This window comes from Mauremys reevesii, linkage group 1 (assembly GCF_016161935.1).
Source record: "Mauremys reevesii isolate NIE-2019 linkage group 1, ASM1616193v1, whole genome shotgun sequence".
Lineage (NCBI taxonomy): Eukaryota > Metazoa > Chordata > Testudines > Geoemydidae > Mauremys > Mauremys reevesii.
Genome location: NC_052623.1, coordinates 86,877,871 through 86,949,959, shown reverse-complemented (window position 1 = coordinate 86,949,959; position 72,089 = coordinate 86,877,871). Strand labels below are relative to the sequence as shown.

The 72,089-nt window shown below is 41.9% G+C and overlaps 1 long non-coding RNA gene across 6 annotated transcripts; it reads right to left on the bottom strand.

Moving 5' to 3' along the window:
* Nucleotides 1–37,323: 37,323 nt before the first annotated feature.
* LOC120397861 lies at nucleotides 37,324–66,082 on the bottom strand. 6 transcript variants are annotated; one of them, XR_005594044.1, is made up of 8 exons: nucleotides 65,837–66,082; nucleotides 60,844–61,407; nucleotides 59,975–60,105; nucleotides 58,458–58,719; nucleotides 57,761–58,111; nucleotides 56,964–57,139; nucleotides 41,327–41,600; nucleotides 37,324–37,523 (listed from the first exon to the last, which is right to left on the bottom strand). It is a non-coding gene; the product is annotated as an uncharacterized LOC120397861 (long non-coding RNA). The 6 variants fall into 6 exon arrangements; XR_005594042.1 differs by lacking the exon at nucleotides 41,327–41,600; XR_005594045.1 differs by lacking the exon at nucleotides 41,327–41,600 and having other exon boundaries at nucleotides 58,624–58,719.
* Between the last annotated feature and the right edge of the window lie 6,007 nt (nucleotides 66,083–72,089).

Genomic DNA, 72,089 nt, shown 5'->3' with positions numbered 1-72,089 from the left:
TATTATATATTTGTAAATCTTTTGTCAGTAGTTTGCACTTTTATGGAGCAACACACAATCAGCATTTTGGATGAGGTTACGTACATGTACACACAAACACATACACACACACACTCAAGCTATAGCAAGGATAAATCTTCTCTTTCTGAGCTGGTTTTGGGTGGAAACAGCGATCCCACTTGCCAGAAGGAAGCCACACTCCCATCTGATGTGTTTTGGGAAGCTATATAACTAACAAATATTAAATAATACATTTAATTTTTAATAAATTAATAATAATGAACACTACACAATTACCACTGGCTTTTCTGCAATTTACCACTCAGAGTGGAACTTCCCCAGGGTAGAAGTACAGACTAGGGACACAGATATTGGGCCTAGGGAGCAGAGAGTTTTACTTCACTTAGGCTCCTAGCCCATATTCCCTAATGCCATTATTCTCTCACACCTGCCAGATCCTAACACTATCCTGTCAGTTGTAACGTCCCCAGTTTTTTCTAAACAGACCTTGTAAGAAGGTGGCATTTTTGGCCAAAAGGACAGCAGCAAGATATCCTCCAAAGACTCATACTTTCGCCTCTTTATCAGCAAGAGTTTTGAGATGTCACATTTGCAGCTAGCCCATACTACCTAAGATTCTGATGGTTTCCTACACAATTCTCCCACCCAATCACTTTCCTCTGGGAGAATGAGAGGCCAGATCCACAACATAACTGAAAGATCCCCTCAGTGGGGCACCACAAAGCAATGCTGCTGTGTGATTAGGCCAGAGAGCCAGCCAGTCACCCTCCCTCCATCAGTGCTTGTTGACAGAAATCTAAGTTGGCCCCCTTCAGCATAGACAAACTTGCCTTGTCATGGTAGCAATGTTGATGAAAGGCCCATCTAAATGAATAAAACATTAGGATGTATCTAGTCAGCCCAACTGCCCTAGGCAAACTGCTGTTCCTACACATAGTATACATAGCATACCCCAAAACATTAAAGGGACTTATTTAATTAGATGTTCCAAATCTCTCCGACACCTTTATTTCAGTTATCCTTAGAACAGAGAGCCTTTCTAATGAGAATGAAAGGTATGTACTGTAGAAAAGATCTTATAGCAACAAGACCTGAATTCTGAAACTTTTTTTTCCCCATAAGAAAATACCATATCTGTTACCTAGTCTTTGGAAAGCCTTAAACTACTGTGAGAGATGTTTTGCTCAGGTATTTTCATTTTTTCAGCAGGTTTTAGGCCTTGGGCTATTGGTACCCAAGTAGTTAAAACTACATCAGCACTAATAGCTATGAGCTCATCTTGTATAAGCACATTTTTAGTTGAACGCCACAATTTTGGAAAAAAATGTTAGTGTGCTTAAACAGCTTGGCTCAGAATAGCTCACAATATGACGCATACCACAGGAAATAAAGTGGTATGAGACACCTACAAAATATTTTTCAAACAAGTCATTGAAGCTGTAAGCCCCATGCCTCAGCTTTAGGAAGTCACTTATTAAGAATCAACACCAGCCGTGCCAAGCTAAGCTCTTGCTCTTGGTGATTTTCCAATTGAATATTCAGGGCCCTGTCTCAGTCTTGTTTTCAGGGAAGTACATGCCTGGAATGTTAGCAAGCTATTTGCTGGAAAAAATGCCCACAACAGGCCCAATGTTGATCACATTAATGCGTTTGAGTGGGTATAGAGTGCAAATGATTGAAAGTGCTTCCAGATCTTGGTTGCTGGGGACAAAGCAGGCTCTGTTCTCTGATCTGATGGTCATTTTTTTCAGCAGAGGATGTGGTGCAGGAAGAGGGAACAGTGCCAATCTCTGTCTAATGGTTCCAAACAGGGCCTGGGCCTAGCTCTTTGGATGTTGATGAGTGGGAAATGAAACACAGATGGGTCAGATGGGTAAGGAGAAGGGGGGATTACAGGTCAGGCCAAAGAGTTGGAATAAATTAAGTGCTTATGAGGTACAGAATGGCACATTGTTAAAGTGAATGGACAGGGAAAAAACATTTCAGCATTGTTAGACACAGTGAACAGACAAACCTTCTCTCTTCCCAGGCCACTGTAGCCCATCACATCCTCATTGGGATTACCACATGTTTGATGTATGAATTACTTTCTATAATGTGGGCACTTCAGGCCTGCAACATTCTGTAGTACCCAAGAGGAGCTAATTTTCCGGTAAACACTTCAGATGTAATTTATTGGGAGCAATACTTCGGTTCATGTTCCAGATCATAAGATAGCCAGCTTTCTGGCTCCCTAGAGACCTCTGAGGAGAAGGTGAATAACCACAAATGAATACAGTGGGGAAATTAAGTGACAAAAGGAATATTTCATGCACTGGTGAAAGAGGGAGCCTGTTTGCTGCTTTATTCCTTTCGAATGTTTGCATTCACATCAAAGAGAAGGGCTCAGTTATAAAAACTCAGATGGATGCTGGATGATAAACAAAACTGTGGGATTTCCCAAGAAAAGGTACATCAGTATTTTAACCTATATTTTAAAAAATAATCTGATATCAGAGATGTTTTTATAAAGTAACATGCACTTCGGGATCACTCTACTTTTATTATTTTTTGGTGGCTGTATTCTATGCTCAGCAGTTTATGAGCCAAATTCTCTTCTCACTTGCACAGCTGTAACACTATGGACTTCAGCACCAATGTAAAAGTATAATTGAGAAGGGAATTTGGCCCTCTGAGTTCAAATTAAGTGTTTGAATAATTCTGCCATCAGTGAACATGGTTACTTTAAATTCTATAACATGTCAACTACAAGAGCCCTGCGCGAGCGAATGCCTAGAGCCCTGCACGATTACAAAATGTATATCCGCAGGATGTGAATATCCATGGATATAAAGCAGATATCCGTGGTGCTGCAGGGCTCTACCAGGAACTGCAGCGGTGAAAGCAGAAGCATGTCAGACCGCCGCTCACAGGAGCCAGCGCTCAGCCCCGGCCATTCCTCTGGTGTGGTGATACGGCCCCCAGCCCTGCTAACTCAGGCATACACTAGGCATACTGGCAGCTGTCCCTGGTCACACTATTGTGTATAAGTCCCCCTCCCTGCCTGCAGAGAGGAGACACACACTGCTGTGTGGAAGGGAAGTGCTGAATAGACAGACGTTGCAAGGGCAAATTTTAAAGTGTTTTTAAAATGTTCTCTCCATGCCTGCCTGGCCTGGAGGAGAGCAGGGGAGGTAGCAGACAGGCCTGATGGGCTGGCATGTATACTTTCAGAAGGGAAATGGGAGCTCAGTTTGGCAACTATGCATGACCTGCGCCCCTGACCAACCTCCAGTGGAGTTGCTTTGGTTCTTCTGTGTCTCCTTTGGCCAATGGGAGCGATTTGCCGTGTTAATTGCAGCTCTCAGCAGGAGGCAGGCCATTCAAGAAGAAAATTGGACAAAAAGTCGCAGGACTTCAGCCTCCCCTCATTCCCCCAAAAGGATCTATGATAGGGGTGTCCACCCCATACAGGAATGGAAGGGGTTAATGGAGGCCCCATGGAGCAAATAACCTAGTAGAGTGAACGCTGAGAGGAAAACCCGGATTAGAGGAACAGGCTGGCCTGTAGAAAGCCAGCTGGCTGCAGATTGGGGCTGCAGGGAAGAAGGTTGCAGTCATTCCCTGAGGGGAGGAGGAGGCTGGCAAACCCATAGAGTGGGAACCCAGATAAGTAGGAAGAAGCCCAGGAAAACAGCAGCAAGGGATAGGATTGTATAGGGACCATGGTTGCTTGTTATAGGGTTCCTGGGATGGAACCCAGTGTAGAGGGTGGGCCTAGTTTCCCCTACCAGCCACCAGGAAGTGGCAAGGGCATTGGAGATGTCAGCCAGACAGCGGGTCTGGAAAATCTTTGAATTCCCCAGAAGGAGAGAATCTTAGTCACCTTGCCGGAGGGCCAAGCCATGAAGAGGTAACAGCCAGCAGGAGGTGCTGCTAATGGTAAGTGAACCCCATGACAGGGTCAAATACAAATCTGTAAAATATTCTCAGTAAAGGCCAAGATCTCCTGTTTGCTCACCCTGACCTCGAGGTGTGTCTACACTGCAGTCAGAGGTGTGAGTGCAGCTCCTGTCGGTACATCCGCCCTAGCTTTATCTAGCTAGCCTGGCTAAGAAAAGCAATAAGGATACAGTGACATGGATCCTGGCATGGGCTAGCAGTGTGAGGATTATTCAGAATTCCAAGTGGGCTTCTAGTTTGTGCTGAAGCCCATGCTGCTGCCTCTTAAGAACATAAGAAGGGAGGTATAGGACGGGAAATGTGGTGTGCCCGGGGGAGGAGGCGGGGCCGGGGATTTGGGGAAGGGGTTGGAATGGGGCAGGGAAGGGGCGGAGTTGGGGCGGGGCCAGGGGGCATGGGAAATTTTTTTTTGCTTGGGGCGGCAAAAAACTTGGAGCTGGCCCTGTCTCCATAACGCATGCTTAACAATTATAGCATCACATTTATTAATCAAACAATGATAGTACTAAGTAGCCAGCCACTGGGTTTGTTGTTCTGAATAGCCCGCTTAAATAACGTGAGATGTTGGGTGCTCATTTATGCTGGCGGTGCTCAGATAACACAGTAATGGGAGCCATATAAGGACCTAGAGAGATAGAAAGATAGATCAGGTTTTCAAAACTACCAATGAGGAGGATTGGGGGAAGAATGTTTTCCTGAAGAATCATAGGTCAATATGTAAGAAATGGCAATGGAATGAGAATCTGATCCAATCTATGCAAAAAACCTCACCCTCAATATTTGCTAGTTCTCCACCCTGCCTTTCTGGCCTTCGCGTCTAGAACAAGGCTCCTTTAACTCATGCTGATGCAATAACTGAAAGCAGGGGTCAGCTTTCAATGCCTGGCATTAAACTAGTACTATGCTGCTAATGTACTCCATTGTATAGTAGCTTGAACAGTAGAGACCCTCATACCGTAAGTTCCCTTATATGAAATGATTCCATTATCAGATACATGTCATAGAGGATTTCCTCCTGTGTAAAACATTGATCTGCATTGCTGAGCTACAAGATTTATCCATTTACTGAACCTCATTTTTCACTGGATTTCACCTTTTTGCACACAAACATTACTTTAGAAGTCTATTACTGTACAAAGAAGATTTGTTAAAAAAAAAGCACTTATTCTGTCAAGAAATGTTTTTCCTTCAGTGACAATTTGTTGAAGCAGAGTTGGCTGATTATGTTGGCTGATTATGGTATGTTATGACCTTTGGAACAAAATGAGAGGCTGGGGAACAATACCAGATTTTTGCAGGATACTGTTGTCACTTTTCAGTTTTCACTTCAACCACTGGCCAAATGCCACAACCACAGCCTTGTTCTAACAGTGTAAGTCACACCTCAGCCATCCCAATGCCATGTACTGTACTCAGTGTACCAACCACTACCTACTCTGTGATAAAGCACAGCCTGTCAACTCTTACTGCATTTATCTTGTAGGCTAATAGTTGAGGTGTTATTTCCCAGCCTATACAGCTCATAAAGACATATGCCTTGTGGTTCAACTTTCACACTCCATGCTATGTCCTTTCTACTCCCAGATTCCCCTCTACACTTCTCAGTGTGGTTATGCTGGACAAATTGTCCATGGTAGAGAGAATAAGAATAAAGAAAAAGAAATGCCACACTTTTAAGCACCAATTGTGTTCATCCTTAATGAATGAGTAATTGGAAACGTACAAGAATATGAAGCCAAAGTCAGATGAGTTTGAATCCAATATGTATTAGTACCACATGCATTTCAACACTCATAATAAGCCTCTTATTTCAAAATGATACAGACTATACTCCATGTCTCATATCCAGTCTCTAGTTTTCTGTGTTTCCATTTCCCACTCTTCCTAGTACCCCCTTAGACTAACAAAAGCAAGGAAATTCTGAGTTACTCTAGGCCAAATCCTGAAGGCTTTACTCAGCCTTTACTCAGATCTGACTCAGGTTAACATCCCTTAAATTCATGGGACATGGCCTGAATAAAAGCTGAGTAAGGACCACAGGATTTTGCCTGTACGATATTCACTCCACCCTAACATCCCCCATTGTGCTGCATCACTTATGAAACATAAGATCACACCCTATGAGACACCTACTTGTATCCCCCTGTGTGAGATAAAGTCATATCCTTTACTCCGAGTTTCCTTGCTTGTATTCTTTTCTAATAGACCCATCAGATTGTTTTAATATAATCTAAAATCTTTTTTGTAATTAAGGCCTTGACGGCTGTTGCGTATTCCAGATACTCCAAGGCAGGATGCACCAGTTCTGCTACAGCATGAATCAAGGACTCTCTTCTGAGTCTCACAGCATTCTGGCAGAGTAAAGAGACCTTAAAGAAGATGTAAATGTTACTTACTCCCACTTTAAGGCCAACATATCCTGCCAGAGTGGGGTAAAGGAGTTTTAGCATAAATTTACTTCAGTGGAATCTTAATTGAATGATTTGTTCTTTTTTAATTGAGCTAAAAGTAAGATTTGGTAAATATCTGGCTTGTACATGTGTTTTCAGTGCACTACCCTTGTTAGAGGGCAATGGATGTTTGCCACCACAGCTTGGTGGAGCAAAGGTCATAGTAATCAGAGACCCACACAGCCTGTTAAAACAGCAAGTCCATCCTCTGCCATTGTAGGACATAGTCTTCCAAAAGAAGACAATTCAGACAATTCAGACAATATATTTAGAATTGTCATTGCTTTGAGTTTTAATAAGACAAAAAATAATAACAGCCCAGTTCTGAAAGGCTTGCTACCAGCACTGAATTGTTTTGTGAAGCTCATCTATTTTTATAGATGTTCCATGTATTTGGATTCTCTTCCCATTGTTATGTCCTGCAAAGAATATGGGATGATCAGTACCCAGGTAATTTTAGAACAAGATCACTCTGTATGTTCGATTATACATCTTGGAGGCTAATCTAGATTAATTTATCTGGATAGTAAATTAATTGGGCCATGGGTGTTAGCACTGATTCTCTGCTCGCTTCTGTATACTAGTGTAGTCCCTCTGCAACCAGGTGTGACTTTAACCTCCTCCCTTTGTCCCCCTGGTCCTTGCTATCACCAGTATTTGGAGAGACTTCTCCCTTCTTGTCCCATGGGTCACTGTCACAAATCTCTCCTTGGCAGAGCGCCCCCTTTAGGAACTACCTGAGGAGCACAAACTTGTGGGTCCAATTACCCTCACCCCAGAAGTCACTGCAGGGCTGTGTCCCTTTAGCAGGTTGGCGCACAATCCTCCAGCCAAGGCCTCCTGGCTGTTTCTTCCCCTCTCAGGAAGCTCAAGCTCAAGAAACAGTCCACAACCAGCAAATAAGGTCAAATAAAAGTTTGAGGGAGAAGAGAAGCTATTGGCCTCTCTTACTGAAGAGGGCCTTGAAAGTATCACAGTACCCTTCAGAGTTCAGTGGGTCTCCAGCACAAGCTTCAGTCTCATTCCCCTCCTTAGCTCAGGGGATCCACATGCTCCTTCCCTGAGGGCAAGGGCTCTGGTTGCTGACTAGCTAGCTGCAGGAACGGTTTTACTTGGACTATCCCAAGTTGCAGAGGACTGGATTATGTTCCACTGCCTGGGCCAGGCTGCAGCTTTTGGTCTCTGATTCATAAACTAAGCCACCAATCCTGCCTAAAATTCAACCAAGTCAACACCTGTCCACTGGGGAAAACAAATACTGAGTGTGAAATTCTGGCCCCAACCAAGGTGCACACAGCATAGGACCTGTGGCTTTATGCTGCCTTTGAAGATCCCTGATACTGGAACCAGGCTGGTTGATTAGCCCTCCCCTAAACATGATTTAATTATGGTCGGCTTCAGGGCTGCTCTTTCTTAAGATGAGCTGGCTGCAAGTCCAACGAGCCAATGCAGTAGCCAAGAAGAGCCAGAACACAGAAGTATTAGGATGACCCCCTCTTTTCCCAGCTACCCCTTCTACAGTTGGAAGGGGCTATGAGGGGCTGGTATAGAAATGCTATGGCAGATGTATACCACACAGGGAATTCCTTAGGAAGACGGAATACCCAGTTCCGCAAGAGTTGTGTCCCCTTAGTACCCACAGAGCAGTGGAAATGGGATCTAGTGGAATGGACATTCAAGCCCTGAGGTTATAATATAAAAGCAATATTTTTAACGGAGTTGGTCGAAAAAATTCATATTTTGATAAAAATGGACCAATTTTCCATGTAAATTTTCATGAAAAATTCATGTTGTTTCTGTACCAAGTAGAGTTTTCAAGTTTTAAAAATTTCAACAAGAAAGGTCACATTTATCACGCACATTTTCTTAAAACATTTTTGTATTTTTCTTAATTAGATCCAATAGACTTTTTTTTGGTGTGTGTGGGGGGGAGATTTTTAATGTTATGTCAATGAGCTGTTAAGATGCAAACTGGAATTACAATGAAAACTGAGTGGATCATTGCAGTTTGTGCCGGTACTAAGCATGAATCATTTCAAAGTGGATTAAAACTATATCTAAATATGAGCCCCATTTCTATGGGCCACAATCAAGCAGCTTAATGGAGCTGAGAATTCTCACAACCTCGCAGTATGAGACCCATATTTTATGAAAATTTGATAAAAGGATGCATTTTTATTTCAACATCTTGACATAATGTAATGTTCATTCAGAAAGCGTGAGTGACCATCCCCTGGAGGGAGCAGCATGCGCTGCACTAAAGAGTTTACTAGCTGGTTTCCTTTTCAGAAAATTAAATCATCAGCATTCTGCAGATAGTGAACATTGTAAATTAATGTTAATTCATTTATAATTAAAATAAACAAATGATCCAGTAAAGACTCGGCAGCGAGCGAAGAAAGTCTGGAAAATGTGAAAGTGCATTCTGTATTCAGTGCTTTCTAAAGGTGCTATTTTCATTTGACTTGATAATCTCATGGGGACATCAAATGAGTTGGGATGACTGAATTACTAAACTGCTTATTTAATTGCCTCTCTCTTACTAGCAGAAAAACTTTTCAGTCTGATTAGTCTGAAACAATCTAGGTGGAAAAATCTGTTCCCACACATTCTCTTGGCCCGGGTTATAAAACCTTCTGCCTCATCTGTTTCCTTTTGATCGGATTTAGTAAGGTTGCCATCAGAGCATAGGACATGGCAACTGCAATGGCCCGGCCATTGATGCAGTGCAAACATGGGATTTTCCTAGTTCTACGGTTTCTAATCACATATCCAAGTTTAAAGGAAAATTGCAGCATTTTAATCATATCAGAGGCAAGATAAATATTTACTAAATTAGACATAAAACCCTATTGTTACTGAAAAACGCAAAGATGATCAATCAAACATTGAAAATCAACAAACGCAAAATTAACTAAGGCCTGGTCTATACCTAAAACTTAGGTTGACATAGCTTAGTTGCTCAGGGGTGTGAAAAATTCAGTTAAACTGTAAATTCACAGTAATTAAACCAACTTAAGCCACAGTATAGATACCGCTACGCCAACGGAAGAATTCTTCCATCAACCTAGCTACCACCTCTTGAGGGGGTGGATTAACAACAGCAGTGGAAACCCCCCATTTCTGCAGCAAGTTTCTCCACTACTATGGCCCTACAGCAACACAGTTGCAGCCCCTGTAGTTGTGCCAGTGTAAAGTCTGTAGTGTAGACAAGTCCTCAGGCAATTTGTGCACCCTATACTTGTTATGGCATAAAACATGGAATTCATTCATAACAAATACTAAGAACTTAAATACTCCATAGCTAAGAGGAAAACTGGACTAGATAGCTGTATGTGCCACACAGCCAAGTTAAAGTTATAAAATCAACCATTTTTTAAAAATTTCTTGGGCCATATTTAGCAGTGCTTTGCATCATTTAGATCTGTTCAAAGAGTGCAAATAGAGTGTAAAATGCTATAAAAAGGATAACAATTTACAGCCACTTTGCAGAGGTGCAAATGAAGGCACACGATGCAATGGAGGGGTGAATTAGGCTGACTTTTCAGTAAAGATTTCAGTGTTAATGTTGCATTAACACTAACTTTTATTTAGTTCTCAGGTTTTTTTTAATTAAGGAAAACAATTCAGTCCTATGTGACTTACATCAGACCAATAAGCTTTAAAGTTCAGTGCATCTCTAAAATTTCATCTCCAGTGCAATGCCAAATTGAGCCTTCAGCTTTTATGGCCCCAATCCTGCAACTGGATTCACACACAGACAGTCCTGTCATGGTTTCTCTCTGAAGTCAATGGGGATCTGCACATGTCTGAAGGGTCCACTTATAAAAATCCAATTTCAAGGTCAGGGCTATAGGTTGTACATTGCACACCACAGGGATCCTGTCTTTCTCTGTATTTGAAAAGCACTTAGCACAATGTGGGTGCTACTGCAGTTTGAATAATAATCACACCATCTAGTTAAGCATTCAGTTCAGAGTGCATCTAAGCCAGGGCTTTGATTTTCAAAACAGGGCACCCAAATGGTTAGTTAGCCACTTAAACAAACAAACCACTTTAACTGGAATTACAACATAATGAAATGCAAAGTGTCAGATTCTTTGTCATCCTGCACCTTGTGCATATGTTTATCCCTGTGCAAATTGAGTGTGAAACACGACCAAATCAGAATGGCATCCATTTTGCATGGGTGAAAATGAGTGTGCAAGGCACAGGGAGATGGAGAATCAGAGTCAACCCTTAAAAAAAAAACCCACAAGCTACAAAACTCCTCTTTTTATCTGAACTGAATACTTTGTGTTTGTTTTAGACCCAACCTACCTGAATTGAGGACACACTGGTTCAGTCATTCTCCCCTCTCCAATATACGCACGCACACTCACTTTCTCTTGCTGCCATAGTCCAAACCCGCTGTTCTTCTGGAAAGCATTGGCATGGCTTCCATTATAGATGCCTTCTCATCACAGCTGCATAATAGACTATTTGATGTGCAGTCTGACGCCAGGACAGTTCCCGAACTCTGGCCAACTGTTCCTTTGAGGGTTAGAGATGCATGCACATTCTCTGCTGTCTGAGAGAGGAGAGTTTCGTGGCACACTTAGCATGTTAACAAAATTTCCTGGACTGTGCATTTTTCTCTTAACTTTCCCACCGTTGCATAAGTGTCATGGGAGAACTAGCATAGAGCAGGCCTCTGGTGCTGCAGCCACTGTGCTGGCTGGACGTACCTATAACAGGTCTGGATGACACAGTGTACAACACGAGTAGCTAATAGTGTCCCGTCTACACTAATGCTGCACTGGTGCTAGTGCAATGATGAGAAACTTGGGGAAATGCTTGTGCAGACGAGACTTTGAAGTGCCCTAGCTGATGTATTCTGACTTACACTAGAGCTGGGGGAGTCACAAATTGCCTTGCCCTTCCCATCTTGATAGAAGAGATGAGGGCTGTATGGGAAGCTGGACATGGCCAATGACAATATTCTTATGCTTATAGCCGGGTGCTGTACATTCCATAATATTTGTGAAGGGAAGGGTGAAATCTTCACTCAGGGCTGGACCGTAGAGGCTCAACGTCTGGAGGCTGAGTTTGAACAGCCAGAGACCAGGGCTATTAGAGGGGCAAAGCGCGGGGCCATCAGGATCAGAGATGCATTGAGGCAGCAATTTGAAGCTGAAAGCCACTAATATTTGTTGCTATGCTCAGGATTGCAGTGCTTGTAATGCTAGGAGGTGATTGGTGCACATGATGCAAGAAGAGGGCTTAACATAATTGTATGTTGCTTTGCAGTGCTCTTTTTGCTTTCACTTAATAGAATAAAGATTAATTCAAACCAACACAATTCTTTTATTAAAAGACAGCAACTAGAGGAGAGAGCCAAACGAAAAAATACATCAGATGGGAGGGAGGGTGGGGAAGGAAAGGTCTCAAGAGGAGGAGGGGTCCCAGGACGGCTACAGATTTGTGTATGTCCAGGGATCACACCCAACCTTCTCCTTTGGAGTACAATGCAGTGGATGCTGTGCTTCATACATTTCAATAGGTATTCTATTGTTCAACAGTGTGATTAAAACTACGATTAATACTTTGTATTCTGTGTTGTAATTGAAATCAATATATTTGAAAATGTGGAAAACATCCAAAAATATTCATATAAATAGTATTCTATTATTGTTTAATATTGTGATTAATCGTGCAATTAATCATGATTACTTTTTTTAATCGCTATACAGCCCTACTTAAAAGTAACAGTCACAAGAGTGAAAGTGTGTGCAAAGTGCTTGGAAGCTATTTAAAAACATCAAAACTAAATGTATGCCCCAAACGAAAAAAAAAAAAAAAGAAGAAGTAAGAAGACCAAACAAATACCAGCATGGCTAAACAAAAGAGTAAAAGAGGTGATTGAGACAAAAATAATTTTTTTAATAACTGGAAGTCAAATCCTTTCTATTTTCCTCAGTAGGAACAAACTCTGACAAGTCCAGTGTAAAAGTATAATAGGCAGGCCAAAAAAGAATTTGAGGACCAACTAGTACAGGGTTTCTCAAACAGGGGTCGCCGCTTGTGTAGGGAAAGCCCCTGGTGGGCCGGGCCCGTGTGTTTACCTGCCCCATCCACAGGTCCAGCCGATCATGGCTCCCACTGGCCACGGATCGCTGCTCCAGGCCAATGGGAGCTGCTGGAAGTGGCGCAGGCCGAGAGACTTATTGGCCGCCACTTCCAGCAGCTCCCATTGGCCCGGAGCAGCGATCCGCGGCCAGAGGGAGCCGCGATTGGCCGAACCTGCGGATGGGGCAGGTAAACACACCGGCCCGGCCCGCCAGGGGCTTTCCCTACACAAGCGGTGACCCCTGTTTGAGAAACCCTGAACTAGTAGAAGATACAAAAATGAACAGCAATATATTTTTAAGTACATCAGAAGCAGGAAACCTGCTAAACAGTCAGTGGGGCTGTAGGACAACTGAGGTGCTAAAGAAGCATTCAAGGAAAACAAGGCCACTGCGGAGAAGCTAAATGAATTCTTTGCATTGGTCTTCGCTGCAGAGGGAGATGTGAGGGAGATTCTCACATCAAAGCCATTCTTTTTAGGTGTCAAAATTAAAGAACTGTCCCAGATTGAGATGTCAGTAGGGGTGGTTTTGGAACAAATTGATTAATTAAACAGAAATAAATCACCAGGACCAGATAGTTCTGAAGGAACTCAAATATGAAACTGTGGTATGTAACCTGTCACTTAAATCAGCCTCTGTACCACATGACTGGAGGACAACTAATGTAATGCCCAGGGCAGGCCTGAGGGAAAATGGCGTCTTGGGTGAAACCCCTGCAACTTCAGCCCCTCCCCCAGCTGATAGCTGGCTCAACCCACCTGCCTCCTCTGCCAAGCTGGAACACCGCATGGGCCAAAGTACCTCCCGCCTCTCCCCCTCTTCCACAGTGCCCTGGACAGTTGCCCATGTCTCCCACTCATAAGGCCTGCCTGGTAATGCCTATTTTTTTAAAAAGGCACCAGAGTGATCCTGGAAATTACAGGCCAGTAAGTCTAACTTCGGTTCCAGGCAAATTGATTGAAACAATAGTAAAGAACAGAATTATCAGATGCATAGATGAACACAATATGGTGGAGAAGAATCATTCTCACCAATCTATGAGAATTCTTCAGGGGCATCAACAAGCATGTGTACAAGGGTGATCCAGTGAGTATAGTGTACTTGGACTTTACAAAAGCCATTGACAAGATCCCACACCAAAGACTCTTAAGCAAAGTAAGGAGCATGGGATAAGAGGTAAGATCGTCTCATGGATCAGTAACTGGTTAAAAGATAGGAAACAAAAAATAGGAATAAACGGTTAGTTTTCAGAATGCAAAGAGGTAAATACTGGGGTTCCCCAAAAGATCTGTACTGTGACCAGTGTTGTTCAACATACTCACGAATGATCTGGAAAAGGGGTACAGAGTGAGGTGGCATAATTTGAAGATCATATAAAATTACTCCAGATAGTTAAGTCCAAAGCTGACTGTGAAGGGATCTCACAAAACTGGGTGACTGGGCAACAAAATGGCAGATGAAATTCAATGTTGATAAATGCAAAATAATGCACATTGGAAAACAGAAACCCAACTATACATACAAAATGATGGGGTCTAAATTAGCTGTTACCACTCAAGAAAGATCTTGGAGTCATCATGCATGACTCTGAAAACATCTGCTCAGTGTACAGCAGCAGTCAAAAAAGTTAACAGAATGTTAGGAACCACTGGGAAAGGGTTAGATAATAAGAGAAAAATATAATGCCATTTAATAAATCTCTGGTACACCCACACCTTGAATATTGTGTGATGTTCCGGTCGCCTCCATCTCAAAAAAGATATATTAGACTTGAAAAAGGTACACAGAAGGGCAACAACAATTAGGGGTATGGAACAGCTTCCATACAAGGAGAGATTGAAAAGACTGGGACTATTCCACTTGGAAAAGAGATGACTAATGGGGCATATGATAGAAGTCTATCAAATCACGAATGGTGTAGAGAAAGTGAATATGGAAGTGTAATTTACCCCTTCAAACAACACAAGAACTAGGGGTCACCCAATGAAATTAATAGACAGCAGGTTTCAAACAAACATAAGGAAGTACTTCTTCACACAACACACAGTCAACCTATGGAACTCATTGCCAGGGGATGTTGTGAAGGCCAAAACTATAACTTGATTCACAAAGGAATTAGATAAGTTCCTGAAGGATAGGTCCATGAATGGCTATTAGCCAAGATGTTCAAGGACACAATTCCATGCAGTAAAGGCTCATGCACTAAGCTCTAGAGATCCCAGGTTCAATCCCGCCTGCCAAGGACCGGGGTCTGTTGGTGTTACACTATGTGTCACTGGATGTAGGGATATGGGGCCACGAGGGTCAAATTCAGAGCCCACACAAGTGAATGGGCTTTGGATGAGGGCCTGGATCTACCTAAACATGCATCTTCACCCCATGCCCTTCCTCCACCCCTGTTGTGTGTTGTAATACTTGGGGCTTAGCAGGTCTACTCCGATTGTGAGCATAACAGTGGGAAAGTAGATGGAAATTTATAAGATGGTTCAATCACCTGTAATAAAAAATGGTAATGGTTGGGTGGGGGGTAACAAAAGTCCAACTCTGCCTGTTACATAAAATTGTTTGTAAAAATCAGTAAAAATGGAAAAACAAAAAGACTGTTTTAGTCTAAATAAAAAAGCCTTTATTAATAGCACTCGAAGACTATATTGAGACCACACCTGGTAAACAAAACAGTATGGGACTAGAAGTTAATGGGCCAGACTTTGGCATCTCAGAAGTTAGGCCTAACTGGTGAACCAAATAGCAAGAGGATGGACTATTCTGCCCATCACCCCTCTTTGGGGCCCTTAGAAAAAAAGCAAGGGGGGGGGAATACATGGACGGAGTGGTTCCTAGAAGGGGCAAAAGGCTGTCAAGCCTCTTCTCCACTACTGGGACTTTGTCCTTCCCCCTGGACTCCAAAAGTCATTGCATCATTGTCAAGTCCAGACCTCAGCCCATCAGCAAGGCCACCTGGCCATCACCACCACATCAGCACAGACTCCAGCCAGAGACATGTACGCTCCTGCTCTGTGTCTCCATTTCCTTTCTGTTTTTCTTTCTGCACCACTGTTTTTCCTCTTGTCCTGTCCTGTCCGTCTGTCTGTCTGTCTGTCTCTCTGGTTTTCATCTGATCCTGAGATCAACTGTACTACATGGCACCAACATAGTGAGAAGAGACAGCCCAGCCAGCTCTGCACCAGATCAGCTACATGATGTCCCAGAACAGCAGAGTAGCCAGAGCCCAGGACAACAGTGGTCGTGGCTAACCTGCCAACCCAAAGCATCTGTCCAACTGACCTGCCACCTAGAGCATCAAAAGTTATATTTTTCCCACCTTTACTACCTTGTCTGTCTTCCCCCTCATATCTATCTCTTTGTCAAAAGCAGGAAAAGTGATCATTCTTAGCACTGCAGAGCTGAGCAACAAAACTAACCTTTTCCTTCCCACCAAAAAGATTGTCCCACAAAATAACAGGCACTAGTGGACATCCTCCCTTTAAAAGGGGATATTGATAGGTTTTGATTAAGTTTGTTCTATATAATCATTCAACTTCAATTTTAAAGTGCTTTAGAATATCTTTTAGCTCCTTTCCTCTTGTGCACCTAATCAATAAATCTCGAAATGTTAGCATGAATTTTTAATGTGTCTGCCATGGAACTAAGCAGGCTGAGGTCTCTGCAGATCAAACCCCAAATCTTGTTTAAAACTGTTTAATGTTGGACAGTTTTAGGGTCATGTTAACACCTTTGAACCCTTGATGAAATCTAAATTAAATACAACACACTGTTTCCGTGGTGGTTGATGCGGGACCAACACCAAAGCTCTTTCCATGATGGACAAGGCTCTGCAGGCACCCCACTGCAGCTGTTCCACTACTAGAACCTCTGCCTGACCCCTATACACTTTGCAGATTCAACTCCCCACCCCCAAATAACTGTCAATGCCCAATAATTTCATTTTTTTAAAAACAACCTTAGTATTGGATCATGTGGGTTGTGAGATGTCATTCTTTCCAACCCCTCAGATGCAGATAACTTACAGGTCTGCAGGGCATCCTCTCCAGGGCTGCTATTTCAGCCTCTGGGTTAGAACAGTGCTCACTGCCACTCTGAAATTCCTATATGGGATTTGGGGGTTGCTAGAGCCATCTAGTGCAGTGCCCATCTCTTTCCCTCTCTTTCTTAAAGCTTGTGTTGGGCCCCTCACCATGCAGCAAGCTGGGAACACATTGATGCTTCAGTCATCTTGCTGCTCTGTGTGCCCCTATTTTGATGCTTAAGTGATGCATAATGCTTTGCATGGGCCATACATGCTTGAGGTAATTTCAGCTTACGTGTATCTGTGGTAAGGTTTGCAAAACATCATCTTATTCTTACACAAACTGTACAAATGTCATGAAAGTGCTCTTCAAAGGAACTTTTATTCAAAGGGCAGGATACTGGATCTTTAGCAAAGTTATCTTGAGTATTTATATGGCAGTTGTGTTAAATATGTGTTAAGAAACAAACGAAAAACACAGTGCTTTAAACCGTGAATAAATATCATGTCAATTACCATAATAAATGTCACTTGCTTGATATCTGTCATGTCATAATCGTCTCTGTCCATTTAACCATTTATTCATTCAGGAAAAAGAAGGTAGAGAGCACCTGAATTCCTAATTTTAAAAGAATTAAAAACAAAAATACCATGAACCCTCAGACTTTCTTTACAGTAAAAAAAGAGGAAATAAATAGTGATATCTCAGTTTTTTTCCCATTCAACTTTAAAATACAGTATTCGGTTTATGGAAACATTTGCATGAAAGAGATCTTAAATAATCCTTTAGCAACTTCTCAGTAGAGTTAACAAATTCTAGCAGTAGAAAAATACCTATAAACTTGGCTTTGTTTCTACCCAGCTGCCCAGCTGTGAACTTTTGCCCCATTCTGTGCGGTGTAGGACAACCTCCATAGAAACAATCCAACAGAGATAACAATGGTTACACCTTTCATACTGCTACTTAGGTATATTTTGTAAGGGGTAGCAAAGTTCCCAGCTGGCTGCTCAAGTTCCTTTCTGGAGAACAGCTGGAAATGTATTCTCCAGAGATTGCATCTGGCTTGATTTGCCAGCACTCAAATCCCATTGATCTGGTTCCGTTCTAGTCCTCTGTACTCACAGTTCAAAGAACAGTGAGGCCTATAAAGAAATTACTGCCATATTGTTCAATCGGCCACAGTGAGCAATATATAGGATTATAATTAGGAACACATTAAGGGAAACAGCTCAGTGGAGATAAGCTGTTTGACTGCATACGTTTTTTGATGAAGGCTTAGTGCCAATCCCAGAATAAAAAAGATTAAATGTTTGTTACCAATCCTTTTGAACTTCTGGCTGAACATGTGGTAAAGCATTTTTTATTCAAATTAAAAGCATCCTAAGATAAAAATAACCCTGGTCTCCAAGACCTTTCCAAGCGAAACTATTTGTAGGCTGATTTATTGTCTTTTCCTTAACCTCTTTCCACCAGTATGATCAACATATGCATTTCTGAATCACATGTAAGCCTGGACAGGTATTTGTCTTGTTACACATCTGTGTAACAAATGGCAATACAAATTGTATACAGAACAGATGTAGATTTTCAAAAGCCAGGCAAATTGAATTTGACCAAGCATATAAATAAACATTTTATTGAGGTTTAAGGTACATTTTTGTTTGCTTCAGGTAGGGGTATATAATCTATAATGGGACCACCAATCTGCAGGTGAAAATGATGACATGGAACTTCCTTGTCTCTTTCAGATAAATGTACACAGTCAGGTTTATGGTAATAGAAGAATCTTCATGACAGAACACAGGTGAAGAAGACAACAAATCTCTATTGGTATCCTTGGGAAATGACTGTACCTAGACACAGAACTGTAAAGATGAGGGTTTCGTGTCTAATTTGGATATTTAGGAGATCTGATTTTTAATGGTCTGGGGAGATTTTGAACCCTACCTAAATCTACCAGAGATATGGGGATATGACTGAAATTATCTGATTCTTATTCATGCTATTTCCATGGTCTCTGACACACTGCAACAATTTTATGAATTTTTTAATGTTGCTGCATATTCCGGCAAATTACCCTGCCCCAGAGAAAGGGGACACCCTTAATGATAGTCCCACTACACATGAAAATACTAGAGGTACATCATATCTTACATTGTCTAAAGGTCTGAACTTGAGTTAGTAGTGACTGTATCAGCCAGGGACTATATGCAGTTGTACTAACTGAAATATTTATAACAGACTGCACAGCTCCAACATGGAAAAGGGTTTTTTTGAAAATCAGGAAATTGTAACACAAAGATGGATTTAAAGGGATAAAAATAAAGGGATTTTGTGTTCAGAGTAGTCTTTCTTCTTCTGGGAAATCCAGCCTAATAATACTATATGCTTTTAAGCACTTCTCCTTTTATGACATGTGGAACTTCATATAATTGCATTTATTTCCATTCTAGCTGGGATTTAGAACATTTGTAGCTGTCTAACATTACAATGTCACGTTTATATGAAGTTAATGCAATCCAGTAGAATGTTTAGAGTTAACAAGAAAATTGTGGCACTATACTATAGACTAACTCTGGCAGCATGAGCATGAGCTGAATGAATACCCACTTCTTTCTTTCATTCACCCACCACTCTGCATGCTGCAGCCTGTTAGTCTCTATATGGTGTGCCACAGGATTCTTTTTTGCTTACAGATCAGACTTGTTTGTATTAGGTTAGCTCAGTACAAGTAAATAATGTAATTAAACCATTCCTCAAATCAGCTATTCAAGAATTAGAGGCAACTTTTGTCTATAAAAACTGTAGATTAATTTTACCTCCTTTACAGAATCTCTAAAAACCAAGTTCAAGGAGCAATCTCTCTTTATCAAATTGAAAGCAATAGTTTGAGGGCATTGTTAAGTGAAAGATAATAACCAATTATTTATACATTCACAGTTGTTAGGACTAAAAGAGACCATCATGATCATCTAGTCTGAAATCCTGCATAACACATGCCATTAAAGAGAATTTCTGAAGCAATATTGCCTGCAGTTTGAGTAGATATCATGATTGTAATGCTTCTTCATTATACTATTTGTGTAATTATCAGATGCCAGAGAGAGGTAGAAGACTGGATTAATAACATATACGACACAGTATATCTCACCTTCTATTCCTGGTTTCCAAACTGTTTTGGATTTGGCAGATGGCTACCAAGCAAAATGTAAGTGTTACAGGAAGTGGCATTGGTGATACAGTTTGTAGGAGTCTTCCTTTTGAATCAGAAATTAGTCATTTCCCAACATGGCCTGAGGGTGCGCTGGACTTTTGGAGGTGCTTTCTTTTAGATTACATGTTAACTAAAATGCTGACCACCTGTGGTCACTGAAAATCTCAAGCCACACCTGCAAGTGGATTGTTCTACTAAATTCAAATTGAGCAATATATTTTGCCTGCATAAAACCCCCAGAATTTGAAACAAACATCATATACTTCATTTTGACACATTTGTTGCATGGCATGTCTGTTAGCTGCTTAAAGGCGTCTGCCATCTATTCAAAAGATGGCTGAATTCAGTGTTGGGTTCTCTGATTCCTGAATCTACAGGGCTGCATAAAAAGTAGTTATTCAGTCCTTACTAAGGTAAATTCCCATTGCATCTTGTGGAGATATGCCTGAATAAGGATGGTAGGATATTCACATATTTTGCAAAGTCTGTCAACTGCTTTAGGATCTTTGGATGAAAGACTCAACATATGAAGAGCTGTAACTAATTATTATTTTATTATATAAAGTAAAATAGATGGAGATTAGACTGAAAATAGAATAGAATCATGTTAACATAATACCGGTACTTAAGTGATGTATTTTCATGGTTGCTACATTCAAGCTTTAGGTTAAAATGCTAGTTAGTTTCCAGTAGAGATGAGCCATAACTCTAGATTTGAATACTTCTGTACTTCAGGGATATTTGAATCAGGAATGCCAGGTCATGATCTGTCTTGAATCCATATAATACAAAAGACCAATTTCAGCTTGAGAATTTTGGGCCTGAGACCTCCTCACTGAACCTCAAGGCTATGACTCACCCTCGCTGTCATCTGGGAGCAGACTTATGGGTCTCCACCTCCTGCCAGCTCGTTCATGGAAGCACCAAACACTCCCTCTTTGGAGGTGCTGACAATACAGGCTGCCATCATATCTGAAATTATATGTGTTGCTTTGTCAAGGCCTTTACCAGCCGTCCCCCAGCATGGATGGAAGAGAGTGATGATCCTGTGGACAACAATGGTGAGTGGAGGTCACGCGCTAAGGGCAAGGTGAGGCAGTATGGTAGGTGTCGGGAGGCAGAGATAGGTGATCTCTCAAGAACAGCTTTTCTAAGGTTTATCTGCACACAGATGAGGTGATGTCTCGTATGAAAGAACAATCTTATGGTGAGGGGTAAGATTCCTGGCTTTCTCTAGGCAAATTTCTTTTTAAGGTGTCCGTGTATAAACAGACAGTAGTTTATAGCTTTCCTTGAGGATAAGCACAGGCTATGAAGGTCCGAACTGAGTCAGTAGCAAGGCCATTACATCAGCACTAAAATGTACAGTGTTAACTTGCATAATAAAATTCATGAATGACTTGTGGACTTGCTTGATGTACAAATATAGTGGAGTGCATCAAATCTCAGAGAGTGGTAATATTAGTCTTCAGGAAGGACTGTGCTAACCAAATGGCACCATATGCAGCAGTGCTTGGAACCACACCGGGGAGAAAGCTGCTAACCTTCTTTCCCAATAGGTAAAATGTTGCAGTGATGAAGAAGTGAGGTGGACTGCAAGAAAAAGGCAACACGTTAATAAATGGAAAAATGTCAATATTTTGAAATGTCAAAAATTTAGATTATAAAAGGTGTTGCTGAACTTTATAGCTTGTTGCAAAATGCAAACATTTTTGATAAAAACTTCTGTAAAATGTTCATTTTGGCGAGAAGTGAAGAGAGAAGGAGGGAGATGTTGGTCAAAACCAAATTTTCATTTCAAAATGTTGTCAAAAACTCAAAATTTGGAAAATGACAACCAGCTGCAATGCTAAAATGTCCCTAATCTAAATGAATGTTCTCCTTCTATTCTCATTTAGATTACAGAAAGATATCTACTTAACTTAATCAGAAACAGATTTTTTTCTTCCATTTTCTCTTTTCTACTGACTAGTCTTCCAAACCAAATTGTACCCTCTCACACACACCCCCATTTATTATGACTGACCAAAACTAACAAACAAACAAAAAGCCCAAGACAAAAACAATGTTGTCTGTCTCATCTATCATTTTATAGGGCTTGGTGCCACCCACATATTTTGGATAATGAGCTAGAGAGATGGATAAAATAAGCAAAGATTGGCTAAGACTGACAAAATTAATTCTCTTGACCTCTAAAATAGAACACACCATGCAGATGGGCAGCCTGATTTTGTTACAGCCTTGCACCATGTATAGTCACTTACATTTGTGCAAAAGATTTGTGAAGTAGGTGTAAAATTCCACCAAAGCAGAATGGTAGCTTTTTACAACCAATTTGCAATTGCTTTGCACAGGTGCAAATGTCATAGTGTAGATCTGTGATGAAAAGGCCCACAATCTACTTCCACAGCTGAACCTAATGACTGTATGATTGAACCTAATCCTGACCTCAAACTGTTTAGCAGGCTAGCCTATTATGAAGGATGAAACTGAAGCTCACTAAAGTATTGTTTTCCAAGCTCCCTTTTGAATTACCATGTGCTCTATTTTACCACCTGTAGAAATATCACTCATTATCACCTGCTACTCTGCTATATCATTAGTAGAGAAGGCTTGAGAAACCTGCTTTTCACAGTCTCCCAAAATAAATAGTTTTAAAACAAGTACCTCTCATCTCATATCCTACTGCCCATATATTCTGTCAATTAAGGCTGAACTGCATTTAGACAGCTTTTTTCGTTTGGCTGATGTTTAAAATAGATTGGGCGTGCTCTGTGTCTCCCTGTATGTACTGTACCGCTCCACATGCACTAATGGCATTCAACAAATGCTATCAATGAACAAATAATAAAGTATAAAGTATTTGGAAGCTACACATGTAACATATTGAAAACAGAATTACAAAGGAGCATTGTTTGATTAGAAAGCTTCAATGTGATTTGTAATCATTCTTTTCTGACTCGCTACGAGATGGACCGTGGTTCTTCTCGGTAAGCATTATTAGTTATTGCATGTAACATGGACTGAATCTCAGTTTCAATCATTGTGATGTGTACATAGGCCCGGATTCAACAAGGTATTGAAGTATGTGCCTCACTTTAAAATGGTGCATTGATTACAACCGGACTACACCCAGTCTTAAAGTTAGGCATGTGTTTAAGTACCTTGCTGAATTGGAACCATGATCAAATTTTCACCCAGGGGCCTCGTAACTAGGAAAAACCACAATAGCTTTGGAAATATTTATTTTATAGACATTATCCACTCTAGACACTTAGGAGCTAATGAGAAATACTGTGAGCTAATTTAATCTTGAATTTTGGGAGGATCTTGGACTCTGGGAAAGACTATGGTCTCTGCTCTTTTTTCATTGCCGCATAAACTATTTATTCTCCACAAGTTTCATTACCCTAAGGAAGCATGAGAGCCAACTGTGGAGTTGATCAGGCCCTTAAAATAGACACAGCTGGAGAAAGGAGTTTAATCTAAGAAAACAGTGAACATTTCTATGCCAAGTTGGAATTAAAGTTACTGTTGCTTTTGTTACATGGTGAATGTCTGTTTAGAATAAAAAAGATTTTCTGAAAAACATAACTGTGGGAGGAAATATTTACAGCCAAGGAGGATTTAAAGTATTTGTATATAAATACACATCTCTAACTGTATATTTACAGAGGAATGATCTTTAGGTACTTATCTTCACAAATAAACCATATATACATAACATACAGAGCAACATTTTCAGAGCTGTACATGCACAATTACATTCGGAAAAATCATATGCATGTTTATGTATGCAAATTGGCCGATTTTGCATGCAGTTTTGAAAAGCTTGCCCATAATAGGTGTTCTGTAAGAGCTAGATTTTAGCTTTAGACATTCCCCTGAACAAGGGGTGGTGCATAAGTGGCCCCAACTCAGGAATAGCCTTAGGAAGCACAGTCACGCAGGGATAATTCTCTGAGGCACACTTTCCTCTCTGTTTCCCCCTTGCTCCCAAGTGCTAGTAATTTACTGCTGACCTATATTGGGATCAAATTACTCCCGGCTCTGCGCTGGTTCGGCTACTCTGGTCAGTGAGCAGCAGAGCGAAGCCATGGCTCTACGCATTCCCATCCATGCCCACCGACTCTGAGGAGGGAGTCAACAGGCGAGTAGCTTCACTTATTCCTGTGCAGCTGGACCCATGATCTAACTAGCTTGCACTGGTGCTTAAGGGGAGTTCTTAATGTGCCTGACTCCCTTATATGTACATGTCCTGGCAGACCAAGCCACAGTCTATCCCTAAGTATATAAGACACTATGTGAAAGTTTCCTGTCATCTCATGCAGCTTGTGGGAAATCAGTGTTATATAGATTATAATATGTTGTCGAACTGCAGCACTTGGCTGCAACATAGAGTTGTGATAAAAGAAAAAAAAATAGTTCCGAAACGTCCTTAACCGACAGCACACAGATTGAATTATTCAAGCTTTCCCAGAAGCAACCCCAAAACTGCAGACTGAAGAGAAGATAGCCGGGTATGATAAATCTCTTTTTCGAGCTGTGTTGAAGGAAAAAGTGGAACCCATATGCAGGAAATGGTTCATATAACTTGGAGAAGCCTCAGCTACACTGAGAAGCAGTCTTGGCAGGCCTGTGAAGTTTTTCATATTGTTATTGGCAGGCACTTGCATACAACTGTGGTACCTTCAATTGCTGAGGTACCACATTTCACAGAGTTTTGTTATGGATAATTAAGCAACAAGCAGAGCAACCCTTGTTTACTCTTTATGTTACAGGAGCATTAATTGAGAAATAAGCAAGTGGGTAGAAATAACCAATTGGCTCAGCAGTTTCTCATGATCTCAGAAAATTGCAAACAGTCTGTTCCCATTTCTCATCTACTTTGTTTTTTTTAATCAGAGACTGTAGTATCTATTCCATATAAGGAATTTAATATATCTAAAAGGAATAATTTATTTACTTGCTGTATGTTTCACATTAGAATATACGATTTGCAGATGTCACTGTCAATGAATAATTCACCCCAGAATTTGGCCCAACTCTCAGACCTTCCTTCTCAAAAGGCACTCAAAATTATATTCATATTGATGATAATATTATACACATAAAATCAAGAATAGAGAGGAAACCTGTGACATTATTCCATATTGGTATTTATGCAGGGATTATGCATATGTATAACTTCCAAGAAGGTAATTCAGTATCATACATGAAACCCATGGCAATATCAAAAGTACCTGTTTAGTTATGATGGAAATAATAAATTGTCATTAAATCTCACAGAGACAGACATCTTTCCAGAGGAAAATAATTTTATTGTAATAGCCATTTAATTAAAAGCATACACCAGGAGGCCCATGCATGTATGTATATTATAAAATTTAGACAAGAAAAGGAAACACACTGTATATACTCCACTGACTGTGCCAAAAAATGGGATTTGTTGTTCTTATCATTTTTCCTGACTACAGACCCCCTCAGGCTCAAGCTTTATTTGGGTGAACGGCTAGAATATTCACAGAATATTCAGGCTATCAGCCATTTTTCCAATTTATCCCATTATTCAGCCAAATTGCTTATAGATTAGTACAGTGTAGGGAGATGATGAGACCCTTGATTCATATTCCATTTGTACTCAAATCCCTCATTAAAGAAGGTGACTAGAATCTCTCCCACATGCTAATCAGAATAAAGATACTGGATAACCATGTGGTGGCCAGCTGACATGTTGAGTCCAGTTTCAAGTCACATATTTGGACATTCAGCATCCCAAACAACCAATATGGCAAGTTCACCCCACAGCAATATGGAGCAAACCATAGCTGGAGAGTTTTTCTCAGTGTGTGTCACTAAACTAGCAAAAGCTGCTTGGAAGTTATGTAAATCCGCAGTCTCTCTCTAGACAATGAGTCTCCACCACATCTCTGTGAAAAAGCAAGTGGAAATCAGGCACCCTGTATTTACTCAGATACTCAACAAAGGGTTAACAGAGAGCATCATGTATTTCCAGTTGAAATCCAGCCCCCAACAAGTACATCACAGCTAATTATGGATGACTGTGGAGCTCAGAGGAGGCTGTGGAAAATCAATTTTCCAACAATAAAGAGAAATCACAGTGTGCTGAGTGAGATGGTAGTCCTTGATAACCAGTCCATTTCAGTTGTTGAAGATTTGTGCTTTGGTTGACTGATCAAACTACTAGAGTGTCATTACCAGTTTCTCTCTTGTGATTTATTTATTTATTTTGCTAGCAAAATTGTCCTTTATATGCCAGCAGTGGTTACTTTTACATAGTACTTGCACAGCACCATATGCTACAGATATATTGTGTACACTACATGACCCTTAAGAAAACAGAAAGGACTGCCCCAGAGAAATGACAATTTAAGTGAAGAACATGGAGATAAAAACATAACAAAAAAACAGGGAGTGATGGGGAAGAACAAGAAGACAACAGGATCATGGATTTTCCTACCAAGTAGGAAAAACCACAGCAGCTTCAGAAATATTTATTTTATAGACATTATCTACCCTAGACACTTAGGAGCTAGCTTAGGATTAGTAATGCATAATATATCTTTAGAGTTACACTTTTATAAGCTGTGACTTGGATACACCAAAGGAGTTGGGTGTGATGACACTGAGTGTCAGAGTGCCTAAATTTTAGGTGCCTAGAAAAATCACTGTGATTCACAAAGCTTGAGTTTGGCGTGTAGGGTATATCTACACAGTGTTCTGAAGCCCATGGAAGCAAGCCTCCCAGCCTGGGTTGACAGACTCAGGCTAGCAGGGCTCACACTAGTTGTGACTCAGGCTGGAGCTTGGACTCTGAAGCTCATCCCTTCCCCAGGCCTCAGAGCTCAACCTCCAGTCCAAGCCACAACTCCAAATCACTGTCTACAAAGCTATTTTTAGAGTACTAGTGTGACCCCTGCGAGCCCAAGTTGTTGACCTGGGCTGAGAGGCTTGCTCCTGGCTCCAGAAAGCTGTGTCGGAATATCAATAGGCTTCCAATACAATGGATGGGAAGAGAGAGTCACCTTAGAGTGTGATTCACAAAAATCAGCCTGCTATGAAGGAAGCAGGGGCGGCTCCAGGGGTCTTGCTGCCCTAAGCAGCCAAAAAAAAAAAAAAAAAAGCCGCGATTGCAATCTGTGGCAATTCAGCGGGAGGTCCTTCACTCCGAGCGGGAGAGAGGGACCCTCTCCGCCGAATTGCCCCCGAATACCTTAACGTGCCGCCCGGCTCCAGAGTGGCCGCCGCAAGCACCTGCTTGCTAAGCTATTGCCTAGAGCTGGCCCTGCTTCCATCAGCCTAGCTGCATCTACAGTGGGGTCTAGGTCAACAGAGCTACGTTGCTCAGAGGAGTGGATTTTTCACATTGCTGAGTGACATAGCTAGGTCGGTCTACATTTTAAGGGTAAACCAGGCCTGGGTGAAACTAAACTTCTTGTTGTTCAAACTGGCGGGGGAAGAGGGCATAAACAGAATAAATAATGAAAAGTTAATATAGATTTTGTTAAGATTCTTTTTTTAATCATCCAAGCTGGCTGTTGGTACCATAAGTACAGAAATATATTTTGAGGGGGGGGGGTGTTAAGCATGGGGTTTTTAATATGATTTTCAACCTGAGTGTCTCTTTAACAATGACAGCATGGGCCCAGGAGCTTGTAATTCGCTAATCTGCTTTCCAAAAAGCTTAGTTCATTTTCCAGAACGTATATTGAGCTTTGTCTCCCCACCGTCTTCTTTCTTCCTTCCTTTGTCTGTTTTCAAGTCCCATTCCTCTTGGCCATCTCTGTCCTCTGCAGATAACTCCTAGCTTAACTACCTTACAGGCTGCTCAGTTCTGTCCTTTCCCTTTACATATAGATAAGTCCCCAGATATTTCTTGACAAACTAAGTGCTAATTAGCTGAGTATAGCAAGTGGAGTGTTGGGCAAGCCCACAGGGCTGTGCATCGCCCGTTTTAAACCAGCATATCTCCCCTTTTCCTTTATTGTCTGCATAACTACAGGATTCTCCAGTAGTCTGCTTCCCCGCCCCAACGTCTTTGACATTTCAGTGATGATAGAAGTAGTAATGATGGCTGTAACTTACTCAGGGCCGGCTCCAGGGGTTTTGCCGCCCAAGCAGCCAAAAAATAAAAGCCGTGATAACGATCTGCCGCAATTCAGTGGGAGGTCCTTTGCTCCGAGCAGGAGTGAGGGACCCTCCATGGAATTGCCACCGAATAGCTGAAAGTGCCACTCCACTCTGGAGTGGCCGCCCCAAGCACCTGCTTGATAAGCTGGTGCCTGGAGCCGGCCCTGGAAGGAAGCTGCCTAAGCTAGCCAATAAGGGTACCTGCTGAGCCCCTCTCCTCTCTCATGCAGCTAGGCCCGTATCTCTGCTAGTAATTCTCAGCATGAACCATTTTTCTGGAGTTAGGTACCCATGCAATTTTAGCAAGAAGCAGGGGGACTGGGACCAGGGTTTCAGCTCTAACCACCAGACTTGTATGTTCTCTCACCGGCCCAAATGACTCTAATTATTTATCTGGAGTGCAAAAGCTTTAACAGTACAGATTGAGGAGTATATCCATCCCCGTCTGTATATTCATAAGAACATAAATATAAGAACATCCATACTGGGTCAGACCAATGGTCTATTTAGCCCAGAGTGGCCAATGCCAAGTGCTTCAGAGGGAATGAATAGAACATGCAATCATCAAGCGATCCATCCCTTGTCATCCACTCCTAAGGTTCTGGCTACAGAGGCTAGGGACACCCAGAGCATGGGGTTGCATCCCTTAATATCCTGGCTAATTGCCATTCATGGACTTGTCCTCCATGAACTTATCTAGGCCTTCTTTGAATCCTGTTATAGTTTTGGCCTTCACAACATCCCCTGGCAACAATTTCCACAGGTGGACTGTGAGGTGTGCGAAGTACTTCCTTTTGTTTGTTTTAAACCTGCGGCCTATTAATTTTATTGAGTGATCCCTGGTTCTTGTATTATGTGAAGGAATAAATAACATTTCCTTATTCACTTTCTCCACACCAGTCAAGATTTTATAGACCTCTTAGCCATCTCTTTTCCAAGCTGAAAAGTCCCAGTCTTTTTAATAGCTCCTCATAGGGAAGTTGTTCCATAACCCTAATCATTTTTGTCGCCCTTCTCTGTACCTTCTCCAATTCTAATTCATCTTTCTGGAGATGGGGTGAACAGATCTGCATGCCACATACAAGGTGTAGGCATACCATGCATTGATATAGTGGCATTGTGATATTTTCTGTCTTATTATCTATCCCTTTCCTAATGGTTCCTAATATTCTGTTAGCTTTTTAGACTGCCACTGCACATTGAGCAGATGTTTTCAGAGAATTATCCACAATGACTCCAAGATCTCTTTCTTCAGTGGTAACAGCTAATATAGACCCTGTCATAGTTGGGATTACATATTTCAATGTGCATTATTTTGCATTTATCAACATTGAATTTCACCTGCCATTTTGTTGCCCAGTCACTCAGTTTTGTGAAATACCTTTGTAACTCTTCATAGTCTGCTTTGGACTTAACCCAGAGCACAATGGTTAGAGCACTCACCTACTAGGTGGTAGATCCCTCAGGTGGAGGGAGAACTTGAACTGGGGTCTTGCATATCCCAGGTGAGTTTCCTAACCACTGGTATAAATGTTATGAGGGAGGTCCTCATCCTCCTTTCCCAACCCCAGCTATTTTGTGTGAACTCACCTGAGAAGCCCAGTCTGGTAGGTTTTCTCAGAGGGCATCTACCAGCTCGGGCCCTGCAAGTGACATCCAGCCACACTCTTTGCATATCGTCAGTAAAGTGCATGATAACTTTTTAGTTTTTTACATTTGTTTTTGTTCTTCTTTGGAATAAAAACAAAACTTAAAATATTGTTGTGGAACATAATTAGTGGAAACATCCAATTTTTAGATCAAAAAGTTCAGGTTTTTGATCTGGGGTTTCTCTCTGGAAATAACCAGAGAATCCACCTTGGACCTCAGGAATCTTCCATCAAAAACTTTGTTGAAATCAATACATCATTAAAAATTTCAGCTTTGATGACACAACGTATTTGACAACTAAATATTTAATCAAAAATGTTCCGATCAGGTCTAATCCCCAATTTACACATCTTCTACTTCCACTGCCTCCCAAAATGTGTACTACACAAGAAATTGTACTCAGTACAAGCTTTTGAAAATTTGACTTGTCTTGCAGGCACTGTGATATGTTGGACTAGACATGGACCTTACAGACAGATTTGCTCCTGTAGAAACTTTTCCAAAGTAAAAGATGTGGACTGTTGATGGAAAGTGGTGATTTGATTTGCATGGTCCTCCTAATTGTTCATCTATTTTGTCTCATATTTTCTCAAATAATCAGACTTTCATTGACTTTCTTGTTTTTCATACAGCTATCACTTAGATTTCTTTAGTTCACTGGTCACACTGCTGGGCTCTTACTTGTCAATTTCAGCCTAGCAGTTTCTGGTCCTTGCGTCAACTGAAAAAGAGCTGATCCCCCCACTAAGCAGATTTCTAGTTAAAAGTAAAATGCAAATTGGTTTGATCTGAGCCTCTTGAATCTGTAAAATTGGGCTGGAAACAAATGTGAAGAGAGACTTCCTTATGAGCTTTATGGTACTTCCAGTTTCCAGTAAGAAATACCACAAGGAAAAGTTTTCCCTTGGCATTTTACATTTCTGTTTATAGGCCAGGCTGGAACCAGGAAATATAAAGATGGGTGCAAAATGAAATGTAATTAGGACTAGGGTATCCCAGCTTTTCTGAACCTCCTATCTGATTTGGTTTGGACACACTTTGCATTTTGGATAAAGTTTTAAGTCAGTTCTTAGTTTATGCAAATTCATTTGCCCATTCCAAGTCTGACAAAGAATCTCTCAGTAGTGCCATCAGGGAAAGTGGTCTCTGGCAGGTTCAGCTTTTGGTGGTAAGGTTAGTGGGCAGACTTAGCTGACAAAATCAGGCACTCGCCAACCCACACTGACCAAATGTGGTGAGTTTCCAGCAAAACCCTTCAACACGATGAATCCATGCTGAGGAGGTTTTTGCTCTGCAGATGCTGGAGAAAAGCTATTATTGATATGGATTCTGGGGACAGTCTAGGCAAAGTCTGTGATTACAGAATTATGTATGACAATTCACAACCTCACAATTTCAGCCACAAAAACAAAACCAGTTCTTCATTTATTTAATTACTTAACAGCTTTTTGGGTTAAGTACGGTAAGTCTCTAAAGCCATGATTATATTTGTTTTAAGCTTCACTCCTACTCCCGCTATACAGATGAAAATACTTTGCACGACTGAGGTCATTATAGTGTTACATTGCTACATTCTATTACTGTAGCATTTGACTCCTAGAACTGAAATTCATTGTTAATTTGGGGCCACATTTTTACAATTAGCCACCTAACTTGCTCCCACAGATTGGAGCATGCACCCACTGCATGTGCACAAATTCCCACTTGGACATAAAAAAATGGTATTTGTTCATGGAAAATCGACAGTTATATTTGCAAAATGGTCTCTTTATTACTACAATGGTCTCTCGTAAAACCTTTCTTCTTGTTTGAATGACTCTTGTTTAATCCCGTAAAACCTTTATTATGGTACCTCTGTATTTGCAATGAAATAGTAACTATTTTACCATCACAATGTCTGTTTGTGTATATAAATAGAAGCTGCTGAAAATTTGGTCCTATATAATAAATATTAATTACACTATGAAGAGTGAAACTGTTTTTCATGGACATTCACTTCATACATTTTTGTAATCAGCATGATAGTCCTAAAGAAGCACAGCAACAAAAATTCCCTTCTAGCCTGTAAACTTGTTCTGTCAATTATTTCCTGACAGATTCTTGGTGTTTATCTCATTTATAGTTAGATCAAATTTTTTTCTGACAGATATGTTGTTTTACTGACAGGTACTTTATATCCCATCTTTCAAGTAAATGACCACTACAGCTATGTTCTACCGGAATGTTCTTGCTATCTGTCTCCGGAATTGAGCACCTAGAGGTAGGTGGCAGGGTGTTCTTGATGGACAACTGTCAGGCCGCAACTCAGCAAAACATTTGAGTACATGCTTGACTTTCATCACATGCTTAAATTCTACTGAAATCAAATTAAAGTTAAGCACATGCTTAAGTGCTGTGGTGAATTAGGGCCTTGGTTGCAGAAATCTTTCTCACTTAAAGCCCTCCAGAGCTCAGTTTGGACAATTATTATGGTGGTGCAGAAAAGACATTTGCTCATTCTGGTCTTTTCTTAATTTGGCCCTGTAGGCAGCAGCTGTTTCACTCATCAGTTGGTGGGAGTGATAGCTATTGGGGTGGGAGTGGTAGCTATTGGGGTGAAACTGATTTACACCAATTGTTGTCATGAGTATTTTTCTGCATTATGCACCCAAGTGTCTGTATTATGTACTCAAGTATTAGAATGATATGAGCAGAATAAATAATAAATAAGATTCTTCACACTACTCTATTTAACTACCTCTAGCATCCCTCTAACATCTAACAACACCCCTGCTTTTCTAATAAAAGCATCTTGAGCAGGGAAAGAACTTAAATTGTTATTGATAGGAAATATACAAAGTATACTTTTTCCTTTCAAGTGCTAAAAGCCTATTGTTATGGAGGTACCTAATAATAACCTCATAGTTAGGACTGTGTTCTAAAATAGACTTATACTGGAACATGAACTCTGTTTTGTTTTGTTTTGTTTTGTTTTTTCTAAAAGTGCTAGTTGTTATGCCCTTTCAATTGCTATATAGTTTGGTTTCTCCTTATAAAATTTGGTAAAGAGGTTTATCATGAGTGGATTTGGTGCAACATGTAACTTAAAAAAAAGTTTAAGGTAATTTTTAGCCATTGTTAATAATTTCTGAAAGCTTCTGTGCCACTAACAAAAAGTTTTATGTTCAGCTTCTGACACACAAGAATTTAGCTGCACCTGCATATAACTGAGAAGAGTTCCTATGCCACTGTGGATGGATAAAATCTTTTCCCTCAGGAGCTGTGTTTCTACCCTCCACAGATCTATCCTTCTTCCAACATGTGCACCCCATTTTAAGCATTTAAAAACCTTGGAAATTAATACACGAAAACTTTTATGTGATATTTAGAGTTGCTATACATATAACATATCTGAGAGGAACCCACAAAAGCAAGAAGATCATAGAATCATAAAATCATAGAATCATAGAAGATTACGATTGGAAGAGACCTCAGAAGAAGATGAGCAGTTAAACCACCTTAACAATAGATACTCAATCTTCCACCCACAGGTACACATCTTATCATTACCACATCTACCATATACCACACATCCCCCTTTCACAACTGCCTCTTAAGGATGCCAGTCTTACATTATCTTTTTTTATCAAGCTGCCCTCTCCCTTCACTATATACTACAACATCAAACATATCTAACTGAGACTATTGGGAATGGGTAGTTTGGTAAAGGGGTGTGTCGAGGTGGGAGGAGTTAAGATTGTAGTGTATGGTGTGTGGTGTACTGAAGTTGTGGTAATGGTAAGAGATGTACCTGTGAGTGGAGGAGAATCTACTGTAAAGTGGCTTCATTTCTGTGTTTTTTGTGGGTTTGTGTCAGCTATATGCATAGCGACCCTAATATCTTCACAACTAAGTTTTTGTGTATTCTTCCAGCATTAGATTTTCAGTGTAACAGTGCCTGAAATTGTTAAAAATATGTAGAAATAGATTCTGCTTAATTCCCTAAATTATTTCTTGAGATCAGTTTAGTTCAGTTCAATTTGATGGACTGTATTTCTGAGCTTCACTTTAGACTTTGTATTGAGTACTGTGTGAAAATACATCTAGCAGCCAAAGCTGCAAATAAGCTGAAGTCATAAAGAAAATATCAAACATAAGCAGTTGTAAGACACAGGAGCACTACACATAAAATGAATGTGCAGTGCTCCAGCTCTGCAGGACTGGTGGTAGGGCATTCTCAGTGGAGGGCCCGTGCCTCTGAAACCTGCTTCCTTTGGCAAGCCTCCAGAGCCCAAGTTTGGCGAATTTCAGAGCGCAATGTAAGGCCTGTCTGTTCAGTGAAGCGGTTAAATGACCGTTAGATTATTCTTAGCAATAGGATATGGTGGGGTGTGTATGTGTGTCTGTGTGTACGTGTGTGTGTACATGTGTGTGTTTGTTTATAAAGTTCTTGATTATAAAAGGTCTTATATTTTATCTAATGTTTTGGATTATTTTCAATAAATGTAGCAACACAGATGCCACAAAAGAGGTGGCGGGGGGGGGGTTAATTAATTAAATAATCAGCTAATTAGATTTTCTTCATTTTAAATCAACAAACATTACACTATTTAATGAGAGTCCAATATAATAATATTCTAAGTCACAGATTCAGGATAACTATTTTCCTTCTTAGCAGAGTGCACCGTTTTCAATCAGTTCTGAATACAGACCCTCCTCTCACGCATTCCAACTGTCCTTTATTAAGTTCATTGTTCAGTTTTCTAACCTGAAGTTCTCTGCTTCAACTATAGATAGTTTAGTTTAAAAAAATAATCCTTGGAGAGAAATGAGGTGTTGCCTTTTTGGTTCTCCACCCCGCTATGGCAGTAAAGTTGACAGATCTGGCCTTCTGAGGAGTCCCCTCATGTAAGGGGCATTCCCAGGTGGTGTAAAGTTCTTATAGCAGCTCCCAGTGGTATAGAATTCACACAACAGCTCTGTGCCACTCCCTGGCAGTTCTTAATACTGGGAGAAAGCAGGCATGACTGGGGAGTCCCTACTTTCCAGAGACCCCTGGTTGCCAAAACATCTCCTTGAGGTTGTGGGCAGCGGAGCCTAAGTTAAGGTGAGCTGCCCTAATTTACAACAGGGTTTGGGCAAGCCCCTGGATCAGGGGAATATATAGGTGCCTTTAAAGCATTGCTTTTGCTGAATCAGACTGATGATTACTTAGAGAACTATCTATTTTCCACTGTATATCTGTCCAAAGTCTAAATAATATAGATTTTCATAGGTACTGTTGCCAACATCATTGAAATTATAGTGAGGTGTGTATGTGAATGTGTATGTACACATGTGAATAAACACATACATACTCTCTAGAGCGGGTCAGAATTTTTTTTCCCTGAAGAAAATTTCAACTTTTTATTAAAAAAATGAAAATGTTTGGCTTCACTTGGCTTCACTTTCACTGAAAACAATGGAAGATGGTGACGATTTTGAAAAGGGCAAGTCTGCATAGATGCACAGATTTTAAAGTGAGAGGGACCGTTATGATTATCTACTCTGATCGCCTGAATAACACAACCCATAGAATTTCGCCAAGTGATTACTGCATTAAATCCATAATTTCTGGTAGAGAGCATATCATTTAGAAAGACATCCAATCTTGATTTAAAGACTTTAAATGACAAAGAATCCATAACCCCCCTAAGTAAATTGTACCAATGATGAACTACCCTCACTGGTAAAAATTTTTTGCCTTATTTCTATCCTAAAATTTTCTAGCTTCAACTAGATTAAAGGGTTCTCAAGGATCAGAAATTGTCTCCCCATGTAGATACACATAGATTGTAATTAAGTCACCTCTGAGCCTATTCTTGGATTAAATTAAATAGACGGATCTTCTTTAGTCTCTCACTGTAATGCAGATATTCCAGATGTCAAATCATTCTTGTAGCTCTTTTCTGAACCATTTCCAATTAGTCAACATCTTTTTTAAAGTATAGACACTAACACTGGACACATCGTTCCAGTGACGGTCTCAATATAAAATAATACATCCATACTTCTGCACAATATTCCCCTGCTTATGCATCCAAGGATTGCATTTGCTCTCTTAGACATTGCATCATTCTGGGAGCTCATGTTCATTTTATCCACTGTGATCCCTAAATCCTTTTCTGAATCACTGTTTCCAAAGTACAGTCCCGTATTCTATTAGTGTGATCTACATTCCTGGTTGCTAAATGTATGACCTTGCAATTGACCTCTCCCTACCATTATTTGCCCCTCCACTACTGTTTCTGTCATCTGCAAATTTTATGATTTTGTCTTAAGGAGAAGATTCACCAGACTCTGTTAACAGAAACTGTCAGTTATGAAAAATAATGACAAAAAATGGCCCTTAATCCTAAATACTTAAATTTCAAAAGTTATCCATTGCACCAGATCTATTCACCAGAGATGACAAGAGAGAGTGGCAAACTCTGTGAGTGTGTGTGTGTGTGTGTGCATGAGCACAGAGAAATGTAGGATGTGCAGGACGAAAGGGAAAACCAGGACATGTGTGTGCCAGGGAATGCAGCAAGTGCAGAAGGGAGAGAATATTTGGGGTAGTGCAGGGGAAGATAGGGAAGTGCAAGAGGCCTGGGAACCTAGGGGACAGGAAGGAGAGGGATATGGGTGCACGCTCTAGGGGGATCACACGGTTCTGGTGAAGCAAAGTATTTGTAAACCATCTTCACTGGCCACTCTGCTCTGGATGCTTTGCTCTGCTCACAGTAGCTCGGCCCTGTAGTGACATCTGGGGGGAGGGAAGAAGTCTAATCTGTTCTTAAAAAATAATTTTAAACTAATCTGGGATTGAAATCACTAAAGTACCTTCATCATAATCATATGGTTTCTGTATGGTGTAACTATAGGGCAGAGTTCAAGTTGTTGGGTGTCCTGTTGCATTTCCATACATTAAATGTTTGGATTTCTTTTATGTTTAACCTTAACTCTAAATTTTCCTAAATTTAACACCTTAACTTTTGGGTACTGTTAGTCCCGCCCAGGTCTACTTTTTGATAGTTATACCATCAGCTGTAATGATTTTACCTTACATTACTAATATTAACTCGCAACATTAACTCCATTTTAGTGTAGTGTTTGAGATTCTATGTGGCTATAGACATCACTAAAGACAGCTGGACTGAGAAAGAGAGAGAAGATGAGGTAACATATTTGTGCATGCATTAATAACCAATTAAAAATATACTGCTTTTTGTTGTGTAGACTACTGAAGCTTTATCATAAATCTAAGGCAATGCGTATTAAGGAATATTTTTGTATTATTTTAATGTACCTATTCATTCTAACACTACATACAAAAATTAATGCAGCAGGCTCACTTTTATGGAAAACTATGTGGCCTCTGAGGCAAAAAAGTAGTTGTCTTCTTTCTCTCCTTGCTGAATATGGGGAAAAAAGGGCAAGTTAAATGCTATTTTCAAGAAATCATGCACATCTGTAGAGCTGCTTATGGACTAAGGACGTACTTTGTAAGCACTGTGTGTCCTTGTACAAAATATTAAATTTTGTTTATCAGTTTGGCAATATAGCCATTGAACTCTATGAGCTCCCTCTGGTGACCAGCACCTGAACATTATTCTGATTTTATGACCACAGACTATAAGTGATAGAAAACAAGATTGATTTAGATGCACAATGCTATGGGCTGCAGCCTGCCAGAGATTACATATATCTTCATTTAAAAACAGATTTTTTTTTATTTTGAAGATGATAATTCTCTGGATTTGAGGGGGATATAGACTCTGTCTATTTCTTCCTTTGGCTATTCACCTTGTGTTCAGCTTGCCTTTTAGAAAGCCAGCAGGGGAGGGCACTTCTCAGATCTCCTTTCCAGAGTCATTTGACCCCATCTTTGTAAATAGCACTTTATCTTCCCTGTGACTGATGATGAACCAGATGCAACATCAAAAAGCAAAGATGTCTGTAAAACACAATTATTTTTTAATATCCCCAGCTGTGAGAATATAGCTAAAACATGTTAAGAATAGATTAGACTTATCAATCATACAAATAGGTAACATAATTCCTAAAAATTGACAAAAAAGATATTTTCTTCCTTTCACTTACAATACAAAGCTGCATTTTGCAGAAACCTGAGAGCCTTAGGGCTTGTCTATACACAAACGTTGTACCACTTGAACTATATCCAATGGATATACGCTAATGATATACTTAAAGCAGTACAATCCCGAACTGGTAGGCACAGTTAAATCTGTATAATCTGTGTTTGTACTGGCCTGGTTTATTCCCATAAGAGAATGGGAATAAGCTGTACCAATATGAGTCACCTTTATACTGGTATAGCTGTGACAGCGCAAAGGGCTGTACTGGTATTATTATTTCAGTAACCAACATTGTTGTACTTGTACAGGCCCTGGATAAAGACTGAATAGGAAAAACTTAAGTCCAAAGGACCCAAAAGGAGAGAGCTGAAGGTTACTATAAGTATAAGGATTCTTATCTTACTTAGTCTCCTGCCCAGGGGCCGAGTTCTTGTGAGGCAGCTTTTCTCCCCAAGTGAGAAAGAAAGGTAGAAGCTCACACGTCCTTAGTCAAAGTAAGAGGATGTGCTCAAGCGTGGGAAAGAAACATATAAGTATACACAGCATACTCTCTCTGTCTTTCTAGCTTCCTATACCCCTATATTTTAGGTGGGAGGAGAGAAAATAGTGTGTTTTATTCCCCTCAAATAAAAATAATTACATATCAAAAGGGAAAACCAGAAGGAATCTGCTTTTATACAGTTCGATATAAAGCCCCTTTACGTTTCATTCTTCCAGGTGCTAGCACCTTCTAGTAGGTGAAACTTGTAAGCTGCTACATTGCACTTGTCCACACCTGAGAGAATCAAAGTATTATTTAAGGGCCAATGGACTACAGATAGCACTGTGGATATGTCATAATTCCTGGAATTGCAGCAAAAGCAGAAGTTCCGCTGGGTGGCCCCCAAATTTAGCAGTGTCTACGCCTACATTTTTCATGTAGGGTTTATTCCAAGACCAAATTTTATTACATCTAACAAGTATTTAGGGATCTGCTGTCCTAACAAAGGTTGTTTGCTTGTTTGTTTGTTTGTTTGTTTGTTTTAGCACATTTCCCCTCTACAGACCTGCCAATATATCTTTCCAGGTAGATGGGAACACAGATTCTGAGTTTGGCCAAATCTTACAGTCCTTGCTCAGGCAAAATTTCAGTTGAAATGGGTGAGCTCCTTGAGCATTGTAGAGTTACTGTCTAATGAATGTTAGTTCGCCAAAATAGGAGAAATTCACGTCATTTCAGAATTTTTCTCAGCTTCATTTTCTTCCAAGGCTCATTAATTTTTAAAAGAGCCAATTTTCTTACCTCGGCTTCTTGGTAAGTGGTGTTGGATTAGCATAATGTAACAATAATTATATTTCCAGTTGGGGAAGAAGAGAGAAGTATGACAAAGCACAATTGCTTAACCAAAGAGTTTTGGATCAGTATTCAAATCAAATGAAAAATCAGTAGTCACATACAATTTCATGGCGGTCACTACGCTGCATAAATTGGCCATTTGATGCTTCTGTTACTCAGCAGTGTCCCATAGGCAGGTCCACCCATCATTGGGAAGAATCAGCTGGGAACAATTCCAATCATTCTTCTACTGGTTTGCATGAGCACAGAGTTTTTAAACACATTGCACCAAATTGTATCCTGTCAGTGACATAAACAGGATTACATACTAAAAAGCAACAAAGAGTCCTGTGGCACCTTATAGACTGACAAATGTATTGGAGCATAAGCTTTCATGGGTGAATACCCACTTCATCAAATGCATAGGATTACATAGTATAATTTATGCCAGAATTTGACTCAGAGAATGAGCTAGTTGTCTTCAGATTGTTGGGTATATTTATTTTCTACCAAGTTATGTCAAAGGGTTTGTACCACTAAAGTGAGCTTTTGCATCCACAACAATAGATGTAAATAGTGTTTGCTTCTGCAAGGTATTTTCAAAGGACAGTATGCATAGGGCACAAGTGACAAACATGTGAAGAAATTTACAAATGGCATGAAAATCCTGGAGGCAACAGAGCCAAGAAAATGCATCAGGTACCTCTCAAGAATAACATTGTGTACCTGTTCTTTCAGTTCCTGATTTGCATGTTGATACTCATTGTCTCACTGTAATTCACGTCTCCTTCAGGCCAATAAAAAGCACAACCATTCACTACATTGTTGTCAGCCTCAGTTTCGGTGGCTTTTCCATTTTCTGAATCTTTATGTTGAGACAACTAGCCAATAATATTTGTCTTCCCTTTCCTCTCTACCAGGTATTGATTGATTCCTTTTCCTCACTTCCTTATTCTTAGAACCATAGCGTTTAAGGCCAGAGGGACCACGAGGTCATCTAGTCTGACCTTCTGTGTATCACAGAACACCAACACCACCCAGAAACCAAGCACTAAACCCAACAACCAAAATTAGACCAAATGCTGTTGTTCTACATACCCAAATTTTCTGTGTTCTTCAAGTTATCCTAGCAGCAAAACCTGGGCTTCTTAGGCCAGGCAAGGAAACTCTACACTATGATCTGCAACACATCTCAGCAGATGTTGACTTAAGCATGCTCAGGGTGATTTTTCAGTCACTTATCTTTTTAACTTAGATTTTTCCTCCTGAAATGTAGCAAAGGGCCCATTCATCATAAAGGACTATCTATCAGCACATGCAAAGTTTGGAGGGCTTGCTCCAGTTGGTTTTGCATTACTGGGTTTAAGAAAAGGTCTTAACTTACTGGAAAGGTGTTTTGTTTTGTTTTTCCATCCTCTAAGAGCACAAATATGTACCCTCAGGAGCACAGATAAAGAACTGCACCTGCAGCTGCGGCCAGCCCTTATGTGGGACATGCAGGGTGGAAGGAGTGAAGATCTTTGCATCTTCCCACCCCCTGAAGTGCAACTGCACAAGGAACAATCTTGTGTCAAGTGTGGGCACCTTACACATTTGAGAATATTATGCACAAAACCACCCAACTGACTTAGAAGCACAAGTCCCATTGACACTTGTTTCTTCCCTTTCTTGGTCCCACTGGACCCACTAAATTACTTAGGTGCTTTTGAAAATCCCACCTAGAACACATTCAGTTGTCATGGAAAACTTTATGCACCAGACACATCTGGTTTTCAATTGTGCAAGCCAATGTAAGGGTTCAATCAGTGCACTACCCTTGAGTCTGTTTTTCAGTGAGTAGGTAAATTAGCAACGCATACATGCACAGCACAGTGCAACTTCCTTCTACATGTTCAGCTGTCACTAAAACTACTGTTATTTAAAAACTGCTAAACATGTGAGATGTGCATTTGGCAAGGGTTCATAATTCAACCAAATCAAAACCAGTTTTCAATAGAACATTCCAAAGTCCATCTCTATGATGGAAAATATTTCCTTGCCAAATGTCATTGTCTCTACCTCCAGCATTTCATCACTACAGGTGTTTAAAAAAGAAAGTCACACAAATTTGTATAAGAAGGATTAGATATTCATATGAATAAATGAGAACATGGTTACATCAGAACGGCGATCAGGGTTGGCCACTGCACTGTTTTTATTCTATCTTGGGTTTTTTTCCATTTGTTTAAAAATGTTGCAGGAGAAAAATGCGGACAATAGCATACACAAAAGGCGAGGGCTAGTCAGACATAGATTAAATTAAAGTCACCTAAGTACATTGATTACATAGATTAAAAGCATCATCACCTTTCATCTATACTACCCGGTAGTAGTTGTTTACCTCCCAAGTACTCTCTGGCTTTTGTGTGGCATTTTGGTTTCCATGGCCACAGAAGGTTCTTTTCCTATAATCAAAAACGACCTCCTGTTATAAAAGACTCGGAGCCTTTGCTCAGCAGGCCATTTCCTCCTTTTATTATTCTTTTCTCTTGCCTTCAGGGAAAGCTTTGTGTGAGCAGGACAGAGCACTTGGTTGGTTGGCAGTTGACCTCAGTTGCACACAATGAGTTCTGAGTGCTACCTGAAATGTGTGACAAAGAGGAAGGGGTCACTGGCTTACAGCATTACAAGGGCATGGGTAGGCAACTGTGATGACACATGGCAAATGTCAGTGTTCACCTAATTCAGGAGGATCCCATATGATTGGCAGTTCCTAGTTTTTCTGTATTTTGAAAATGAAAATATGAGAGTTAATTTATTAATAATGTTGGTAGGCTTGGAAGATGTAAAAATAAAAAACAAAGAAAAACTCTGTCTGGGATGAAATATGTACAATTTATAATATTATTTTTATTATTATTATTTTTAGAGCATGCCTCATTGCTTTAAAGCCACTTTAACTGCCTTCAGGCAAAATTTGTCATGGTATGCAGCTGAGTGCTGTGTTTGCTTAAAATACTTTTGACAATGTGACAAAAGAAAGCCTTTAAATACTTGATGACGGTAGGCTGGTTAGCAGGATTTGGGAACCAGTTAGCAGGTTCCAAGATAATTCCTCAGGATCCAGTGAAACTTACAGTCTTCGCTTACAGACAGCCCCCCAACCTGAAGCAAATACTCACCAGCAACCACACACCATACAACAAAAACACTAACCCAGGAACCTACCCTTGCAACAAAGCCCGATGCCAACTCTGTCCACATATCTATTCAAGTGACACCATCATAGGACCTAATCACATCAGCCACGCCATCAGGGGCTTGTTCACCTGCACATCTACCAATGTGATATATGCCATCATGTGCCAGCAATGCCCCTCTGCCATGTACATTGGCCAAACCAGACAGTCTCCACATAAAAGAATAAACGGACACAAATCTGACATCAGGAATCATAACATTCAAAAACCAGTAGGAGAACACTTCAACCTCTCTAATCACTCAGTGACAGACATTAAGGTGGCAATTTTGCAACAGAAAACTTCAAAAACAGACTCCAATGAGAAGCTACTGAACTTGAATTAATATGCAAACTAGATACCATTAACTTAGGTTTGAACAGAGACTGGGAATGACTAATTGAATCTATTTCCTCATGTTAAAGTATCCTCACACCTTCGTGTCAACTGCCTGAAATGGGCCATCTTGATTATCACTTCAAAAGTTTTTCTCCCCTGCTGATAATAGCTTCTCTTAATTAATTAGCCTCTTACAGTTGGTATGGGTACTTCCACCTTTTCATGTTCTCTATATGTATAAATATCTTCTTGCTGTATGTTCCATTCTATGTATCTGATGACGTGGGCTGTAGCCCACAAAAGCTTATGCTCAAATAAATGTGTTAGTCTCTAAGGTGCCACAAGTACTCCTGTTCTTTTTGCGGATACAGACTAACACGGCTGCTACTCTGAAACCTGATTTTTTTTCCCCAAAGCAGTTATTTTAAATGCAGACCCATGTTTTCTGTATTTGCCCTGTGATTATTGATGTGTGTTATCCTAAAAAGCAATTGCTTCATGCCCATTTCCTCCTTCTGGATATACTAGCTGAAGTCAGTGGGAGATTTACAGGTATATTTCATGGCAGAATTGGGGCAGCATTTATTTTTGACCAAAGAGGTGTTTATGTGAGTGCTGCTCATGCATATTTTTAATGTCTACCTATTTTCTTATAGCACACATATACTGTTTTTTCAGAATTCTAGTCAGTATAGTACCAAGATACTGAACAGAATAAGATGTGAGACTATTACAAATTCTTGTTCTTATGTGTTTACAACACAACAGAGATTCATATAGTCACCAGAGTTACCAAATTTTCAATGTATCCTTTTAAGAGATGAATCTCTTAGTGTTATTCTCAGGTGCTCTAAATGAAACACATGGTATATAGATAAGTTAGGTTTATTCAAGTCAGCAGGGCCTGATGAAATTCACGATAGAGTCATAGAATCATAGAATGGGAGGACAGATGGGACCACCAGATCAATCAGTCTGATGTCCTGTATATCATAAGCCACTAACACCACCCAGCACCCACACACAAAACCCAACAACTGAAATTAGACCCCAAGGTATTGCAACCCACAGGAGACTAGGTTATTGTGTGCCACAGGCAGAGAAGGAACAGTTACTTAGGGTATGTCCAGACTACCTGCCAGATCGGCGGGTAGCGATTGATTTATCGGGGATCGATATATTGCATCTTGTCCCCGAACGCGCTCCCGTCGACTCCGGAACTCCACCAGAGCGAGCAGCGGTAGCGGAGTTGATGGGGGAGCCTCAGACGTTGATCCCACGCCGTGAGGATGGGAGGTAAGTCGAAATAAGATATGTCAACTTCAGCTACACTATTCCCGTAGCTAGTGTTGCGTATCTTACATCGACACCCCCCCCCCCCCCCCGGTGTAGACCAGGCCTTACTGTATCTATGGTTCTTCGAGCTGTAATGCAAATGTGTATTCCACTTAGGTTTGTGCATTCCCAGTGCACTGAAGCTGGAGAATCTTGCCTAGCAGCGCTCACGCCATGTGGCCATAGCTCCTACCCGGGCTACATGAGGTGACGCCGCCCCAACCACACTCAATTATTTTGCACCGAACATCCAGAGGCTAGACTGCGATGCAGAGGGGATGGAGGGTAGGTTGCGGAATACATGTCTGCATCGCATCTTGAAGAACCACAATTACAGTAAGTAACCATTTCTTCTTTGAGTAGATGCATTTAGATGACTTGCAAGCAGTCCCTTCATATGGTGTACCATAAGACACAAACAGACAAGGAAAAACCCAAAAGGGTATAGTTCTGCCAGATAAAAGGCCAGATATTATCTGATGGCCAATGTGTGAAGATACTGCTCCTCCAGAGATGAATGCAGCTTTGGAAAAAATACAGGCAAATATACTGCCTGGTTTAAATGAAATGGAGGGACTTTGTCAACATTGCTTTGTCTTTGGAGAGTTACATGTAAGGATGCTCTGCCATCAAAGCATGCAACTCATACACTCTCCTCACAGACATTATCGCCATGAGGAGTGCAGGTTTATGGCATCAGAGAGGAAAGGGGCAGGCTGCCAGAGGCACAGACGGAGGTCCCTTGAGGGCAGCTAGGACCATGTGGAGGTCCCACAAGGAAACTGGTTACTGCACCAGTAGATGGAGAGGAATGATTCCTTTGAAGAATCTCGCCATCATGGCATTGGAAAACACTAATCTTCCATGAACGTATGGGTGAAAGGCTGAGATTTTTCACTAGACGCACCCTTAACGAGCTAAGTGTAAGCCCCAATGACAAAAAATGCAGCAAATACACCTCTGCCCCAATATAACACTGTCCTTGGGAGCCAAAAAATCTTACCGTGTTATAGGTGAAACCGCGTTATATCAAACTTGTTTTGATCCACTGGAATGTGCAGCCCTGCCCCCCTGGAGTACTGCTTTACCGCGTTATATCCAAATTCGTGTCATATCGGGTCGCGTTATATTGAGGTAGAGGTGTACTTTAAGATTTTTGGATATTAGCCAACGTTGGCTAAAATCTGCAGGCCAGTGACCACACTAGAAAATGCTTCCACTTTGTTGAATAGGCCATCTTGGTAGAGAGTTTTCTACTACTGAGAAGGACCAGTCGAACAGCTGCCGAACATCACTCTTCCTCCTCATTCAACAGCGGAGTATCCACACCATGAAATGCAGGGAGCTGAGTGAGACATGCAAAGTGTGACCATGATTCTGAGTTAGCACATTGGGATGGAGAGGAAGGGATGTGGGAGGATGAATCAACAGTGTGAGAAGGTTGGAATACCAGCACTGCCTTAGCATTCCGGGGCAATGGGGATGAGTGTGGCCCGATCTGCTTTCATCTTATGGATGACCTGTGGAATGATTGGGATCAGAGAAAAAGAGTACAGTAGAGCCAATTACCAGCTGATGTGTAAAGCATCGGTCAGGGAGCCCAGACTAAGGCAACCTTGAAAGCAGAATAGACAGCATTTGCTGTTGGCCCCTGGAGCAAATAGGTTGATCATCAGGTTGTCCCACACTGCAAAGATGATTCTCAAGACATTGTGCTACAGCAACCACTTGTGGTTCAGGGAAAATTCCTGTTGAGATGGTCTGTGAGATGATTCTGGACCATGGACAAGTGTTTGGCTATCTAAATGATACTCTCATCCATACAGAACTGTCACAAGCTGCTTGCCTCTTGGCAGAGCACCCTGGAGTGAGCTTCCCCTTCCCTGTTCACATAATACATCACGGTGGTATTACTGGTAAGTATGTGAACTACTGAACTCTTAATGCAGTCTAGGAAAGTGAGACAGGCATTGTAGACGGCCTGAAACTCCAGGACATTGATATGCAGTGGAGCTTCCTACTCTGACAACAGACCATGAACCTTCAGCTATCCCAGATGTGCTCCCCAGCCTCTGAGGGAAGTGTGGTTGACAACAATCCTTGTTGGTAAGGGGCAGGGTGAAGGGAATGCATAGATATACATTCACCTGAACCTTCCACCACAGCAAGGAATCCAGGATCAATGGAGGGAGGTGGACTAACCTGTCCAGAGGGTGAAGGGTTGGATGGTAAGCAGTCCTGAGCCATATTTGAAGAGGGCAAAGGCATAACCTTGCTAATTGTGTGCATAGGGACATGTGGCCTAAGAGTCTCAGGGACATGTGAACTGTTGTGGAAGATTGAGACTGAAAACCAAGGCAAAGGCGGTGAATTGTCTGGGAATGGTTGGTAGGCAGAAATGCTCTCAAACTCATAGAGTCTATTAGGGCCCCAATGAACTCAATTTTCTATATGGGGACCCAAACTGACTTTCTGGTATTTAGGATGAGACTGTTGGGTAAGTGCATTGTAATGCATATCTGAGAAAGGGCTTAAAAACCTGCCCTTCCAAGCTCTATTATTCACTGTAATTACAAATAGGAAATTTGGGGCCAAATGGGAATAAAATCTCTCAAATCTCTGCACAAGGATGAAATAACATTTCTCTATGTGTTTTGCAATAGGTGGTACCAAAGACAGCATACTCCAGAGAGCCTTTGCAGGCTCTATGAGCACATCATTGATAGGGAGGGAGTGTCTCCTAGACACAGATGGCTGCAGGATATCCACTAAATTATGGGTGTTCTCCTGCAGGAACTCTGCCTGAATGCCCAGAGAAACTGCCATGTGCTGAAAAAGGTCCTGATAGGTATTGAAATCCTCCAGTATTGGAAGAGAGGAAGAGCCAGGCACTGCTGAATCATCCAAGGATAAAGAGGAAGCAGTTAACTGTGCCAAGGCTGGCTCCCATTCCTGGACTGATGGTGCTGGAATGGGCAGCTCCTTCTCTGTTATTGGGGCAGGAAGAATAAAGTATTGTTACCCTGATTATGTGAATCAAGGACAGTGGAACTGTTTTATGACAGAAGGACTCGCCATCAACTAAGTAGTACTCACTAGACAAGGGACATGGGTTCCCAAAACCCAGTGAATTGAGAGAGGCTGGGGACAGGTATTTGTATCTGATGGTATGGGCCCCTTTTAAGGGCCTGAAACATCAATTGCATCTCCTCCTCTCTCCACTGTGGAATATCACAGCTAATTTTGATTCCATTAGGAATCTAGTTACAGGTTGCTGAGCTGAATTCACGTTGGGCCAATGGTGCACCAGCACTGAGGCTCCCCACTACAAGCTGAAATCCCTAAAGAGCTAAAATTATTAAGAGCTGAAATCACTGAGTGCTTGGTGGGAGCCTGAAGATATATTGCTGAGTGGCTGGTGGAGCGGAGCAGTTCACAGAATGGCTGGAGTGGCTCATGGGACGGCGAGTGGAGTGGAGTGGAGTGGAGCGGAGTGGCTGGTGGAGTGGAGCAGTTCACAGAATGGCTGGAGTGCCTCACAGTAAAGACTGCAGCAGAACACCACAGAGAGGCAGAGTAGTCGGCCTCGGACCATGTAAGGTGCCCCTTAACACCCGTGCCCCTCCCCGCCCATTTCCAGCCAGGCTGGGAGGTGTTTCCCCAACATAATGCCACATTGTTTCTCTCCTTTATTAAAAGGATTTTGCTACACTCAGACTCCGTGCTTGCGAGAGGGGAAGTATTGCCTCTTAGAGATGCCCAGGGGATGGTATGTAATTGTCCCAGGTCACTGGGTAGGGACTCGAGCTGGTTTTGCACTGTGTTATTGAAATGGAACCCCTAGATACTGACCCCAGCCCTTGTTGCTGCCAACTCAGATGAGCAGAAGGATTACATTACTAACACTAATCTAACTAATACTAAGGGTACTACTAACGCTATACAATTAGAAAAAAGGACACTAAAATAATGAGAAGTTATGAGGTTAAGACCACACAGAGCTCTGACTCCAGGCATGGGTGGTAAGAAGGAGCTGATCGGGGTTGGGACAGCACTGCCTCATGTAGCCAGGGGAGGGGCTATGGCCACAAGGCATGAGCACTGCCCCCTCCAGGTACTGCTAGGCAAAATTCTGTGGTTCTGGTGTGCTGAGCATGCACATGTTGGATCATATCCGGGAATTTTTGTATCATAAAGTGTTTGTAGAACCATAAAGTGTATGTGTATAACCAGTCTGAGGCCATGGCTACACTTGCAAATTTGCAGCGCTGTAGCAGGGTATGAAAACACACCCTCTCCAGCGCTGCAAATTGCGGCGCTGCAAAGCGCCAGTGTGGTCAAAGCCCCAGCGCTGGGAGCGCGGCTCCCAGCGCTGTACGTTATTCCCCACAGGGAGGTGGAGTACGGACAGCGCTGGGAGAGCACTTCAGAGCACTGCCGTGGCAGCGCTGCCGCAGCAGCGCTTTGAAGTGCAAGTGTAGCCATAGCCCGAGGCCAAAAGAGACCAGGGGTAAAATTGAATTCAATTGAACTCCCCACAGCTTAGGCCTCTTGTTTTTCTGTTTCTGTGTCTCTCCCTCTCTGTAAGAAATATGCAAGGCCAAAGTGCTAATTGTGTTAACACATCTTGAGACAGAAAGTCTGTTCTCAAAAACAACTGTAATTGTTCTTCCAAACAGAACACAACTTTTAACTTGTTTGCTATGTGTGTTAATGTGATTAAAAGAAGGAATGTATGTGAATGAATGCTTGGTTTACATGAATGATCAGGGAGGTGCCAGCCTAGAAATGCAGTATCCATCAGCCAAAGAAGGCGTCAAGTGGGAATAACCAGATGACCCCCGGAGGGCAAACTAGAATCCACCCAAGTGCCCCCCCGGATGGAGGGCTGAAGACTCCGAAGAACAAGATAACACCCAGACATTCAGTCATCAGAGATGTGCCACCTGCTGTTTGATAATCACCTCAAATATCAGCAGGATGAAGCAATTCCCATAGACTTGTATAAGGACAAAATCCTATAAGAACAGAACCAAAAACTCAGGTTCTGCAACCATCCTCCAGGAGCGTCAGATGCACATCTGACAAGGACTCTGCTCTCCTCCTCGTGTGTAGGCTACCTGGCCAGTACTCTCCCATGAGCAACAACTAAGCTGGTAACTATAACAACTGCAGAACTTGTATGATGAATGAGTGTGTGTATGAATAAGGAATAGTAGTGAAATAATATTGAACTGCATATCCTGATTTCTGTCTCTTTCTCTGTATTTACAATAAACCTGGGATTTTTTCTTATCCCTCTTATAAGAACATAAGAAAGGCCGTACCGGGTCAGACCAAAGGTCCATCTAGCCCAGTATCTGTCTACCGACAGTGGCCAATGCCAGGTGCCCCTGAGGGAGTGAACCTAACAGGCAATGATCAAGTGATCTCTCTCCTGCCATCCATCTCCATCCTCTGATGAACAGAGGCTAGGGACACCATTCTTACCCATCCTGGCTAATAGCCATTTATGGACTTAGCCACCATGAATTTATCCAGCCCCCTTTTAAACATTGTTATAGTCCTAGCCTTCACAACCTCCTCAGGTAAGGAGTTCCACAAGTTGACTGTGCGCTATGAAGAAGAACTTCCTTTTATTTGTTTTAAACCTGCTGCCTATTAATTTCATTTGGTGACCCTAGTTCTTGTATTATGGGAATAAGTAAATAACTTTTCCTTATCCACTTTCTCAACATCACTCATGATTTTATATACCTCTATCATGTCCCCCCTTAGTCTTCTCTTTTCCAAACTGAAGAGTCCTAGCCTCTTTAATCTTTCCTCATATGGGACCCTCTCTAAACCCCTAATCATTTTAGTTGCTCTTTTCTGAACCTTTTCTAGTGCTAGAATATCTTTTTTGAGGTGAGGAGACCACATGTGTACACAGTATTCGAGATGTGATTCATATAAGGGCAATAATATATTCTCAGTCTTATTCTCTATCCCCTTTTGAATGATTCCTAACATCCTGTTTGCTTTTTTGACCGCCTCTGCACACTGCGTGGACATCTTTAGAGAACTATCCACGATAACTTTTTCCTGACTCGTTGTAGCTAAATTAGCCCCCATCATGTTGTATGTATAGTTTTTTCCAATGTGCATTACTTTACGTTTATCCACATTAAATTTCATTTGCCATTTTGTTGCCCAATCACTTAGTTTTGTGAGATCTTTTTGAAGTTCTTCACAATCTGCTTTGGTCTTAACTATCTTGAGTAGTTTAGTATCATCTGCAAACTTTGCCACCTCACTGTTTACCCCTTTCTCCAGATCATTTATGAATAAATTGAATAGGATTGGTCCCAGGACTGACCCTTGGGGAACACCACTAGTTACCCCTCTCCATTCTGAGAATTTACCATTAATTCCTACCCTTTGTTCCCTGTCCTTTAACCAGTTCTCAATCCATGAAAGGACCTTTCCTTTTATCCCATGACAGCTTAATTTACGTAAGAGCCTTTGGTGAGGACCTTGTCAAAGGCTTTCTGGAAATCTAAGTACACTATGTCCACCGGATCCCCTTGTCCACATGTTTGCTTCAAAGAACTCTAATAGATTAGTAAGACACGATTTCCCTTTACAGAAACCATGTTGACTATTGCTCAAGAGTTTATGTTTTTCTATGTGTCTGACAATTTTATTCTTTACTATTGTTTCAACTAATTTGTTAGACTTACCGGTCTGTAATTGCCGGATCACCCCTAGAGCCCTTTTTAAATATTCATTAGCTAACTTCCAGTCATTGGGTACATTTAAAGGACAGGTTACAAACCTTAGTTAATAGTTCCACATTTGAGTTCTTTCAGAACTCTTGGGTGAATGCCATCTGGTCCCGTGACTTGTTAATGTTGAGTTTATCAATTAATTCCAAAACCTCCTCTAGTGACACTTCAAACTGTGACAGTTCCTCAGATTTGTCACCTACAAAAGCCAGCTCAGGTTTGGGAATCTCCTAACATCCTCAGCCGTGAAGACTGAAGCAAAGAATCCATTTAGTTTCTCCGCAATGACTTTATCGTCTTTAAGCACTCCTTGTGTATTTTGGTCATCAAGGGGCCCCACTGGTTGTTTAGCAGGCTTCCTGCTTCTGATGTCCTTAAAAAACATTTTGTTATTACCTTTGGAGCTTCAAACTCCTCTTTGGCTTTTCTTATTACACTCTTGCACTTAAGTTGGCAGTGTTTGTGCTCCTTTCTATTTGCCTCACTAGGATTTGACTTCCACTTTTTAAAGGAAGTCTTTTATCTCACTGCTTCTTTTACATGGTTGTTAAGCCATGGTGGCTCTTTTAGTTCTTTTACTGTTTTTCTTAAATTGGGGTATACATTGAAGTTGGGCCTCTATTATGGTGTCTTTGGATTTCACTTTAGTCACTGTACCTTGTAACTTTTGTCTAACTAACCCTCATTTTGTATAGTTCCCCTTTGAAATTAAAGGCCACAGTGTTGGGCAGTTGAGATGTTCTTCCCACCACAGGGATGTTGAATGCTATTGTATTATGGTCACTATTTCCAAGCGGTCTGCTATATAGTTACCTCTTGACCAGCTCCTGCGCCACTCAGGATTAAATCTGCTGCTCCATGAAGCAGTCATTTAAAGTATCGAGAAATTTTATCTCTGCATTTTGTCCTGAAGTGAAATGTTCCCAGTCAATATGGGGATAATTGAAATCCCCCACTATTATTGGGTTCTTAATTTTGATAGCCTCTCTAATTTCCCTTAGCATTTCATCATCACTATTACTGTCCTGGTCAGGTGGTCGATAATAGATCCCTACTGTTATATTTTTACTAGAGCATGAAATTTCTATCCATAGAGACTCTATGGAACCTGTGGATTCGCTTAAGATTTTTACTTCATTTGAATCTACACTTTCTTTCACATATAGTGCCACTCCTCCCCCTGCACGGCCTGTCCTGTCCTTCCGATATATTCTGTACCCCGGAATGATTGTGTTCCATTGATTGCTCTCAGTCCACCAGGTTTCTGTGATGCCTATTATATCTATATCCTCCTTTATCACAAGGCACTCTAGTTCACCCATCTTATTATTTAGACTTCTGGCATTTGTGTACAAGCACTTTAAAAACTTGTCCCTGTTTTTTAGCCTGCCTTTTTCTGATGTGCCAGATTCTTTTTTAAGTGACTGTTTATCATCTGATCCGGCCCTTACATTATACTTCTCATTCCCCTGCTCCTGACTATAACCTGGAGATTCTCTATCATCAGACTCTCCCCTAAGAGAAGTCTGTGTCCGATCCACATGCTCCTCTGCAGCAGTCGGCTTTCCCCCATCTCCTAGTTTAAAAACTGCTTTACAACCTTTTTAATGTTTAGTGCCAGCAGTCTGGTTCCACTTTGGTTTAGGTGGAGCCCATCTCTCCTGTATAGGCCCCTCCCATCCCAGAAGTTTCAGTTCCTAATGAACGTGAACCCCTCCTCTCTCACCATCGTCTCATCCACGCATTGAGACTCTGAAGCTCTGCCTGCCTACCTGGCCCTGCGAGGAACTGGGAGCATTTCTGAAAATGCCACCATAGAGGTCCTGGATTTCAGTCTCTTCCCTAGCAGCCTAAATTTGGCTTCCAGGACATCTCTCCTACCCTTCCCTATGTCATTGGTAGCACTACACATAAGTCTATCTAGATGCCTCGAGAGATCCGCAACCTTCGCACCAGGCAGGCAAGTCACCATACGGTTCTCCCGGTCATCACAGACCCAGCTATCTACATTTCTAATAATCCCATTACTAACACCTGCCTTTTCCTAGAAACTGGAGTTCCCTCCCGGAGAGGCAACCTCAGTAGCACCATCTGGAAGGAGGGTCCCAACTGAAGGTTTCCCTCTGCTCCCATCGACTGCTCTACTTCCCTGGGCCCTTCTTCCTCCTCAACAGCACAGGATCTGTCTGAGGTGGGACAATTCTACAGTGTCCCGGAAAGCCTCATCAACATACCTCTCTGCCTCTCTCAGCTCCTCCAGTTCTGCCACCCTGGCCTCATGGTCTCTGAGGGCCAGGAGGACAGTCAGTGCAATAAACTGGATAGCCCCACTCTGCTGCTGGGCTTCTGCCTGCATTGTCTCCTAGTTAGTGAAAGGGTGGTTTATGGAAAGTAGTTTTGGACTGTGGTTCGGTTTATAGGTTTTTTTATAAAGCAAACCTGCCTCCAACTGCCAGCCAGAGCACACGGTCCCTCAAACAAACAAACAAACAGACTGACAAACACAAGCTCAGCACACAGCAAGTAACCCCCAAACACAAACAAACACACACTACAGACAGTCACTTACCCCACAGATGCTGTATTAGCTCCTCCTTCACCTGGAGAACTCCCTTGCGAAACTCCCTAAGATCCAGTTGGTATTATTTTATTAGTATAACACACACACCTAAGTGGAACACACATCTGCATCTACTCAACGAAGAACGGGAGGGACCAAGGCACAAGACCCCTGCAGTGGCAGAGAAATTACTAAGTGAGATATACCCAGATGGTCCTGGCAAGCATCCTGCATCACACACTAACCTCCCCAAGGTCACTGCCCATCTGACCCAGGGGGAAATTCCTTCCACATAAGGCAATCAGTTCAGTTCTGGGCATGTGAGTCAGACCCAGCCAGCCAAGCACTTGAGAGTGAGATTGCTCAGTACTACCTCAGAGCACTAGCCCATCCTGCCTGAGGTCCTATCTCCAGCCATGGCCATTCCTGATGCTTCTGAGTAATGATAAGAGGGTTAGAAAACAGGACCGATGAGGAGAGGTTGAAAGAATTGGGCATGTTTAGTCTAGAAAAGAGAAGACTGAGGGGGGTCATAACAGTCTCAAATATGTTAAGGGGTGTTATAAAGAGGGTGACGAACAATTGTTTTCCATAACCACTAACTGTAAGGATAGTTAAGCACTGGAATTGGTTACTTATGAAGACTGTGGAAACTCCATCACTGAAGGATTCTAAGATCAGACAAACATATGTCAAGGTTGGTTGAGGTATACTTAATTCTGCCTCAGCGTGTGGGACTGGACTAGATGACCTCTTAAGGTCCTTTCCATCTCTACATTTCTATGATTCTCTGATATACAGAACTCTAAAATATTTGAGTAAACACTGTTTTATGTGTAAATATCAGAGGATAAAGTCAGCATGCCTTTCATTCTTAAAAGGATTTTACCAATCTTAAGATTGATATGTTAATCTGATTTATTATTTCTGACATTTCCCATCATAGTAGTGTCTTTTTTCAGATGAAAGAAACATGAGCATTACTTCTTTTTCAGAGCAAAGATTTTAAAAGAAATGGAAAAATTTCTCGGAAAAAGATCTTGAAATGATGAAATATGTCAGAAATAATAAGACAAATATTATGTTACACAGTTTAATGTAAAAAGGCCTTTTTACCTGTTCTTAACTTTTCAATAGAAGTGTTTAAATACTGTCTGTCAAGGAGCATTTAGAGTGGAAAACTATAGCTCATTAACATACAAGGAAAGTGTGCAGGACAAATACAAATACCTGACCATGCCAAATTCTGCGCTCATTTGCACCAGCACAAGTGCAGTGATGTATTTTGGTTTATTTGGGAAACATTTAGGCACTTCAGCACTCCCTACTCTGCTGTGAAGTGCATATATTGGTTTCATACCTAAAAACAATTCCTTTGATGGAACATCTGGAGAATAAAAATGTCTGCCAGGCACTAGATGGTGTAGTAAATCAGTCTTGAATCTTTAGAAAGCTAGATTCAAGTCCTTTTTAGGCCATAATTAACAGTGAATTTGTCTACAACATAAACTCATGGCATAACTGGGGAGAAATAGCTATCTCTGTTCAAGAGAGGCACTGGCCTGCACTAGCAGTGTTGATTCATGTCAGGAACGAATAGCAATATAAAGAGTTGTGAGTGAGGAAGCTCACATTCTGAAAATGGGCAGGTATATCTGAGTCTACCATACCCACACTTCTCCGTGCTTACAGCTGAACAAAGAGAAATGGAGATGAAAGCAGGAGCAAAGAAATACCCAGCACTAAAATGATTTTTTTCACACCCAGATTTCCAGCTAAAATAAATAAGAGTTCATGGTTCACAAGCAATGCAGAAGCCATCAGATTCAAATGGGTGGAGGTAGGGGAGGGGAAAGAGGTACATGACTTTTAATAGGCAATGCACTTCCTTTGGAGAATTAAAGCCTGGCACATTAGTGGATCACATTGCTTGAATCATCCTTTTACATCCAGTTAGGGCTTGTCTACACTGGCAAGTTTCTGCGCAGTAAAGCAGCTTTTTGCACTCAAACTGCAGAGGTGTACGCACTGTCAAGCCACTTTGTGCGCAGAAACTCCTCAGTTGCAGCACTGCAAAAAAACCACCTTGACGAGAGTCGTAAAGCTATCTGCGCAGAGGCTCCAGCGCTCTATTGCCTGTGTAGACACTTGATTACTTTCTGTGCTGTAATTGGCCTCCGGAGTTGTCCCACAATGCCTCAAGTGACCGCTCTGCTCATTGTTTTGAGCTTGGCTGCCCTGGAGACATGCGCCCCTCCCCTTTCAAAGCACCGTTTCTGACAGCCATTGTGTGCTGTGCTGATCTGCTCTGGGACACAAAGCAAACCATTAATGTGGAATGCTTGTGCTGTTGAACACAGAGGCAGGTGTGTGTGTGTGTGTGTGTGTGTGTGTGTGTGTGTGTGTGTGTGTGTGTGTGTGTGTGTGTGTGTGAGAGAGAGAGAGAGAGAGAGAGAGAGATTGAGATTGCTGTGCAGAGAGCCCAGGGAGGGAGGCGGGGGCTGATGTTGGTGTTCGCCCTCCCCCTGCCTCAGGACTGGTTGCTTCCTGCCACTGTGTGAACTTACAAGACAGCATGCTGACACACTCTCTGTCCCCCATAACACACTGTCTCTCTCTCCCCCTCTCCATACACACACACACTCCCTGTCACACACTCTCCCCTCTCCCCGCCACTTCAGTTGAAAAGCAGCTGGCCATGTAGTAGGATGCCCATGGAACAAAGGGGTTAGGAAACCTGCATCATGTGATGCTGTGCCTGCCCCATGAGGCATTGAAAACCCTTCCTGCAGCCAGTTGCACAGTGGGATAGCTACCACAATGCACTGCTGTCTTTGCCATTGCAAGAGCTGCTAATGTGGATGCGCTCCAGCTTCACAAGGAGCAGTGTGGACACGCAACAGCGGTTTAATTCCAGTGTTTTAATAAAAGTGGTATAACTTGTGGAACAGAAACTTGCCAGTGTAGACATACCCTTAGAATTATTAAGAATGGTGAAGCGACCTAGCCAGCTTAATGATCACTAAAGGCCCAATCCGAATGCCCATTTGAGAAAGAAAAGACTACCATTGATTTCACCGGACATAGGATCAGGCCCCAAAGCACCAATCAATAACTTAGCAAGTATTCTACTAACAAACAACTCCCTTCCACCTTCTCTCTGAATTCCCCTGTAATAACATTTTAGAGTATTAGACTAAGATGTGATACTTGATATTTTTCATGATACTAAAAAACACACCCACAGACTCTTAGTGCTTAATTCTTACTTTGAGATACACACTCATTTTCAAGTCAATTCAAAATGTGTTAGCCTGAAGTATCTGTGTGCAAAACACAGACTTTAAAGTATAATTTTCTAGGGATTTGGGTGAGACTAACACTATAGCACATTGATTTGGTCTCTGAAGAAATGTTTTTTCCCTCTCCACTACTATCTTTATCATCACACCTTGGGCTTGCTCCTCTGTGAAACCCTCTGGCAATATTGTTCTTTCATTTCCATGACAACAGCTTCATGTCAACTTCTGAGGTAACTTGCATGTATTGTAAACAACTGTCTCTTGGCAATGGCCTGCTTTCTTATTGTATCTCCTGTTCCATCAGCTCAAAGGCTTCTCTTCAAAGAGAATTAAATTGCAGGTGTGGACGCTTTATTTTTTTTCGCCCCTCTCCACTGCTGACAAAGGTCAATCCCTGAGATTAAAAAATCTCTCAGCTACTGAGTGAACACATCAGTCCTATAGCAAGGACTAAGTACATACCTGTATCTTCATTTCTGTGTATATGTTCATGTGCATTTGTGGAACCACACGCTACACTTGTACATAGTATTGCAGTTATCAGTGTAGGCTTGAGTTTTCTTGTTTACTTCAATGGGAGCAGGATTGGGTACAGATATCACAGTTAGATCACTGTCTTGATGGGCTTTTAGATGCTACTATACAAATATAAAAAAAATGATAACAACTCATATCGCACTTTATATTTTCAAAGTAGATTATTTCATCTCATTCCTTAGAAAATGTCAAATGCATTTCTTTGGCTTAGCTTTCCTACAGTCCTTTTCATTGTTTTAAAAAAATAATAGTTTCAAACAAAACAATGAATTACTTTTAACAAAGAGGCAAAAGGAGGAACACAGAAAGATATTGATATTTCATTTGCCTAATAAGCAAAGTATAAAAACCCAGATAAACAAGCAAATAGATCTTTACAAATATTAAATAATTAATCAGAGTCCAAAATCCTAGCCCAAAGCTAGGATACAACCAATCATTTCCAACACCAGGGTTTCCATTAACTTTTTATTTTAAAATTTACCTGCAGACAAAACCTGACCCTTTTACTCGTTCATGTAATCCCATTGAAATCAATGGGTCTACTTGTGTTAACAAATTGACTAGTATGTGGTTCAAAACTTTTCCTCATTAAGCCTCTGCTGTTTTGAAAACCAATAGAGACATTTTAAAAAATATATATTAATGCATTGGAGAAACATAGTTTTGTAGGAGAAATACTGTGAGAAGGTTTCAAGCAATTACAAGTAAACTCTGCTTACACAAATGTATTGGGAGACATTCAAAACCTTCCAGTAACTGGAGCTTCAGCTAAATTAATTTCGGTGCTTATATGATTTTGGATTTGGAGGCAAGAAGTTAATTTTAGCTAGACCAACATTTGGATAATTGGGGCTCAGATAAAGAAGGTCAGCTAGTATAATCACATTTGATCTCACACAAGTTACATTTGGGAGTCACTGTAATTTTCCCAAAGTATAGAGTCCTCAAAATGTCTTGTCTTTAGCTGTGTATAGAAGTCTAGTGGTTGTATCTTGATTGTGATATAGGTATGCAGGAATGTCCATCTGATCTGTGCTTCTTACTGATCAGTGCAATTACATTTCTTCACCCTTAAAAAGAGAGAAAGCAGGTGTCACAGCTGACTCTGTGCCAGGGCCAGCCCATCTCTATAGGTTCATCTGCACTTGCGACTATATACGGTTTCATGTTCATTGTGCCATAGCCGCCCTATTGTCCACATATGAAGCCCTAAAGCTCATTCCTAAAGGACAGCCTAGTGCACAAGAGCCAGCACTCATGAGGGGCGAGGGGTATATAAACACCTCTACTATGGAACGGCTCTGTTCCCGTTCTATAGTGCAGTTTGGATGGGGGCCAGAGGTGTGTACCAGGTCACAGGTATAAATAGTCCTCCAGAGCCAGTCCTACAACGCATTAACCCCTTTGCTGTCTCACCTTCACCCAAAGGTATAAAGGTCCCTGACTTCTGTCCTTCCACCTTGCCAGCAGTAGAGGCAACCTGCACTGAGCACTTCGGTAGTTTTCTGCTGAAATCTATTGCTCAGTACAGGTGATAATGGTCCAAGAGCTGCTACCCAGCCACCTGGTCGCAGGAGCTCACCCGGGGCTGATCAATGTGTGGTCAGCGTACACTATCTTCCATGGCTTTGCCTGGGTCAGCAGGAACATTCACTTCTTCTGGGAGGTTTCGCAGAGGCTGGAGAAAGATGGCATTTACCAAACTCTGTCCCAATGCCAAGAGCACACCCCAACAATACTCTCTCTTGCTCCGATGGTTCACACATCAGCCCACCCCCCTACACATATATCACCCCCCCACACACACACTCTACCCCGACACAGTCCTAGAGTAACACATGGCTGTAACTCAATGATTTGATTGAAATCCTATGAACCACTGTAAAGCTAAATGGCAGAAGCTATACCAGGTTATTAACAAGCAGTCACTGTACCCCTGTGTCTATGAAGTTCTTGGTTAGCACTGACAGCAACAGTCCCTGGGCCATGCAAACTGGGAGGGAAAGGGAAGGAAGCGGGGGGCGGGGGTCAGTTTTAAAAGGACCCAGATGGAGAAAGAACAGTTTCATGACACTCATGGTTGGGCAAAACCCCAACACCACTCCTCTCCCACCCTGTTATCTCCTCCTTTTCCTTCCCCTTAAAAAAGGGAGTCCACAGCAGTGTCTCTTCCCCTAAGGAATGGGAGTCACTACGAAGGAAGATGCGGGTGGCTGGTGACTTGTTTGCAGGCCTCCCTAGGTCCAGGAAGGGAAAGGGATTGTTTGGCTCTCCAAAGAAAATCAGAGCAGTCTATTCTCCCTGTGACCATTTCAAATGTTTTGTGTCAGCCCCAGTCCATGGTGTCTGTCCTCTCCCTGCGCTGAGCTGCTCTGCAGAAGCCAGGAGAAGTGGGGTGGGTGAAGCATCTGCCTCAACAATTACACAGACACTATGCCATGTCCCCTACCAGTGGAGAAGCAACTAGCTTGCAGTGTTAATCTAAAAGTTCAGGGAAGGATATATACTTCTGGAGTCAACCCCTGTTTCCCAGTCCCTTTCAAAGCTGTTCGCTGGACACAGGGACTGGACTTTCTAGCAGTGCATGGGGGTTTAGAGGGTTGATTGATGTTTTTTGTGGTTTGCTGTTCCTCTTCCATGAGAACTCTGTCTGCTAGTGTAACAGAGTCAAGGCAGAGATATTTCAAAATGGGACACTAGTCCATGCTAAGTTATCTTGGTGGGACGAGAAGCAACTCATCTCTCACTGCCCCTGGTGCTACCCAGAGGAACAGGCTGGGCATGGTTCCCTGTCTGTGAGAAGGGGTGGGACACTAGTAAGTCCAAGGGACTTTCTTTCCCCTGATTCACCTAGCAAGGCTACACCGGCAGGGGCTTACCTACTGGGTCACCAGATCACTCTGGGATTGGGTTTAAGGCTGCAACCCAATTACCTTCACTCTTGATGTCACGGTTGCTCCTGAGACCCCAGGACTGAGCCTGAACACTCATGTCTATGGTGAGGGAGCTTCCAAATCACCTCGCCCTCTCATCACAGTACCTTCTGCCCAGTTGGTCCTCTTACCTGCATCAGATCTGAATGTGAGGTGGAGTGCTTCCATCCAGTTACTAGATTGATTCCCAATAAGTAACATACCCCTAATTGGTATATTAGCTTTATCTTGAACACACTTGTTAAAAACACACTCAAAGCACCAAATCAAATAAAACAGATTTACCATTTCTCAGAAGCAGCTTAAATATGGGAGAAAACTTGTTATACTAAGAAAACAAAATATACTAAGCAGCTGAAAGTTTTTAAAACATACTAAAGCAATCCTTACACTATTTCCTACATTCATATGAAAAGACATACTAAACTAATTACTTTCTATGGATACATACCAAAAAACCCACTCTACTTTAAACAGTAACAGTCTCTTCTGTGGGGCGGTGAAACTTGGCTGTTTGCTTTGATAGTTTCAGAAAGAATGAGGATAACCCACCAGGTTATAGCTTCACTTGGAGTTCCACACAAATCACCACAGCAGTATCCAGACCCCTCCCTTTTTTTCTTTTTTGTGCAAGCCCATTATCTTCCCCTAGATCCCCTGGTTCTCAAACTTTTTGTTCACAGACCGCTTGAAAATTGCTGAGGGTCTCAGCGGATCACTTAATGATCTTTCCAAATGTTGTTTGTACCGTAGATAACTATTGTAAAGTGCTTTGGATATAAGTGCTATATAAAAAAACCCTTAATAATAAATGTTTTTTTTCTACAAATAAAAGCCCAGAACTCATATTTTAATATCAATAATCTTACCTTTCTAATGCAATGGATGTGCCCTCTCTCTCTGCCACACCTGCACGGCTCCAATAATTAGTTGAGTGGCCCTTTATTCTCTTGTGTGTGGCCGCCCAGGTGTGCACCTTAGAGGGAACTATCCGCGGAGCACCTGAATGGAGCTCAGGGACCACTGGTGGTCCACGTACCACAGTCTGAGAACCTCTGCCCTAGATAATGGTCACTAGATGTTCCCTGTGATGTTTTGGGGGCCACCAAGACCAATAAGGGGTTCTGTCACCACCTGCCTTTTAAGTTTGGTAGTCTTAATGCTATGCTGCCAGGGTTCAGTGCTCTGACATCAGTTGCCACCCTATAAGCATAAGGTCCCACCCTGGCTTCCACCAGCCTAGTTATTTCTTGCAGGTGACTTCAACAATCCTTTCTGACCCTGAGTCCCCTCAAATCCATTTCCCCGAGTTCTTAACTACCAGACACTTGGACTTTTCCCCTCTGGTTTGTCACCCTTGATGGCGTGAAACCTACCCCTAATTATCAGTTCACCTTGGTGCACACTCCCCACATAGTCTGCACAACAGAGACCTGTTGGGGAAAAAATAAATAAAAAGGTTATGTAATAGAAAAATAGTTGATTCAAAGTTGGAACAGTAAGGAAAAGCAAATCCATACAAGTCACACAGAAAATAAATATAACGACACAATCTCAGGCTTTTCACATCCATCTTGGCTAATTTCCCTTGTCTAATACAAGTTACTGCCTCTGAACAGTTTCCCAGCATGCCCTCTGTCTGTCCTAGAGTGGATCCAATGCTTCACAAACAGCATGCTGCTTAGATGCTGGCCCTCAGTTTCTGGAAAGCCTTCATTTCAAATCCTTCTCATTTTAATAGAGTTTGCAGGGCTTTTTACTGTCTCAGACTATGGTAATTCATGGTTACACAAATATTGTAATTCATGGTTGCACCACAATTACACTTGTCTACATATATACACATGCATATATTCATAACTGTCACCTGTATACCTATCTCCAAATGACCATCAAGTTCAGAACATTACAAGCTTTCATAAAAGACCTTACTTGGCATTTGTTTATAAATAATAACATTGTAGATGACCAGTGTCAAAGGTCTCACCCCCACTTGGAACTGTTGGGCTCCAATGTGGGGACCTGACTTGGCTTCCCTCTAAACTAAAATCTTAGTTTAGATCTAGTAAGCTGCCACCACTCAATCAGGAAATGTGGATTGAGACACGCCCCAAATCCATGGAGTTCTTACACCCAGGAGAAACAAACCATTCCCCCTGCTTCCTCCCCCCTCCCTTTTCCTAGGAGAGACACGGGATCTAACTACAGAGGGATACCTCCCCCTTCTCCTTCCCTGAGAATCCACCCAAGGAAAGACCAAACAAGTCCTTAATAGAAAAGAATTTATTAAAGACTAAAAAGAAAATACAGAATCTCTATGAGCCCAAGCTGGACACTCATAGGGAATAACCTTATCAATCTCTGGAGAGAATCCCCCCTCCCCCTTTCTCAGTAAAAAGCAATATCAGCAAACAGGAATAAAGCATTTCCTTTAGCAAACACACAATTGCAAATGTAGAAAACAAATCATAAGACTAATTCACCTTTCTAATTAATACTCACTATTAATTAGTAGAAACTACTCCAGGAGAGCTTGGAGACATGACTGTCTCTCTTAGATTCAAAAAGAGAACTCACCAAGAACACAGACAAAGGCTTCCCTCCACAGAGATTTGAAATTATCTCGTCTCTGATTGGTCCTTTGGTCAGGTGGTCACCAGGTACTGCATGTTAACCCTTTACAGGTAAAACAGACTTTAACCCTTAACTATCTGTTTATGACACGCCCCCCAAATCGCCAACAGTGGGAACTACTGGTGGTGATTTCCTCCTAGAACTGTAAAATAAACAGATAAACAAAACACATGCACTATTACATATACTACTAAGTATGTAAACAACAAGATATTTGACATTGAAGAACACTTTGTATGCATTTGACCGGACATACTTGGCAACGTCCTTGCCCATTCCCTCCCAGTGGAAGGAATGTTTTTAACTTGTTTGTGCTTTGTTGACCCCAGAATGCCCACTGGGATGTCAGGGCCCAAGCTTAAGAGCTTGTCCCAGTACTTAGTTGGAACTACCACTGTCTTTGCGGATGCTGGCCTTCCTGGTGTCCACCAGAAAGAAGGTCCTTATATAAAAGTCCTTGTTTTACAACAAACTGGAATTGGGTAGAAGAGTTGAGAGGCGGTGGGTTGCTGCATGCCGCTGCCCAAGCTGTCTTAAGGCTGTCATCGGCTTCCTGCTGAGTCTGGAACTGTTTCCTTGAAGCTGGAGACACCAGTTCCTCTGGAAGCGATGTAGGTGATGAGGTTGTTTTCGTTGACTGTGAACCGCTCTCCGCTGGTGCACAAGGTGATATTTCAGGCTCTGGCTGAGCCTCTTGGGTAGAGTTGTCTGCTGCTTCTGCCAGTTTAGGCCCGTTGGCGCCCCCTGGCGGTGGAGTTGCAAGCGCTGGCGTCAGTGCTGGCGCTGGTTCTTCCGCTGGTTGCTCTTCCAGTTCCGGTCCTGGGACTGGATGTACTATGGCTGCTGTAGTTGTTGGCATGAGATCCGGTTCCACCACCTCTGTCTGGGTCTTTGGTAACACAGACCGGGTTCTGGTGGATGGCTCAGGAACAGGGATGGGAGTGCCTGCTTGTTTGGCCTGGCCGCGGGTGACCACTCCCCCCTCTTGGCCAGCTGCACATGGTTGGCCAAGTCTTCCCCCAGTAGCATGGGGATGGAATAATTGTCATAGACAGCAAAAGTTCACTTTCCTGACCAGTCCTTGTACTGGTCTTCAGGGATGCTGTACCCATGGCAGGTCCTTTTAAAATTTTTCAAGAAGGCCTCAGTGTTCTCACCTGCCATGTAGGTGGGAAATTTCTTGGGATGGGGAACAGTGCCTTTTGGTGCTGGCCACACCCCTCTGCAGTCAGTGAATTTTATGTGTGGCTTGCTGGTGTTGCTTTTTGGTGCTGGCCACACCCCTCTGCAGTCAGTGAACTGGTTTCCCCAATTCCTAACCCTTTCTATTCCCGAAGAGACTGAATAGCAAAGAAACAAAAACTTTGTATTTGCATTTGTGTAGCTGCTGTTTGCTGATATACTGAGAAGACCAAAAAAAAACTGGTTTGTCCTGTTTCTAGCACTTGCTAAGTACCTCACAGTGGGGGTCCTTTCTAACAAGCCTCCTAGAAAAACTTGCACCTCTTTCCTAGCTGTTTTTAAGCGGACAGAAAGAAAAAAGAAAAGAAGAAGAAAAAAAAATCCTTTTCTAACACAGCCCGTTAGAAAACCTTATTTCCCCCAGCTAAACCTAGCTGTAAATCTGTTTCCAAAAAAACAATCTTCCTCTCCTTCTGAGCTGTGGTACTAATAAGCCCAGCTGACCGGCTGGTGCTACTTAGTACCTGCGAGAAAAGTCTAGTAAATCCTTTCAGGGATTTGTATTCCCTGGCTCCAGAGGATTTCAAAAGACACAGGGAAAAAAATCTGGCTGGAGGGTTTCTGTTCCCCCCCCCCCCCAACCTGTTCTTACGGCTGGATGGGAATGTACTTTGTCGAGCACTTCCCCCCACCTTAGGAATCCTGAGTGATACCTGATATCACAAAGGAAGGACACAACTCTAGGGAAGAGTTTTTCCTCTCTCTCTCCCTCAAACCTGTTTTCCCTGTTGGACGGGGTGAGCTCCCAGGAGCACCTCCCCCCACCCAAGGAATCCTGATCACACAAAGGAGGGACACACCTCCTTGCAACCAGAGCTAAAAACCTCTGGCTTGAGAATCCTTATCTCCCCAGCAAACCTGTGAGGGCACTTCCCCCCACCTAAGGAATGCACACACCTCCTTTTCCTCCAAGGTGCTTTTCTATGCCACCCGAAAGAAAACTGCTTTTTCCTCAAGCTGCCTGTCCAAGCAACCCAAAAGAAAAACTGCTTCCAACAAAGCCTGCTGGAAACTCAATTCCCTCCAGCCAACCTGGCTGAAGATTTCTTCTAACAATGGGTTCGAAACTCCGCTGCCACCATGTCAAAGGTCTCACCCCCACTTGGAACTGTTGGGCTCCAATGTGGGGACCTGACTTGGCTTCCGTCTTTACTATAATCTTAGTTTAGATCTAGTATTCTGCCACCTCTCAATCAGGAAATGTGGATTGAGACACGCCCCAAATCCATGGAGTTCTTACACCCAGGAGAAACAAACCATTCCCCCTGCTTCCTCCCCCCTCCCTTTTCCTAGGAGAGACACGGGATCTAACTACAGAGGGATACCTCCCCCTTCTCCTTCCCTGAGAATCCACCCAAGGAAAGACCAAACAAGTCCTTAATAGAAAAGAATTTATTAAAGACTAAAAAGAAAATACAGAATCTCTATGAGCCCAAGCTGGACACTCATAGGGAATAACCTTATCAATCTCTGGAGAGAATCCCCCCTCCCCCTTTCTCAGTAAAAAGCAATATCAGCAAACAGGAATAAAGCATTTCCTTTAGCAAACACACAATTGCAAATGTAGAAAACAAATCATAAGACTAATTCACCTTTCTAATTAATACTCACTATTAATTAGTAGAAACTACTCCAGGAGAGCTTGGAGACATGACTGTCTCTCTTAGATTCAAAAAGAGAACTCACAAAGAACACAGACAAAGGCTTCCCTCCACAGAGATTTGAAATTATCTCGTCTCTGATTGGTCCTTTGGTCAGGTGGTCACCAGGTACTGCATGTTAACCCTTTACAGGTAAAACAGACTTTAACCCTTAACTATCTGTTTATGACAACCAGTTAATTCAATTGCTTAGTCTCTGGGGTTCAGACCCCCTGTTCTCCCTGGGGAGGTGTCTGGAGCATGGTTGCCACAGTCACCCAGTAGGCTTTAGTGAACAAAGGCAACCCACTTTCCAAGCTGGTGAATGCTCTGGCCCAGTACTCACCACTTGAGGAGCAGTCCCCTCCCCCGTGTAGTCAAGGGGCGACTGAAAAGGCACGAAACACGGACAAAGAAACACCCACCCTCCTCTCAGCTGCAGGTTCCCCCACATACTGCAAGATGGGGCTGCCGTTAACCAGGCTGTGCATGCAGTGTTGCCAACTCTCATGATTTTGTCATGATTCTCATGTTATATATTGTTTTCCTTAAAGCTCCAGCTCCTGGAGTCACTGGATATGTGATGATTTCATCCTTCATTCTGAAAAAGAAAAAGTAAGTTTCTTCAAAATGTGACCCTACTGCACCCTAAAGCTCAAGGAACAGAAGGCAAATAAAAAGAACACTACAGCTATTCTTTTTACATAATCTCATGATTTTAAAGCCAGTCTCATGATATTTGGAGCCTGACTCGTGATTTTTGAACATTTGGGGCTGGCAATACTATGAACCGCTCACGCTGGTCCTTGCCTCAGGACTGGACTGGGAAAGCCTCTGTAGATCAGCTGCAGTTATCCCTCAGGACTCACTGCCTTCTCCCTAGCCCAGGGGATTCTGGGAACTCCCCCAGGCTGATGCTAATCATGGCTGCCCACCCAGCTGGTCTCAGGGCAATATGGTTGGGGGGGTCACTGAATGGTCACCCCCGGCTCGGTCCCCTCCCTGCTTCTCCACTCACTGTCCTTCACTGGGGTCCTTGTGCTTGCCCCTCATTCCCTTTGCCATTGTCTATGGTTCCCCAGACCAATCCCTACAGCCTCCGTCCCTGGTGCTGTCATTCTCTCCCCTCTGCAGGGCATTGCCCAGCCAGAGCTGTCACCTGTTCTGAGGGGTTCCTGCTCCCCTAACTGGTCCTACACTCTGGCCTACACATGTTGCTGGGTCTGTGGGCAACTCTCCACCAGCCTCTCTTTCCAGGAACAGACCACATCTCCTCCTTCTCTTGCTTCTCCTCCTCCTCCAGGTGCTACCCAGGCTGCTGCTGAGGTGCTGTGCTGAATCCCATACACCTCCCTGCCGGGGAGAAGTATGCTGGACACCCAGTCCAACACTCCCCAGCACCCAAAGCCCCTTGCAGGGGAGCCCCCCAGAGCAAGGAGGAGGGAAATGATGACCCCTATCCTGTCCCTATAGCCCAGCCTGTGCTCAGCCCTCAAAACCTATGCAGGAGACATTCCCATTTGCCCCCCAGCACAATATTCAATGGTTTATCACTCCTTGCCTGGGTGAGGGGGAGAAGGTCTAGGAGAGGTGTCCACTTCTCCGTGAATTTCTTTCTTTCTTTTGTTACAAGCTGTGTTAGCTCTATGTGTAATGTATGTATGTAAATAAAAGTTACCGTTCACTTCACTTATGTGTGTGCCTCTTGTTTTCCAAGTACAATCAACCTGATACTTCCCAGAGGTTTGGAATGGGGTAGAAAAATCATAGCACATGACTGTAATTTAATAAAAGTCTGGTGCTACAGAAATGCAAACAATTTCATCTTTCCCAAATGAATTTGCTAAAAAGAAATACATACATTTTAAAAAAGGATTCATGACAATGAAGTAAGCTGTGAAATAACTGTTGCTGTCCAAAGCATCAGAATGAAAACCAGATGACAACTTAACTGAATTGTCTTTATGGCTTTGTTAACAATGCAAATGATAATACAGGGAAACAAAACTAAGTTAATACTGATGATGTCTGATACTGAGCAGTCTTTAATGACCCTCTCTTCCAACCCCACCAGACACTCATCACTTGAAACTATGGAAGTATACTGCTACCTCGATATAACGCCACCCGATATAACACAAATTTGGATATAACGTGGTAAAGCAGTGCTCCAGGGGGGCAGGGCTGCACACTCTGGTGGATCAAAGCAAGTTCAATATAACATGGGTTCACCTATAATGCGGTAAGATTTTTTTGGCTCCCAAGGACAGCGTTATATCAAGGTAGAGGTGTATTCATGTTGTGGGAGTAATCATGCATACCAGCTGACAAGTGCTGCGAGTACCAGTGTCAGCATCCGTGGGCTATCTGACTAACCTGACTACTGATGAGTATTTCACAAATAGTGGAACTCACTGCCAGGATGACAACTGCACTGGGCTGTCCTTTCTAAGTGATGGCCCCTCAGCAAGCATCACTTTTGCAAGCAGCATTTCTGGAAATAATATCACCACAATGATTAGTCAGCATTGTTTGCCATGGCAATTTCATTCCTTCTGTAGTGAAGTGATCAAAATGTGAGATGGATGAGTGTGAAAGGTAAATATGAGGATGTGCAATGCGCACCAAGGCTATCAAACACCCATTTGTTGACATCCATAAGTTGATGTGTTTAAACCCTGTAGATTCCCACTCTAATTATAAGAACAGAAAAAAGCCATGTAAAAACCCATAGATTATTATCCACATTTGGTGACATCCATTCTGCTTTAGTGAATTTCTTATATTCAAATACATTTTACTCTCATACAGCACCTTTCATCCAAGGATCTCAAACCACTTTGCAAATGTTAATTACCCAATTAAACCTTTCATCACCCCTGAGGTAGGTAAATATTTTTATACCAGTTTCTCAGAAGCATAAACTAAGGTTGACTTATCCAAAGCCACGAAAAACTCAATCGCATAGTTGGGCATAGAATTCAGATTTTGTGATTCCCAGGCCTTTCTTATAATAAGGAGAATATACTGTGCAGAAGTATGTTGTCTGGTCTTCCTTTTTTTTTTAAGTAATATTTCACAAGCTTGAGAGTCTTTCTTTGAAAAAATCAACTATATGGTGCTTCCTCATGTAAATTCCAGTGTGAACATCCTGAAAATTGAGTTTTATGAACAGATGGATCTATTTCTTATGTAAAATATAATGTTGATGAAACCTCTAAATCTGTGAGTTATGTCTTTGGTTATCTTTCAGTTAAAAATGTACTAAATTATGAAGCCAAGATTTAAGTTAAGGAACATCACTTTCTCCAATCCCAGATGTCTCTATGCATATACAGCATACACCCAGTATTCCATTTCTAAATCCATATTCATTCAGAGCATGTTGGCTTATACTCACAAATATGGTATTTGCCGAGATCGTTTAGATCAGAAATTGGCAACCTTTGGCATGCGGCTCACCAGGGTAAGACCCTGGAGGGCCGGGCCGATTTGTTTACCTGCCGCATCTGCAGGTTCGTTCGATCATGGCTCCCACTGGCTGAGGTTCGTCCTCCCAGGCCAATGGGGGCGGCGGGAAGCAGCAGCCAGCACATCCCTCAGCCTGTGCCGCTTCCCAGAGCCCCCAATGGCCTGGGACGGTAAACCGAGGCCAGTGGGAACCGTGATCAGCCGAACCTGTGGACACAGCAGGGAAACAAACCGGTCCAGCCCGCCAGGGTGCTTACCCTGGTGAGCCATGTGCCAAAGGTTGCCAATCCCTGCTTTAGATGGAAATCAAAGGCCAAATTTTCTAAAAAGAAGGGGAATGTCTGTGAGTGAAAAATTATGTGCATACTTGAGGAGCTGAATATATGCCTGCAATTGTGATTGCATTTTCTAATCACAAAAATTAATGTGCAAATAGAAAGTTGGGAATTTAATTACTTGTTAGCATGTATATTTCCGATATGTATCTATTACAGTAACAGTATGCAAAAAATCATATTTTATGTTTGGGGACCTCCACTTTCTTTTCAGGAAAATGTGGCCCCAGTTCATCGAAGACCTAACCAAAGTCCTTGTGAAGTCAAAGTAAGTCTTTCCACTTACTTTAATGGCCTCAAGTACCTTGCTTCTGTGGTAGTTTCCAGCTCCATTATGTAAAATGCCTATGTTGGGCTTCAACTGAGAAGTTATGTATTTTTGCCACCTTTGCAACACTAGCTGGCATGACACTTGGCTATAAGTAATTCTTTATAAACCTGCAACAGCAGCCACCACTCTGTGAGCTGAGAACTTGAGGCAAAGACATGTGTAAAGATGTACCCAAAATACTGACAACTGCTCAAAAGTGGGGAAGATCATTTATTTACTGCAATTTTTACAATTGCATTAATATCAATTTAAATCTCGAACCATGTAACATGAAAGGAGGTGTCAATTGCAGCATCCATCTTTGTTCTGGGAACAAGCAGACCGTGAGTCTGGAATAGTGATACAGTGTCAGCCATAATCAGTGTCCTTGAACTATATTCTTCATGGCGTTGATCTGCACAGGATTGTGAAAGCCATTTTCTGAAGAACACGAAGTAAGCAGAAGCTCAGGGTATTAAAGTCCTATGATATCAGGTGGATTACTTTTCTGTCATGTGTGTCTACATTTTTAGTGAAAGTTTCCTAAATGATGGTCTCAGTGATTGAAGTCCTCTGTTTAATCACAAAACAGTTATAGAAATGGCAGCAGCAGAGCAAGCTTCTCCCTACCATCCTGCCAACTTGCTTCAGTCCTCACCTTTGTCTAATGCCTATTTCACACTAGGGCCCAATAATGAACAGTCTCTTCTGGGAAAATTTCCCCCCAGAATTCTAAATGTTTTTTAAAACTAGTTCAGCTAAATCAATTTTAAAACCAGTTGGAGCAATAGTGTAGACCAGGCTACAGGTGGTTTGAACCATTTTTATTGAATTGTTTTTAAAACCACCATTATTATGATGATTTATTTGAACTGTAGGAGTACCTAAAGGCCAGGTCACCATAGCACCAGACACTGTGCTGATATGTAGCAAAAAGACAGTCGCCGATCCAAAGAGTTTACCATTAGAATGTTTTGAAAATAGTTCAATAAAAATTGGCCCAGCCAGGTGGGGCCTGGTCTACACTGAGCACCAGTCAATGTTTAGACTTGGCCAAGAGGAAAGAGGGCAGTTAATTTTCCATGTCCATTCAGTACTGGGCCTCTCTGATGAGCCTGCCAACCAGGGTTGCAGTTAGTGCCCTTCTGGACAGTGGTTTTGTGCTATGGAGAGCTGATGGCTAGAAATTAAACTATCATAGAATCATAGGCCTGGAAGGGACTCAAGAGGTCATCTAGTCCAGTCCCCTGTACTCATGGCAGGACTAAGTATTATCTAGACCATCCCTGACAGGTGTTTGTCTAATCTGCTCTTAAAAATTTCCAATGATGGACATTCCACAACCTCCCTAGGCAATTTATTCCAGTGCTTAACCACTCTGACAGAAATTTCTTCCTAGTGTCATCAACTCATTTCATGTAGGCCGTTGAACAGCCAACACGTGGCAAAAACATTTGGTCACTGTCCATTTTTGCTGAGGATGATTTATTTTTTAATACCTTCCATGTGAATTTGAATTGAAAGTTACCATCTTTAAGCAACAGCATTCTGCAATTGCTAACATCACATTGATTTGGGATTTACTGCCTGTACATTTCCCAGCCTCCTCTTTCTTTTGCAGTGTCTTCCTGCCTTCCTCTTTCACTCTCTAATCTTTTTTCCTATTGCTTTACTAACGTTGCTTTTGTAAACCTGTTGGCTTGCATTAATAGGCTCCTGCAAACATCGTCTGTAGAATATCCTGCCAGTACCTGCTGAGCCTTTGAAAGGATTCATTTGCTTGCTACCCAGCTGTTCTCCAGTGTGTGCTTTAGTTTGGTAATTTTATGTATACTGTATTCCACAAATGACTTACTCTTTGTTCAGAGCCTGAAAAAAGCTGGTATAAAGAAAGTGACATAAAGTTCTACAGGTTAAGTGCATTTGATCTGACGTTATGTTAAAAGATTAAAATCATAGTCTACAATCTAAGATACAACCACAGTTTTAACAATAAAGTATGTGGTTTCCTCTAGTCTTAAAGCATGGGTAAGGGACTTAAGTGCTCATGAAAGTAAAGAATTAAATAATACTATTTAGAAAAAAATATTTTCCACACACAGCCTAGTGACACACTCCCAAGTTCTGTCCACATCCAAGCCCTGCCTACTTCAGATGCTAAAACAGGTGGTTGCTCATAGCTGATTTTGCAGATCTCTATATTAGGAATACATTTGTTTCATTTCTTTATTAAATGTTCTGTATGCACTGTCAACAGCTGCTCCTTTTCTCCTTTCTTCTGTGCTTTGTTAAACAGTGAAATAGTTAACAATCTTGACATTTTAATTATCACTAGACTTCAGAGCTAACGCCCCATCAAGATGACTGAAGCAGTTCACACTTCTCTGAGCTTTCTGCAGGCCCAGGAAGATATCACTGCATTGTTTTATTTTTGACTGAGAATTTGAAGATTACCTTCACAAATCATAGGGCTGGAGACTTTG